The 72,089-nt window shown below is 45.1% G+C and overlaps 3 protein-coding genes across 3 annotated transcripts; 2 read left to right on the top strand and 1 right to left on the bottom strand.

The window, feature by feature from the left end:
• The first annotated feature begins 38,616 nt into the window (after positions 1-38,616).
• Positions 38,617-40,277, top strand: LOC123399429. Its single transcript, XM_045093838.1, has one exon. It carries the CDS (start codon positions 38,857-38,859, stop codon positions 39,931-39,933), a length of 1,077 nt encoding a protein of 358 aa, XP_044949773.1. The 5' UTR covers positions 38,617-38,856; the 3' UTR covers positions 39,934-40,277.
• A 22,146-nt stretch (positions 40,278-62,423) lies between these two features.
• Positions 62,424-65,509, bottom strand: LOC123396939. Its single transcript, XM_045091696.1, has 6 exons — positions 64,907-65,509; positions 64,469-64,813; positions 63,902-64,027; positions 63,675-63,805; positions 62,889-62,964; positions 62,424-62,447 (listed from the first exon to the last, which is right to left on the bottom strand). The coding sequence occupies exons 1-6, from the start codon at positions 65,069-65,071 to the stop codon at positions 62,424-62,426; spliced, it is 867 nt and encodes a 288-aa protein (XP_044947631.1). The 5' UTR covers positions 65,072-65,509.
• A 2,757-nt stretch (positions 65,510-68,266) lies between these two features.
• Positions 68,267-71,269, top strand: LOC123399420. Its single transcript, XM_045093831.1, has 3 exons — positions 68,267-68,772; positions 68,928-69,276; positions 70,076-71,269. The coding sequence occupies exons 1-3, from the start codon at positions 68,399-68,401 to the stop codon at positions 71,090-71,092; spliced, it is 1,740 nt and encodes a 579-aa protein (XP_044949766.1). The 5' UTR covers positions 68,267-68,398; the 3' UTR covers positions 71,093-71,269.
• The last annotated feature ends 820 nt before the right edge of the window (positions 71,270-72,089 follow it).

Raw genomic sequence — 72,089 nt, 5'->3', positions numbered from 1 at the left:
ACATAATCATCAAGAGTAAGAGCAGGGTCCGACTATGGACGAAAACAAATGAGAAAAATGAAACAACGTCCATCCTTGCTATCCCAGGCTGCCGGCCTGTAACCCATCCTAGATCGATGATGAAGAAGAAGAAGAAGCAACTCCAAATGAACAATCAACGCGCTCGCGTCAAGTAACCTTTACCTGTACCTGCAACTGGTGTTGTAGTAATCTGTGAGCCACAGGGGACTCAGCAATCTCATTTCCAAAGGTATCAAGACTAGCAAAGCTTAATGGGTGAGGTATGGTTAAGTGGTGAGTTTGCAGCAGTGACTAAGCATATATTTGGTGGCTAACTTACGAATACCAGAAATAAGAGGGGGAAGATCTACACATAACGGACGTGAACTACTGATGATCAAATGAATGATCCTGAACACCTACCTACGTCAGACATAACCCCACCGTGTCCTCGATCAGAGAAGGAACTCACGAAAGAGACAGTCATGGTTACGCACACAGTTGGCAAGTTTTAATTAAGTTAACTTCAAGTTATCTAGAACCAGTGTTAAACAAAGTTTCCACGTTGCCACATAACCGCGGGCACGGCTTTCCGAAAAGATTTAACCCTGCAGGGGTGCTCCAACTAGTCCATCACAAATTACCACAAGCCGCATAGAAATCCTCAATCACGAAGCTCGCGATCTCGTCGGATTCCCTAGTGGAAAACCTCAACTCTGAGATTACCCAAAGCATCATCGGAATCCCGATGCACAAGATATTTCGTCAAAGGTAAAACTAATCCAGCAAGGCCACCCGACGTGTCGACGAACCCGATAGGAGCCGCGTATCTCGTTCTCAGGACACGACGGATGGGTCGAACTAGGAGATACCAAACCTCGGGTTGCCCCGCGGTGGCCCCGTAGTTTGTCAATTTGGACCAACACTCATGAGGAGCACTGGCCCGGGGGTTGATTAAATTATCCTCGGGATCCGGAAAGTCCCTATGCAATTTTATTAGGTGTTTAGGCAAATGTAGTACCAAAGTTGGGCCTTGCCAGACCAGTCTTAATCTAAAACGAATTATCAAGGGGGTCCCCATAACAACCCCTATCATGTTAGGAGCGCTCATTTATGGAACATAACACCGGTAGCCGAAAACTAAGGGGGCAAAGGTGGAACAAAGCACCAGGCTAGAAAGGCCGAGCCTTCCACCTTTTACCAAGTATATAGGTGCATTAAATTAAATAGCATTTAATATGGTGATATAACAAGGAACCCATGCTTTCACATGGAATCATCTGCTCCTGCAACTAGCAACACTAACAACAAGGTTAAGCAAGCAGTAACATAGCCAATCAGTGGTTTGCTAGGTTGAACAGGTTGAGGTTAACATGGCATTGTTGAGAGGCTGATATTTAACAGGTGGTAGGCAACGAGACATAATCGATAGAAGCGATAAAACTAGCATGGCAATGATAGTAATGGTATCTGGGGAAATGGTCATCTTGCCTGAGATCCCGCTTGGAAGAAGAATGCCTCCGTGAAGTAGACGAACCAACGTAGTCGAATGGGTCCTCACAATCCGTCACGCTGCGGAACTCTATCGAGACGAAGCAAACCGGAAACACAAATCAACACACGGAATTCACCACACTATGCACAACACAAATGATGCATGAGCAGCTGAATACATGCAAGTCACGGCATGACAATTCACACAAACAGACACTACACATTAAGTGAAGTTCAATATGCAACGAGTTGCATATTGACGAAACTCCACGTTAATTATTCAGTTCTATCCCGATTAGTTACACGGCAATATTAAATGTGGTTAAACATGGCAAGAGGTGAAGTGTAATTAATCTACCTATCTAGGCATTTTAAATGAGGTCGGAAATGACATATAGCATCTCCGAAACGACCTCACATGTTAATTTACAATTCTGTCCAGATCCGAACTAAGACATTTAATTAGTTTTTAAATAGCAAAACAAATAGGTTCACGTGATTCTACGCGTCAAGGCAAGCAATCTACACATAAAGAACATCTCCAACGGAGCTACTGATCAAAAGTTACAAGCACCGCAAGATATGATGGCATGAATGCAATATGTGTGCAACGACGGCTACGAGCACCTCAAATCATACAACCAGTAAGAGGAAATGAAACTACACGAGATTCTAAGCAAGTTTCATGTAGGGCACGATCAAAACGGAGCTACGGTTCAAAAGATATGAGCAAAACAAGAAATGACTACAAGCTGCCAAAATCAGCCACATAGCATTTTCTACGCCCCACAACTACGGCTACACAACTCCGATAAACTCAAGCAAGGCATGACACGAAAGAGGGCAAGAAGCACTACTACAAACAACCAACAACAACTAGCATGGCATCGTGGATCACTAGGGAAAGAAGACACAAAATGGCATCTCACACACTATTTCAGACTTAGTGAAAATTACACCACACGAAAGTGCAGTTTTCGATCTGAAGCAATATTGACAGCAGCAAACTCCTAAGCTACAGGTCTCCAAATGGCATGAAAATTTACAGCATGCTAGAGAAACACAAGGGGTACAACTAACTCCATTGGACCAACCTCAAAAGAGCTACAGATCTAAAGATAGAAGCAAAACAAAACAGCAACAAAATATAACAGATTTCACACTTAGAAATATTTCAGCTCCTCTAAAACAGCACTATTTCTAGCAACTTGAGAGCAATAAAATGTTGGAAATATGCCCTAGAGGCAATAATAAATTAGTTATTATTATATTTCTTTGTTCATGATAATCGTTTATTATCCATGCTATAATTGTATTGATTGGAAACACACTGCATGTGTGATACATAGACAAAACACTGTCCCTAGTAAGCCTCTAGTTGACTAGCTCGTTGATCAAAGATGGTCAAGGTTTCCTGACCATAGGCAAGTGTTGTCACTTGATAACGGGATCACATCATTAGGAGAATCATGTGATGGACTAGACCCAAACTAATAGACGTAGCATGTTGATCGTGTCATTTTGTTGCTACTGTTTTCTGCGTGTCAAGTATTTGTTCCTATGACCATGAGATCATATAACTCACTGACACCGGAGGAATGCTTTGTGTGTATCAAACGTCGCAACATAACTGGGTGACTATAAAGATGCTCTACAGGTATCTCAGAAGGTGTTCGTTGAGTTAGTATGGATCGAGACTGGGATTTGTCACTCCGTGTGATGGAGAGGTATCTCGGGGCCCACTCGGTAATACAACATCACACACAAGCCTTGCAAGCAATGTCACTTAGTGTAAGTTGCGGGATCTTGTATTACGGAACGAGTAAAGAGACTTGCCGGTAAACGAGATTGAAATAGGTATGCGGATACTGACGATCGAATCTCGGGCAAGTAACATACCGAAGGACAAAGGGAATGACATACGGGATTATACGAATCCTTGGCACTGAGGTTCAAACGATAAGATCTTCGTAGAATATGTAGGATCCAATATGCGCATCCAGGTCCCGCTATTGGATATTGACCGAGGAGTCTCTCGGGTCATGTCTACATAGTTCTCGAACCCGCAGGGTCTGCACACTTAAGGTTCGACGTTGTTTTATGCGTATTTGAGTTATATGGTTGGTTACCGAATGTTGTTCGGAGTCCCGGATGAGATCACGGACGTCACGAGGGTTTCCGGAATGGTCCGGAAACGAAGATTGATATATAGGATGACCTCATTTGATTACCGGAAGGTTTTCGGAGTTACCGGGAATGTACCGGGAATGACGAATGGGTTCCGGGAGTTCACCGGGGGGGCAACCCACCCCGGGGAAGCCCATAGGCCTTTGGGGAGACACACCAGCCCTTAGTGGGCTGGTGGGGCACCCCACAAGTGCCCTATGCGCCAAGGAGAAGAAAATCAAGAGAGAAAGAAAAAAAAAAGGAGGAGGTGGGAAGGAAGGGTGACTCCCTCCCACCAAACCTAGTCCAACTCGGTTTGGGGGGGGGAGAGTCCTCCCCCTTGGACTCGGCCGACCCCCTTGGGGCTCCTTGAGCCCCAAGGCAAGGCCCCCTCCCTCCCACCTATATATACGGAGGTTTTAGGGCTGATTTGAGACGACTTTTCCACGGCAGCCCGACCACATACCTCCACGGTTTTTCCTCTAGATCGCGTTTCTGCGGAGCTCGGGCGGAGCCCTGCTGAGAGAAGGTCATCACCAACCTCCGGAGCGCCATCACGCTGCCGGAGAACTCTTCTACCTCTCCGTCTCTCTTGCAAGATCAAGAAGGCCGAGATCATCGTCGAGCTGTACGTGTGCTGAACGCGGAGGTGCCGTCCGTTCGGTACTAGATCGTGGGACTGATCGCGGGATTGTTCGCGGGGCGGATCGAGGGACGTGAGGATGTTCCACTACATCAACCGCGTTCTCTAACGCTTCGGCTGTACGGTCTACAAGGGTACGTAGATCACTCATCCCCTCTCGTAGATGGACATCACCATGATAGGTCTTCGTGCGCGTAGGAAAATTTTTGTTTCCCATGCGACGTTCCCCAACAAGAATATATCGGAGGTCTCATTCCTCTCGATCCGGGCATTCTTCTGAAAGATAAACTCCAACTCCTGGAACATCTCAAATGCTCCATGACGCTCAAAGCGACGTTGAAGTCCCGGTTCTAAGCCATACAAGATTGCACATTGAACTATTGAGTAGTCCTCCTTACGTGCTAACCAAGCGTTCTTAACATCCTGATCAGCCGTAGCGGGTGGTTCATCTCCTAACGCAGCATTAAGGACATAATCCTTCTTCCCAGCTTGTAAGATTAGCTTAAGATTACGAGCCCAGTCTACAAAGTTGCTTCCATCATCTTTCAACTTAGCTTTCTCTAGGAACGTATTAAAATTCAGGATGACTGTCGCGTGAGCCATGATCTACAACACAAACATATTCAAAGTGGACTTAGACTATGTCCAAGATAATTAGAGTTTAACTTAATCAAATTATTCGCTAAACTCCCACTCAAAAAGTACATCTCTCTAGTCATTTGAGTGGTTCATGATCCACTTACACTAGCTCAAGTCCGATCATCACGTGAGTTGAGTATAGTTTCAGTGGTAAGCATCCCTATGCTAATCATATCATCTATATGATTCATGATCGACCTTTCGGTCTCATGTGTTCCGAGGCCATGTCTGCACATGCTAGGCTCGTCAAGCTTAACCCGAGTGTTCCGCGTGCGCAACTGTTTTGCACCCGTTGTATGTGAACGTTGAGTCTATCACACCCGATCATCACGTGGTGTCTCGAAACGACGAACTATAGCAACGGTGCACAGTCGGGGAGAACACAATTTCGTCTTGAAATTTTACTGAGAGATCACCTCATAATGCTACCGTCGTGCTAAGCAAAATAAGGTGCATAAAAGGATTAACATCACATGCAATTCATAAGTGACATGATATGGCCATCATCACGTGCTTCTTGATCTCCATCATCAAAGCACCGGCACGATGTGCTTGTCACCGGTGCCACACCATGATCTCCATCAACGTGTCGCCATCGGGGTTGTCGTGCTACTCATGCTATTACTACTAAAGCTACATCCTAGCAAAATAGTAAACGCATCTGCAAGCATACACGTTAGTATAAAGACAACCCTATGGCTCCTGCCGGTTGCCGTACCATCGACGTGCAAGTCGATATTTCTATTACAACATGATCATCTCATACATCCAATATATCACACCACATCATTGGCCATATCACATCACAAGCATACCCTGCAAAAACAAGTTAGACGTCCTCTAATTTTGTTGTTGCATGTTTTACGTGGTGACCATGGGTATCTAGTAGGATCGCATCTTACTTACGCAAACACCACAACGGAGATATATGAGTTGCTATTTAACCTCATCCAAGGACCTCCTCGGTCAAATCCGATTCAACTAAAGTTGGAGAAACCGACACTTGCCAGTCATCTTTGAGCAACGGAGTTACTCGTAACGATGAAACCAGTCTCTCGTAAGCGTACGAGTAATGTCGGTCCAAGCCACTTCAATCCAACAATACCGCAGAATCAAGAAAAGACTAAGGAGGGCAGCAAAACGCACATCACCGCCCACAAAACTTTTGTGTTCTACTCGAGAAGACATCTACGCATGAACCTAGCTCATGATGCCACTGTTGAAGAACGTCGCATGGGAAACAAAAAAAATTCCTACGCGCACGAAGACCTATCATGGTGATGTCCATCTACGAGAGGGGATGAGTGATCTACGTACCCTTGTAGACCGTACAGCAGAAGCGTTAGAGAACGCGGTTGATGTAGTGGAACGTCCTCACGTCCCTCGATCCGCCCCGCGAACAATCCCGCGATTAGTCCCACGATCTAGTACCGAACGGACGGCACCTCCGCGTTCAGCAGACGTACAGCTTGACGATGATCTCGGCCTTCTTGATCCAGCAAGAGAGACGGAGAGGTAGAAGAGTTCTCCGGCAGCGTGATGGCGCTCCGGAGGTTGGTGATGACCTTGTATCAGCAGGGCTCCGCCCGAGCTCCGCAGAAACGCGATCTAGAGGAAAAACCGTGGAGGTATGTGGTCGGGCTGCCGTGGAAAAGTCGTCTCAAATCAGCCCTAAAACCTCCGTATATATAGGTGGGAGGGAGGGGACCTTGCCTTGGGGCTCAAGGAGCCCCAAGGGGGTCGGCCGAGTCCAAGGGGGGAGGACTCCCCCCCCCCAAACCGAGTTGGACTTGGTTTGGTGGGAGGGAGTCCCCCTTCCTTCCCACCTCCTCCTCTTTTTCTTTTCTTTTCTCTTGATTTTCTCTTCTTGGCGCATAGAGCCCTTTTGGGCTGTCCCACCAGCCCACTAAGGGCTGGTGTGTCACCCTCAAGGCCTATGGGCTTCCCCGGGGTGGGTTGCCCCCCCCGGTGAACTCCCGGAACCCATTCGTCATTCCCAGCGCATTCCCGGTAACTCCGAAAACCTTTCGGTAATCAAATGAGGTCATCCTATATATCAATCTTCGTTTACGGAATATTCCGGAAACCCTCGTGACGTCCGTGATCTCATCCGGGACTCCGAACAACATTCGGTAACCAACCATATAACTCAAATACGCATAAAACAACGTCGAACCTTAAGTGTGCAGACCCTGCGGGTTCGAGAACTATGTAGACATGACCCGAGAGACTCCTCGGTCAATATCCAATAGCGGGACCTGGATGCCCATATTGGATCCTACATATTCTACGAAGATCTTATCGTTTGAACCTCAGTGCCAAGGATTCATATAATCCCGTATGTCATTCCCTTTGTCCTTCGGTATGTTACTTGCCCTAGATTCGATTGTCAGTATCCGTATACCTATTTCAATCTCGTTTACCGGCAAGTCTCTTTACTCGTTCCGTAATACAAGATCCCGCAACTTACACTAAGTTACATTTCTTGCAAGGCTTGTGTGTGATGTTGTATTATCGAGTGGGCCCCGAGATACCTCTCCGTTCACACGGAGTGACAAATTCCAGTCTTGATCCATACTAACTCAACTAACACCTTCGGAGATACCTGTAGAGCATCTTTATAGTCACCCAGTTACGTTGCGACGTTTGATACACACAAAGCATTCCTCCGGTGTCAGTGAGTTATATGATCTCATGGTCATAGGAATAAATACTTGACACGCAGAAAACAGTAGCAACAAAATGACACGATCAACATGCTACGTCTATTAGTTTGGGTCTAGTCCATCACGTGATTCTCCTAATGACGTGATCCAGTTATCAAGCAACAACACCTTGTTCATAATCAGAAGACACTGACTATCTTTGATCAACTGGCTAGCCAACTAGAGGCTTGCTAGGGACGGTGTTTTATCTATGTATCCACACATGTAAATGAGTCTTCATTCAATACAATTATAGCATGGATAATAAACGATTATCTTGATACAGGAATTATAATAATAACTATATTTATTATTGCCTCTAGGGCATAACTCCAACAGGTTCATGCGTAGATGTCTTCTCGAGTAGAACACAAAAGTTTTTTGTGGGCGGTGATGTGCGTTTTGCTGCCCTCCTTAGTCTTTTCTTGATTCCGCGGTATTGTTGGATCGAAGCAGCTCGGACCGACATTACTCGTACGCTTACGAGAGACTGGTTTCATCGCTACGAGTAACTCCGTTGCTCAAAGATGACCGACGAGTGTCGGTTTCTCCAACTTTAGTTGAATCGGATTTGACCGAGGAGGTCCTTGGATGAGGTTAAATAGCAATTCATATATCTCCGTTGTGGTGTTTGCGTAAGTAAGATGCGATCCTACTAGATACCCATGGTCACCACGTAAAACATGCAACAACAATTAGAGGATGTCTAACTTGTTTTTGCAGGGTATGCTTGTGATGTGATATGGCCAACGATGTGATGTGATATATTGGATGTATGAGATGATCATGTTGTAATAGTTAATATCGACTTGCACGTCGATGGTACGGCAACCGGCAGGAGCCATAGGGTTGTCTTTAAACTAACATTTGTGCTTGCAGATGCGTTTACTATATTGCTAGGACGTAGCTTTAGTAGTAATAGCATGAGTAGCACGACAACCCCGATGGCGACACATTGATGGAGATCATGATGATGGAGATCATGGTGTGACGCCAGTGACAAGAAGATCGTGCCGGTGCTTTGGTGATGGAGATCAAGAAGCACATGATGATGGCCCTATCATGTCACTTATGAATTGCATGTGATGTTAATCCTTTTATGCACCTTATTTTGCTTAGAACGAGGTAGCATTATGAGGTGATCTCTCACTAAAATTTGAAGATAAAATTGTGTTCTCCCCGACTGTGCACCGTTGCGACAGTTCTTCGTTTCGAGACACCACGTGATGATCCGGTGTGATAGACTCAACGTTCACATACAACGGGTGCAAAACAGTTGCACACGCGAAACACTCGGGTTAAGCTTGACGAGCCTAGCATGTGCAGACATGGCCTCGGAACACATGAGACCGAAAGGTCGAGCATGAATCGTATAGTTGATATGATTAGCATAGAGATGCTTACCACTGAAACTATTCTCGACTCACGTGATGATCGGACTTGAGATAGTGGATTTGGATCATGTACCACTCAAATGACTAGAGAGATGTACTTTTTGAGTGGGAGTTCTTAAGTAATATGATTAATTGAACTAATTGTCATGAACATAGTCTAATGGTCTTTGAGAATTACGATGTAGCTTGCGCTATAGCTCTACTGTTTTTATATGTTCCTAGAGAAAATTTAGTTGAAAGTTGATAGTAGCAAACTTTGCAGAGGATTGTCCTCGTTGCTGCGCCGAAGGCTTATGTCCTTAATGCACCACTCGGTGTGCTGCACCTCGAGCGTCGTCTGTGGATGCTCTGAACATCCGACATACATGTTTCTGATGACTACACGATAGTTCAGTGCAAAATACTCAAATGGCTTAGAAGCAAGGCGCCGAAGACGTTTTGAAACGTCACGGAACATAAGTGATGTTCTAAAGAGATGAAATTGTGATTTCATGCTTGTGCCCTTGTTAAGAGGTACAAGACCTCCGACAAAATTCTTTGTCCACAAAGTAAAGGAGAAAAGCTCAATCGTTGAGTGTGTGCTCAGATTGTCTGAGTACGACAATCGCTTGATTCAAGTGGGAGTTAATCTTCCAGATGAGATAGTGATGGTTCTCCAGAGTCACTGCCACCAAGCTGTAAGAGCTTCATGATGAACTATAACATATCAAGGATAGATACAATGATCCTTGAGAGATTCGCGATGTTTGACACTGCGAAAGTAGAAATCAAGAAGGAGCATCAATAGTTGATGGTTAGTAAAACCACTAAGTTTCGATAAAGGCAAGGGCTAGAAGGGATACTTCGTGAAATGGCAAAACAGTTGCTGCACTAATGAAGAGACCCAAGATTAAACTCGAACCCGAGACTAAGTGCTTCTGTAATGAGGGGAACAGCCACTGAGGCGGAGCAACTCTAGATACTTGGTAGATAAGAAGGCTGGCAAAAGTCAAAAGAAGTATATTTGATATACATGATGTTGATGTGTACTTTACTAGTACTCCTAGTAGCACGAGGGTATTGGATACCGGTTCGGTTGCTAAGTGATTAGTAACACGAAATAATAGCTACGGCATAAACGGAGACTAGCTAAAGGCGAGGTGACGATACGTGTTGGAAGTGTTTCCAAGGTTGATATGATCAAACATCGCACACTCCCTCTACCATCGGGATTGGTGTTAAACCTAAATAATTGTTATTTGGTGCTTGCGTTAAGCATGAACATGATTGGATCGTGTTTATTGCAATACGATTATTCATTTAAAGAGAATAATGGTTACTCTATTTGCTTGAATAATCACCTTCAATGGTTTATTGAATCTCGATCGTAGTGTTACACATGTTCATGATATTGGTGCCAAAAGATACGAGGTAATGATGATAGTACCACTTACTTGTGGCACTGCCGCTTGAGTCATCTTGGTATAAATTGCATGAAGAGGCTCCATGCTGATGGATCTTTATACTCACTTGATTTTGAATCACTAGTGACATGCAAATCATACCACATGAGCAAGGCCTTGTTTTCATTGAGATGAAACAAGATAGTAACTTGTTGGAAGTGATACATTTTGATGTATGCAGTCCAATGGGTGCTGAGGCACGCAGTGGATATCATTATGTTCTTACTTCAATGACGATTTGAGTAGATACAAGAGTATTTACTTAATGAATCACAAGTCTGAAATATTGAAAAGTTCAATTCTGTTTCAGGAGTGAAGTTCGTCGTAACAAGAGGATAAACTGTCTACGATATGATCATAGAAATGAATATCTGAGTTACGAGTTTTGGTACGCAGTTAAGACAATATGGAAATTGTTTCGCAATTCATGCCACCTCGAACATCATAGTGTGATGATGTGTCTGAACGTCATAGCCACACACTATTTGGTATGGTGCATGCTATGATGTCTCTTATCGAATTACCACTATCGTTTATGGGTTATGCATTAGAGACAACCGCATTCACTTTAAATAGGGCACCGCGTATTTCCGTTGAGATGACATAGTATAGACTGAGGTTTAGAGAAATCTAAACTGTCGTTTCTTGAAAGTTTGGGGCTTCGACACTTGTGTGAAAAAGTTTCAGTCGAATAAGCTCAAACCCAAAGCGGATAAATGCATCTTCATAGGATATCCAAAACAGTTGGGTACATCTCCTATCTAAGATCCGAAAGCAAAGTGTTTGTTTCTAGAAACGGATCCTTTCTCGAGGAAAGGTTTCTCTCAAAAGAATTGAGTGGGAGGGTGGTAGAACTTGATGAGGTTATTGAACCATCACTTCAACCAGTGTGTAGCAGGGCGCAGGAAGTTGTTCCTGTGGCACCTACACCAATTGAAGTGAAAGCTGATGATGGTGATCATCGAGCATCGAATCAAGTTACTACAAGCCTCGTAGGTTGACAAGGTTGCGTACTACTGCAGAGTGGTACGGTAACCCTGTCTTGGAGGTCATGTTGTTGAGCAACAGTGAACCTACGAGTTATGGAGAAAGAAATGGTGGGCCCGGATTCCGACAAATGGCTGCAAGCCATGAAATCCGAGAGAGGATCCATGTATGAAAACAAAGTGTAGACTTTGGAAGAACTACTTGATGGTCATAGGAGTATTGAGTAAAGATGGATCTTTAAAAGGAAGACATACGATGATGGTGATAAGTCACTATAAAGAAAAGCTCGACTTGTCGCAAAGATGTTTCTGACAAGATCAAACAGTTGACTATGATGAGACTTTCTCACTCGTAGTGATGCTAAAAGTCTGTTAGAATTATGTTAGTAGTTGCTGCATTATTTATGAAATATTGCACTTAGGATGTCAAAACATTGTTTTCTCGACGGTTTCCTTGAGCAAACATTGTATGTGATACAACCAGGAGGTTTTGTCGATCCTAAAGATACTAGCAAGTATGCAAGCTCCAGCGATCCTTCAATGGACTGGTGCAAGCATCTCGGAGTTGAAAAATACACTTTGATGAGATGATCAAAGATTTTAGGTTTGTACAAGGTTTATGAGAAACTTGTATTTCCAAAGAAGTGAGTGGGAGCACTATAGAATTTCTGATAAGTATATGTGGTTGACATATTGTGGATCAAAAGTAATGTAGAATTTCTGTAAAGCATACAAGGTTGTTTGAAAGGAGTTTTCAAAGGAATACCTGGATTGCGCTACTTGAACGTTGAGCATCAAAGATCTATGGAGATAGATCGAAAGCGCTTAATGGAAGTTTCAACAAGATGCATGCCTTGACAAGTTTTTGAAGGAGTTCAAAATAGATCAGCAAAGAAGGAGTTCTTGGTCGCGTTGTGAGGTGTGAATTTGAGTAAGACTCAAAACCCGACCCCGGCAGAATAAAGAGAATAGACGAAGGTCGTCTTCTATGCCTTGGCCGTAGAATTTGAAGTATGCCATGCTGGGTACCGCACCTGATGTGTGCCTTGACTCAAAGTCTGTTGAGACGTACAGAGAGTGATCCATGATTGAATCACTAGCAGCGGTCAAAATTTATCCTTAGTAACTGATGGACTAAGGAATTTTTCTCGATTATGGAGGTGGTTAAAGAGTTCGTCGTAAAGGGTTACGTCGATGCAAGCTTTGACACTAATCCGAATAACTATGAGTAGTGAAACGGATTCGTATAGTAGAGTAGATATTTGGAGTATTTCCGAATAGCACATTGTAGCAGCATCTATAAGATGACATAAAGATTTGTAAAGAATACACGGATCTGAAAGTTTCCGAACTGTTGACTAAAACCTCTCTCACGAGCAAGACGTGATCAGACCCCATAACTATATGGGTGTTGGATTCGTTGGAATCACATGGTGATGTGAACTAGATTATTGACTCTAGTGCAAGTGGGAGACTGTTGGAAATATGCCCTAGAGGCAATAATAAATTAGTTATTATTATATTTCTTTGTTTATGATAATCGTTTATTATCCATGCTATAATTGTATTGATTGGAAACACAGTGCATGTGTGGATACATAGACACTGTCCCTAGTAAGCCTCTAGTTGACTAGCTCGTTGATCAAAGATGGTCAAGGTTTCTTGACCATAGGCAAGTATTGTCACTTGATAACGGGATCACGTCATTAGGAGAATCATGTGATGGACTAGACCCAAACTAATAGACGTAGCATGTTGACCGTGTCATTTTGTTGCTACTGTTTTCTGCGTGTCAAGTATTTGTTCCTATGACCATGAGATCATATAACTCACTGGCACCGGAGGAATGCTTTGTGTGTATCAAACGTCGCAACGTAACTGGGTGACTATAAAGATGCTCTACAGGTATCTCCGAAGGTGTTCGTTGAGTTAGTATGGATCGAAACTGGGATTTGTCACTCCGTGTGACGGAGAGGTATCTCGGGGCCCACTCGGTAATACAACATCACACACAAGCCTTGCAAGCAGTGTGACTTAGTGTAAGTTGCGGGATCTTGTATTACGGAACGAGTAAAGAGACTTGCCGGTAAACGAGATTGAAATAGGTATGCGGATACTAACGATCGAATCTCGGGCAAGTAACATACCGAAGGACAAAGGGAATGACATACGGGATTATAAGAATCATTGGCACTGAGGTTCAAACGATAAGATCTTCGTAGAATATGTAGGATCCAATATGGGCATCTAGGTCCCGCTATTGGATATTGACCGAGGAGTCACTCGGGCCATGTCTACATAGTTCTCGAACCCGCACGGTCTGCACACTTAAGGTTCGACGTTGTTTTATGCGTATTTGAGTTATATGGTTGGTTACCGAATGTTGTTCGGAGTACCGGATGAGATCACGGACGTCACGAGGGTGTCCGGAACGGTTCGGAAATGAAGATTGATATATAGGATGACCTCATTTGATTACCGGAAGGTTTTCGGAGTTACCGGGAATGTACCGGGAATGACGAATGGGTTCCGGGTGTTCACCGGGGGGGCAACCGACCCCGGGGAAGCCCATAGGCCTTGGGGGTGGCGCACCAGCCCTTGGTGGGCTGGTGGGACAGCCCAAGAAGGCCCTATGCGCCAAGGATAGAAAATCGAAGAGAAAAGAAAAAAAGAGGTGGGAAAGGAGAGAAGGACTCCACTTTCCGATCCTAGTTGGACTAGGATTGGAGGAGGACTCCTCCTCCCCTTGGTGCGCATCCCTTGGGGCTCCTTGAGACTCAAGGCAAGCCTCCCCTCCCTCCTCCTATATATATATGGAGCAATTAGGGCTGATTTGAGACAACTTTTGCCACGGCAGCCCAACCACATACCTCCACGGTTTTACCTCTAGATCGCGTTTCTGCGGAGCTCGGGCGGAGCCCTGCTGAGATTAGATCACCACCGACCTCTGGAGCGCCGTCATGTTGCCGGAGAACTCATCTACCTCTCCGTCTATCTTGCTGGATCAAGAAGGCTGAGATCATCGTCGAGCTGTACATGTGTTGAACGCGGAGGTGCCGTCCGTTCGGCACTAGATTGGAGCGGATCGTGGGACGGATCGCGGGACGGTTCGTGGGACGGTTCGCGGGGCGGATCGAGGGACGTGAGGACGTTCCACTACATCAACCACGTTTGTTAACGCTTCTGCTGTGCGATCTACAAGGGTACGTAGATCGGAAATCCCCTCTCGTAGATGGACATCACCATGATAGGTCTTCGTGCGCGTAGGAAATTTTTTGTTTCCCATGCGACGTTCCCCAACAGAAAAACACACCTAAACATGCATTTCTATTGCAACTAAAAATACCAGGGCTAGACCAAACACCCAAGAACAACTCTCTAGTTGACAACTCCTTCAAACGAAGCACAGAATAAATCCTACGAATTAAACAAAAGGGCAACACGGCAAAATATCACGCAAACTAACTTACTCAAAAGCTAAAACTAATTGCACAGAAAAATCACATGGATTTTTATACCCCGGAAACATATATCAATATGTGGGGTTGCACAACAAAATAAAGCCACACATAAACGCGGGAAAATAACCTATATACGGGAAAACAAACTAGAGGCAATTCCCTACACGCAAAAATACAAATGACCGCTCTAAAATGCATGGGAATAGGGTCCCTAAAACATGGGCATTTTACCTAAGGCACTCGAGCAATCCGAACCGCAAGAAAAATAAATACGGGACGTGTCCTATTGAAACAGCACGCAAAACTAGGCGTTTGGCATGTTAAACTACCTCAAATAATTATGCAAGTTTGATAATCGTATTCTACGCGAAATTCTATGCCAAAATCATATACAACTCATCGCGATCCGACTTACGGAATAGAAACTACGGTCGTTTAAATATACGTTTATTTACTGGAATTATCTAAAACGAAATAAAAAAAACCTAAAATACTACATGGGCCGACAGGGGCGCAAGATAAACACAGGATATGCAAGGCGGGGGATGGCCAGCCTCACGTTGGGCCGGTTGGAGACTTGGGCCAAAGGGAGGAGGAGGCTTGGGCTGCGCCTGGCCGAGGTGGGCCGACCCACAGCGGGGGAAGGCCTGGGGCGCTCGGCCTCGGCCTGCTGGGCGAAGCAAGCCCACGCGTGCGCCACGCGAGGCGAGCGGCTCGTCTCCTCCCGCACGAGGAACTCGCGGCAGCCATGGCGGCGGCTTGCAGCGAGGCGGGGCGACGGCTCGGGGCGCGGGGAGCCCGACGAGACGGATGGGGCCGGCCCAATCTGGTGCTGCGGGGCCATTCCCGGCGACGGCCGACGGGATCTGACGCGGGAGGCTCCGGGCCGGCCGGCGAGCTTCGGGCAGGCGGCGGCAGACGTGGAGGAGCAGGGAGGCGGCGAACGGCGCGAGTACTCCGGTGGCGGCCGCTGGACGCGGGACCGACGAGGCGGATCCGGGTGGGAGTAGGCGCTGCGGGGCTCTGCTGCTCCGACGAGGCAGCTCCAGGAGGAGCTCGGCCATGGGAGGAAAACGGGGGCGGCGCGCCGGATGGGCTCGGCCGGGCCCGATCTGGGCTCGGCGGGCCGCGGCGGCTGGGGGGAGGAGGTGCTGCGGGGAGAGAGAGAGAGGGTTTGCACGCTTTTCGAGGCAAAGGAGGGTGCTGTCTGAAAATAAGAACGGGTGGTCTATTTATAGGCAAAGGGGGGCTAGGTTAACCGGAATCACGTTCCGGATCCAACCGCGGGGTCGGATTCAGACGATTCCGAACGCGGGTATGGGTACGCGGCCGTGTAGAGGGGGTATCCGGAGACGAGAGGGAGAACGGGCGGCGCGGCAACGATTTTTAAAACACCGACAAACGACCGACGGTAGACCGAATACGGTGCCGCTACGGTCGACCGTTCGGGTACCAGACGGACTCCGATCGCGACGAAATTTGACAGGCGGCCTATCTATATATAAATAATACCGCACGACAAATTCTAGCTCAATCGGAGAAAGTTTTATACATGCTTTAAAAACAGGGTTACGACGGTGCCGCGGGCGCGTGCGTGTGTGGTCGGGCTCCGAACGGGCAACGACGAGAACCAGAAACTAACAACGGATGCAAGTTTTGAAAACTGGCGGCAACGGAGATGCCGATGCAATGCAGATGATGCGCATGATGCGATGATGATGCGACAAATAAAATAAGATACACGACGAAAACGGAATAGAAGGGGAATCTTCTGAAACGTCGGTCTCGGGCTGTCACATCTACGTACCCTTGTAGATCACACAGCAGGAAGCGTTAAGAAACGCGGTTGATGTAGTGGAACGTTCTCACGTCCCTCGATCCGCCCCACGAACCGTCCCACGAACCGTCCCGTGATCCATTCCGATCTAGCAACGAACGGACGGCACCTCCGCGTTCAGCACACGTACAGCTCGACAATGATCTCGGCCTCTTGATCCAGCAAGCAAGACGGAGAAGTAGATGAGTTCTCTAGCAGAGTGACGGTGCTCCGGTGGTGGTGACGATCTACTCCTGCAGGGCTCCGCCCGAGCTCCGCAGAAATACGATCTAGAGGAAGAACTATGGCGTCTAGATCTGAGTTGCACGTGGCAAAAGTTGTCTCAAATCAGCCCTAAATCACCACTGTATATAGGAGGGAGGGGGAGGAGACTTGCCTTTAGGGCTAAGCCCTCAAGGGTGCGCCGGCCAGGGAGGAGAGGACGAATCCTACTCCAATTAGGATTGGAAAGTGGAGTCCTTCTCTTCCTTCCCACCTCCCCCCTTTTTTCTTCTTTGGTTTTCTTCTCTTGGCGCCAAGGCCCTCTTGGGCTGTCCACCAGCCAACTAAGGTCTGGTGCGCCACCCCTAAGGCCATTGGGCCTCCCCCGGGTGGGTTGCCCCCCTCCCGGTGAACTTCCAGAACCCATTCGTCACTCCCGGTACAATACCGGTAATGCCCGAAAACCTTCCGGTAACCAAATGAAACCATCCTATATATCAATCTTCGTTTCCAGACCATTCCGAAAACCCTCGTGACGTCCGTGATCTCATCCGGGACTCCGAACAACATTCGGTAACCACCCATATAACTCAACTATACTAAAACATCATCGAACCTTAAGTGTGCAGACCCTGCGGGTTCGAGAACTATGTAGACATGCCCCGAGGCACTCCTCGGTCAATATCCAATAGCGGGACCTGGATGCCTATATTGGATCCTACATATTCTCCGAAGATCTTATCGGTTGAACCTCAGTGTCAAGGATTCATATAATCCCGTATGCCATTCCCTTTATCCTTCGATATGTTACTTGCCCGAGATTCGATCGTCGGTATCCGCATACCTATTTCAATCTCGTTACCGGAAAGTCTCTTTACTCGTTCCGTAATACAAGATCCCGTGACTTACACTTTACATTGCTTGCAAGGCTTGTGTGTGATGTTGTATTACCGAGTGGGCCCCGAGATACCTCTCCGTCACATGGAGTGACAAATGCCAGTCTTGATCCATACTAACTCAACGGACACCTTCGGAGATACCTGTAGAACACCTTTATATTCACCAAGTTACGTTGTGACGTTTGATGCACACAAAGTATTACTCCGGTGCCAGTGAGTTATATGATCGCATGGTCATAGGAACAAATACTTGACACGCAGAAAACAATTGCAATAAAACGACACGATCAATATGCTACGTTCATAGTTTGGGTCTAGTCCATCACATGATTCTCCTAATGATGTGATCGAGTTATCAAGTGACAACACTTGCACATAGCGAGAAAACCTTGACTATCATTGATCAACTGGCTAGCCAACTAGAGGCTTGCTAGGGACATTGTTTTGTATCTGTATCCACACATGTATCTATGTTTTCATTCAATACAATTATAGCATGGATAATAAACGACTATCTTTAAACAGGAAATATAATAATAACTATTTATCATTGCCTCTAGGGCATATTTCCAACACTTGATGCGCTGCTTGGTGCGCCACCTGCTCTAGTGTCGTTTGTGGACATTGTGAACATCTGGCAAGCGCATGCTGATGACTACTCGGTAGTTCAGTGCGCCATGCTGTATGGCTTCGAATCGATACTTCAAATGTGTTTTGAATGTCATGGAGCATATCAGATGTCCTAGGAGTTGAACTTTGTTTTTCAAGCAAATGCCCGGATCGATAGGTATGAGACCTGTGTTATATTCTTTGCCTACAAAATGGTAGAGAATAGTTCGCTCAGTGAGCACATACTCAGAATGTCTCGGTACTACAACCATTTGACTCAGCTGGGAGTTGAGCTTCCACCTAAGACAGTCACTGACAGGGTTCTTCAGTCACTGCCACCTAGCTACAAGAGCTTCATGATGAACTATAATATGCAAGGGATGAACAAGTCCATCTTCGGGCTATTCACGATGCTGAAAGTCACAGAAGGAGTTGACTATGATGAGACTTTATCACTCGTAGAGATGCTTAAGTCCGTCAGAATCATGTAAGCAATAGATGCATTTTTTTGATTATGAAATCTCGCAGATGGATGTCAAAACAGCATTCCTTAACGGTTTCCATAAGGAAGACTTGTATATGATGCAACCAGAAGGTTTTGTCGATCCAAATATTGCTGACAAAGTATGCAAGCTCCAGCGATCCATTTATGGACTTGTGCAGGCATCTCAGAGTTGGAATCTACGCTTTGATGAGTAGATCAAAGTGTTTGGGTTTATACAAGTTTACAAGAAGAAGCTTGTATTTACAATGCAAATAGAAGCTTGTATTTACAAAGCATTTGGGTTTATAAAGCGTTTGGGTAGATCAAAGCGTTTGGGTTTATAAAGCGTTTGGGTAGATCCAAATAGAAGCTTGTATTTACAAGAAGATGAGTGGGAGCTCTATAGTGTTTCTAATATTTTATTTAGATGACATATTGCTGATTGGAAAAAAATTGGAATTTTTGAAAGCGCGAAGATATATTTGAATAAAAGTTTTTCAATGAAAGACCTCGAAGAAGCTACTTACATATTAGGCATCAAGATCTATAGAGATAGATCGAGACGCTTAATAGGACTTACACAAAGCACATACATTGATAAGGTTTTGAAGAAGTTCAAAACGGATCAGTCCAAGAAGGGGTTCTTACATGTCCTACAAGGTGTGAAGTTGAGTAAGACTCAATGTCGAGTGCCTACAGAGGATAGAGAAAAAATGAGTGTCATCCCTTATGCTTCAGCCATAGGCTCTAACGTATGCGATGTTGTGCAAAAGACCAGATGTCAGCCTTGCCATAAGCATGGCTGTAAGGTTTCAAAGTGATCCAGGAGTGGAACATTGGACAACGGTCAAGAATATCCTGAAGTACATGCAAAGGACCAAGGAAATGTTTCTCGTTTATGATGTGATCAAGCGCTCGTCGTAAAGGGTTACGTTGATGCTAGCTTTGACATAGATCCGGATGACTCTAAGTCTCAATTCGGATACATACTTATTCTAAATGATGGGGCGGTAATCTCGTGCAGTTCCAAGCAAAGTGTGGTAGCTAATTCTACATGTGAAACGGAGTACATAGCTTCTTCAGAAGTAGCAAAGGAAGGTGTCTGGATGAAGCAGTTCTGGAGTTGTACCGAGTGCACTACTAGATCCAATGACCCTATTTTTGACAACAGTGGTGTAAGAGCACAATTTATCCTAAGTAATTTTGGTGGTTAATACGATACCATTTGCGGACTAATCATGTGCGATATGCTTTCACAGAATTATCAGGTGGCACGAGACAGTTATATTCCCCTTAGTGAGTGAAAGTGAAGACGGTGCTTAGCTATCAATTTAGATCTAGTGGACTCGAGTCATAGAAAATCCCGTAATATCAAGAGGGGATCCGCGTATGGAAAGGTTGGGTGGAACAATCTCTCTCACACTTGCACCCCATATTTATCCCGGAGCAATGGAGCTCCCCTGAAAAGTGCCTAGAATTTTGTCTTAGCGTAAGTACCACTGTCACGAGCGGTAGTATCGCTCCAGTGGTACTGCCGCCCTCCACAGTCGGGCACACAACTTCTTAGAATATTCTTTTGGTATCCAGGGGTGTTTTCTTCTTTTAAGCAGAAGTACCGCCCATGGGTGAGCAGTAGTACCGCTCCAGCGGTACTACCACCCATCTCAGGCGCTCTCACTTCCGGTTATGTTTCCCTTTTTCGGTTGTGCTTAGTAATTTTTTTGGAGCGGAAGTACCACCCAGAGTGGTACTTCCGCTCTACCTTCACTATTTCCTGAGTGGCAGTAGTACCACTGGTTAGAGCGGTAGTACTTCCGCTCTCCCTCCCACCTGTTTGTTGGTCGCCCGACCTGTTTTTACAATGCAAGCGGAAGTACCGCTCCCCCGAGTTGTACTACCGCTCCTGCGTGATTTGTGGGCAGAAAACGGTCAGATTTCTCCTCCACTATATAAGTGGGTCTTCTTCCCCGTGGAGACTCACCTTTCCCCTAGAAGCTCTATTGTTGCTCCAAAGCTCAAACTTGCCCGGTCTCCCTCCCTAGCCATCAAATCTTGTTGAATCTCTAGGGTTTTGAGGAGAAGGCCTCCCCCCACCTTCCACCAAGAGAAAAGTTGTTCCCCCATTAATCCCTCACGGATCTTGTTACTCTTGGGTGTTTAAGCACCCTAGACGGAATAGGTCGCCTCGAAGCAATATTCCTTTGCGGTAAAGCTTTGCATCTCGTTGGGAGCCTCCAACTAAGTTGTGGAGATTTCCCCAACCTTGTTTGTAAAGGTCTGATCGCCACCTTCAAGAGCACCACTTAGTGGAATCATGATACCTCACATCGTGTGAGTGCTTGAGGAGAATACGATGGGCCTAGTGGCATCTTGGGGAGCATTGTGCCTCCACACCGCTCCAAGGGAGACGTACTTCCCATCAAAGGGAAGGAACTTCGGAAACACATCCTCGTCTTCATCGGTTCCACTTGTGGTTATTTTTACCTTTACTTGTATTTACTTATTGCCTACTATTGTTGTTGTTAGAATCATATAGGTTGCTCACTTAGTTGCATAACTAGACAACCTGTTTGTTGCTAATCTTAATTTATTAAAAGAAAAGATTAAAATTTGTGGGTTGCCTAATCACCCGCCCCTCTAGTCAACCATATCGACCCTTTGAATTGGTATGAGAGCCTCATCTCTTCACTAAGGGTTTAACCGCCCAAAGAGTATGGCTGACGACGAGGTTAGGGTAGTGGAGTTGCGTGAGGCACATGTTGCAAACTTGCTCTCCCGAGAGGACCTAAATGATGCCATGTACACATTTAGATCCTCAATGGCTATCAAGGTCAAGAACACGCTTAAAGATTTCCTTGATAGTTTCAAATTGTCTACCGACCCGTCGCATGTGATTAATCCCACAATTTCGGATACCTGGACCAATTCCGAAAAGGAAAATGCAAGTAGTGATAGAGATAAATTGCCTGAAGAAACGAGTGGGGAAAATACCTTTGCCTCGATTCCTCCTCCCATGGTCTATGGAGGACCGGTTCACCCATCGCATATTATTAACCTCGGTCCTCCTCCTAAGATTGTTAATAATTATTTTACTAACTGGATTTTTCGTATAAAGGCTCATTTGAATCACAGCTCAACACAACTTTGGAGAATCATTGAGCAAGGATATTACCCACATGATCCAAAAAACCTCACTGCAAGAGAAGAGGTTGACAATCAGCTCAATCACTCAGCCTTGTTCATCCTTCAAGCAGCAGTTCCTATTGACGATCTTGCTCATTTGTGTCTCTTCACTCATGCCAAAGATTGTTTGGAGCACATCATTTTCATGTACAAGGGAAATTCTAGTATTCAATGGTCGAACTAGGAAGTGATACTTGATGAGGCCGATGAATTTTTTATGATTGAGGATGAATATCCTTGTGAGCTATACCAAACGTTGACAACTCTTGCAGTTGCTCTTCAAGATCATGAAAAAAAGGATGTGGATGAAAACTGGATGAAGCGTAAGTTTCTCAAGGCTATTATGCCCTTCAACAAATCCATGTCCTCCGTCATCCGCCACAGGCTAGACTTTCACTCCATGTCCTCAAGTGATGTGCTGGATGAGTTTATTGCCATGAACATATTGGACAAGACTGCTAAAAATGCTCTAGCTTGTGTTCAACGGTCAATAAAAGACTCTCCCAACCTTGCTTTGAAGGCCAAGGCTGTATTGGAGGAAGATGAAGAATAAGAAGAGGAATTGTGCCCCGAAGACACCAAGTATGCTTATCACGAGCATATGGCTATTGCGTCAAGACAGTTTTGGGGCAACAAGAGAAACTCAAAGCTCATTTTCTCCAAGAACAACTCAAATGGGCCCAAAGGCAAGCAACGTGTGAGAAGTTTCTACAACTGTGGCAATGTGAGTCACTTTGTGGCTGATTTTCCTTATGAGAAGAGGGAAGATAATGGTGGCAATCTTATTCGGAAAGACAAGGCCAAGCCCTTCCCCAACAAGAACAACTTCTTCAAAAACAAGCCCCAAAAGGTGTTGGTGTCCCAAGAAGAGCACCTCTCCGATGAGGATGAGGACGATGATGCAAGTGGTGAAGTGATGGGGATGGCCACGCCATTGCATCCTCTTATCCAAGCAAGGTGTCCCTTTTCAATGCCAGCAACGAGAACCGATTGCAGAGTGCCTTATGTCCAAGGCATCCAACAAGGTAACATCCAACATTAAAACTTCAAACCTCAATGCTACCATTTCCACTACCCCTATTAGTGGTGATGAAAAGTAGGAGGTAGAGGATGAGGAAAACTCCTTTGATAAATTCCTGAGAAAGACCAAGGGTAAATCCAAGAAGCATTTTGTTGCTCTCTTGGAACAAAGGCCTCATTGAATCTCATGAAGAAACTATCTCTACGTTACAAGGACATAGTTGTGACTATGCCGATGAGATAGCGGATCTTTCTATTGCTCTTGAAGAAGATCAAGGACTTCGTTTGACTCTTGAGCAGTCACACAATGATGACCTTGCTAAATTATAGAAATATCTTGAGCATGTTCTTGTTCTTACTCGTATGCTCCAATCCAAAAAGGTTGCACTTGGGCTTGACCATGTTAGACTCAAGGAAGAGCTTGCAACACTTGACAAGGCTCACAAGTCCTTGAAGAGTGTATGTGCCTCTTTGAAAGAGTCTCATGCTCAACTCCAAGTCTATGGCCAGGAAACTTGACCAACTTTGATCAACGAGCTAGTCAACTAGAGGCTCACTAGGGATAGTGTGTTGTCTATGTATCCACACATGTATTTGAGTTTCCAATCAATACAATTCTAGCATGGATAACAAATTATTATTATGAAAAAGGAAATATAATAATAACCAATATATTATTGCCTCTAGGGCATATTTCCAACAGGACGATCTAAAACCAACCAAGGCAAACACCCACATGCCTCTCAACTTCCATCTTGATCTCGATCCCAATGGTAAAGTTGTGGATCAAAAGTTATATCACTCTATGATTGGCTCGTTGCTTTACCTTTGTGCATCTAGACCTGATATTATGTTGAGTGTGGGCATTTGTGCACGATTTCAATCCGCACCTAAGGAAAGTCACTATGTGGCTGCCAAGCGAATCTTTTGATATTTGGATCATACCCCAAACTTTGGCCTATGATATCCCAAATGTGCTTCATTTGATCTTATAGGTTACTTTGATTCAGATTGGGCAGGAGGCCGTGTGGAGAGGAAGTCAACTTCCGGAGGGTGCCAATTTCTTGGCTGCTCTTTGGTAAGTTGGTCTTCCAAGAAGCAAAATTGTGTTCCCCTCTCATCCACCAAGGCCGAGTATGTCGCTGCTTCAAGTTGTTGTGCTCAGTTGCTTTGGATGAGGCAAACTTTAATGGATTATGGTGTCACATGTGACAAAGTGCCTCTTTATTGTGATAATATAAGTGCTATCTCGATCTCCAATAACCCGGTTCACCACTGCAAGACGAAGCACATTAGTATTCGTCGCCACTTCATCTGGGATCACATCAAGCGTGGGGAGATTGATCACATTTACCTCAACACTAATGATCAACTTGTAGATATTTTCACGAAACCATTGAATCAAGCAACATTTCACGAGTTAAGGCATGAGCTAAATATCATTGTTTTGAGCAATGTGAATTGAAAGCAGGAACACCCCACCACTCTCATCATATTATTTGTTTAGATGTAGGCATGGATTTAGGGGGAGTGTTGATCTATCAATGAACTCTCCCTCCCCCTCTTATGCATAAATCGATCAAGTCTTTCACATTAGTCACTGATGGTGACACGTGTGCTTCAAAGACGAGTTTTTGTCATGGACCCAAGGTTAAAATCTTCGCGGTGCCCTACCAACTTACTCAAACATAGGTGGCCTTAGCCACCGCCCCTTTTCAGGTCTTTTCATTGATTTAATGCATGATCACTCCACAATTTGTTCTACTTCTCACTTTGCACTCTTTTAAGGTGAGTACCTTCTTGATTCATTTTTTGTAAGAGCATTGTGTCATTCTTCTCTCCAATGCATAGTCAAATAGGTCAATTTTCTTTGCTGGCTGGGTGGCTGTTTTCTGGGTCGCAGGCGGTACTACCGCCCCCAAGCCGATACTACCGCCTCGAGGAGTTCGTGGGTAGTTAAGTACAAGGCACGAGGAGTTCTATCTCCCCCATACCCATTCACTTCCTTTCCAAATAACTCTCTCTCTCTCTCTCTCAGCGGCGACCAAGAACACTACCGTAGGACGGCTCTGGATATCTATCTGTGTCGCCCTCCACTTTTCTCGTCCAGTGGGATCTCCCCCCATATCCCTCGTGCCATGGACCCGGTGGTGATGACTCACATCCTATGACTCGTCGCATGAACCCTGTGCGTGGCTCCAAGCGCCCACGCGCATCTGAGGAGGTAGAAGCCGGTTCTAGTCCTCCACCACAAAAGCAGCCCATGAGAAGGGCTGTCAGCAAGAATAAGGGTCCCAAAGATCCCCAAGATTTGTCCCAAGAAGAGTTTGTTGTGCTTCGCAAGAAGGATTCCTATTGTCTGCCTCGGGATGAAGCTCTTGCGGGGGCATCCGTTATGGAACAAGACTCAATCTCTCATTTACTCCAAGATCGTCAAGACAAGGACCAATCTCTTTGTGGACGTCAAGAGCATTGATGTGCGGCACATGACCTCCAATCCCCATACTTCTTATTTTGCTAAAGCTCATGCTCTCTGTCAGAAGTGGGGTCTTGGTCCTATCATCAGCTCCAATATGGACTTTGACAGTGAGATCGTGGCTCAATTCTATGGCATTGTTCATTTCCATCAAAATAATGAAGAAAGGCGCATGACCTGGATGACTGGTGCGTGTATGCTACACTCCGATTGGAAGACCTTTATGAACTCTCTAGGGTAATCGAGGTCCGGATGAGCCTATTAGCATGAGGCCTCACACTAAGGGTGTTGTTGTTGGAAATATGCCCTAGAGGCAATGATAAAATAGTTATTATTATATTTCTTGTTTCAAGATAATCGTTTATTATCTATGCTATAATTGTATTGAATGAAAGCATAGATACATGTGTGGATATATATAGACAAAACAATGTCCCTAGTAAGCCTCTAGTTGACTAGCCAATTGATAAAGGATGGTTACGGTTTTCTGACCATATGCAAGTGTTGTCACTTGATGACTGGATCACATCATTAGGAGAATGATGTGATGGACGAGACCCAAATTATAAACGTAGCATGTGATCGTGTCATTTTGTTGCTACTGTTTTCTGCATGTCAAGTATTCATTCCTATGACCATGAGATCATGTAACTCACTGACACTGGAGGAATACCTTGTGTGTATCAAACGTCGCAACGTTACTGGGTGACTATAAAGGTGCTCTACATGTATCTCTGAAGGTGTCCGTTGAGTTAGCATGGATCAAGACTGGGATTTGTCACTCCGTGTGACGGAGAGGTATCTCGGGGCCCACTCGGTAATACAACATCACATATAAGCCTTACAAGCAATGTGACTAAAGTGTTAGTCATGGGATCTTGTATTACGGAACGAGTAAAGAGACTTGCCGGTAACGAGATTGAAATAGGTATAGGGATACCGACGATCAAATCTCGGGCAAGTAACATACCGAAGGACAAAGGGAATGGTATACGGGATTATATGAATCCTTGGCACAGAGGTTCAACCGATAACATACTCGTTGAATATGTAGGATCCAATATGTTCAGCCCCAACACGTGCGACCATGATAGAACCTTAGTGAAGGATGAATTGGAAATATCTAGTGAGGATTGGAATGAGAAATATCTTGGACTGCCTGTCCATGTTGGGCGCTCAAGAAAGAAAGCTTTCAACTACATCAAGTGGAATATGTGTGGTTGTGTATATGGGTGGCAGGAGAAACTGATAGCCAAAGAAAGCAAGGAGGTTCTGGTTAAAGCTGTTGGCCAAGCTATCCCTACCTACGCTATGTCATGTTTTGATCTGACCAAGTCTTTTTGCACGGAGTTGAACGCTTTACTTGGGAAGTTCTGGTGGAGCCAACAGGATAAGCAAAACACTTTGCACTGGCTGAGTTGGGAGAAACTTACACAACCAAGAGCCATGGGGGGTCTTGGCTTGAGGGACATGCACATGTTCAATCTTGTCATGCTATCCCGACAGGGCTAGAGAATTATTCAGAACCCAGCGAGCCTCTGTGCTCGGATCCTCAAAGCCCGATACTTTCCCTCCTGCTCAGCTCTGGAGGCAATGGCTCATGATGGTATGTCCTATTCCTGGCGAAGCATTCTCCAAGGCATCGATGTGGTGAAGCGGGGTTACATTTGGCGGATTGGCGATGGTACAAGTATCAACATCTAGCGGGACCCATGGATCCCCAGACCATGGTCGAGGCAAGTGATCATGCCGAGGGGCGCCAGCCTGCTGACCCGAGTGCATGAATTGCTCTGCCCGATCACAGGTGGCTGGGACGAACAGTTGGTGCGCGAGACCTTCTGTGAGGAGGATGCCCGCTACATTCTGCAACTACCACTACGTGAGGGGGTACAAGACTTCATCGCCTGGCATTTCGATCCCAAAGGAGCGCACTCCGTCAAAAGCGCCTACAAGCTACTTGCCCAACTGAACAAACAACAACGTAGTGGAGCTCCAAGCATGAGCGATGCGGGCGCAGGACGTCTGGATGCCTGTGTGGATCAGTCTTGGAAGCGAATCTGGAAGCTCCCCTGCCCAGCAAAGCTCCAGATGTTCGTTTGGCGGCTACGACATGAATCCTAGCCCTATGCACAAATTTGTCGAGACGAGGCATGACGCTTGATTCCGATGCCTGCTTCGTTTGCGGTAAAGGGGAGGAGGATGGTGGACATCTATTCAACAAATGTAAAGCGGTCAAGGAAGTCTGGAGGCACCTAGGTCTCGAGCAGGAATGATGCCGCCTAGAAGAAATCGGGGGCGTGCATGCAATGCTTGAGTCTCTCCGGGGGCTAGCTGAGAAGAAAAGAGTCTTAATCATAACTTTCTGGTGGCATTGGTGGAACAATCGCAACAAAATCAGAGAAGGCGAACCTGCAGTGCAAGCGGCAGAGATTGTGAGGCGAACCCGATGTGACGTGATGGAATATGAGCAGATTTTGTCATCCTCGACGTCCAAGCGCGGGCTGGATCGTTTACAGCCGCCCCAAGCTAAGTTCATCAAGCTCAGCCTTGATGGTGCCTTCACGCTGGGCAGCTCCTTCAGTGGATGGGGGGTTTGTTGGGGAACGTCGCATGGGAAACAAAAATTTTCCTACGCGCACGAAGACCTATCATGGTGATGTCCATCTACGAGAGGGGATGAGTGATCTACGTACCCTTGTAGACCGTACAGCAGAAGCATTAGAGAACACGGTTGATGTAGTGGAACGTCCTCACGTCCCTCGATCCGCCCCACGAACAATCCCGCGATCAGTCCCACGATCTAGTACCGAACAGACGGCACCTCCGCGTTCAGCACACGTACAGCTCGACGATGATCTCGGCCTTCTTGATCCAGCAAGAGAGACGGAGAGTTAGAAGAGTTCTCCGGCAGCGTGACGGCGCTCCGGAGGTTGGTGATGACCTTGCCTCAGCAGGGCTCCGCCCGAGCTCCGCAGAAACGCGATCTAGAGGAAAATCCGTGGAGGTATGTGGTCGGGCTGCCGTGGAAAAGTCGTCTCAAATCAGCCCTAAAACCTCCGTATATATAGGTGGGAGGGAGGGGGCCTTGCCTTGGGGCTCAAGGAGCCCCAAGGGGGTGGCCGAGTCCAAGGGGGAGGACTCTCCCCCCCCCAAACCGAGTTGGACTAGGTTTGGTGGGAGGGAGTCCCCCTTCCTTCCCACCTCCTCCTTTTTCTTTCTCTCTTGATTTTCTTCTCCTTGGCGCATAGGGCACTTGTGGGCTGTCCCACCAGCCCACTAAGGGCTGGTGTGTCTCCCCAAAGGCCTATGGGCTTCCCCGGGGTGGGTTGCCCCCCCCCCCCCCGGTGAACTCCCGAAACCCATTCGTCATTCCCGGTACATTCCCGGTAACTCCGAAAACCTTCCGGTAATCAAATAAGGTCATCCTATATATCAATCTTCATTTCCGGACCATTCCGGAAACCCTCGTGACGTACGTGATCTCATCCGGGACTCCGAACAACATTCGGTAACCAACCATATAACTCAAATACGCATAAAACAACGTCGAACCTTAAGTGTGCAGACCCTGCGGGTTCGAGAACTATGTAGACATGACCCGAGAGACTCCTCGGTCAATATCCAATAGCGGGACCTGGATGCCCATATTGGATCCTACATATTCTACGAAGATCTTATCGTTTGAACCTCAGTGCCAAGGATTCGTATAATCCCGTATGTCATTCCCTTTGTCCTTCGGTATGTTACTTGCTCGAGATTCGATCGTCAGTATCCGCATACCTATTTCAATCTCGTTTACCGGCAAGTCTCTTTACTCGTTCCGTAATACAAGATCCCGCAACTTACACTAAGTTACATTGCTTGCAAGGCTTGTGTGTGATGTTGTATTACCGAGTGGGCCCCGAGATACCTCTCCGTCACACGGAGTGACAAATCCCAGTCTTGATCCATACTAACTCAACTAACACCTTCGGAGACACCTGTAGAGCATCTTTATAGTCACCCAGTTACGTTGCGACGTTTGATACACACAAAGCATTCCTTCGGTGTCAGTAAGTTATATGATCTCATGGTCATAGGAATAAATACTTGACACGCAGAAAACAGTAGCAACAAAATGACACGATCAACATGCTACGTCTATTAGTTTGGGTCTAGTCCATCACGTGATTCTCCTAATGACGTGATCCAGTTATCAAGCAACAACACCTTGTTCATAATCAGAAGACACTGACTATCATCGATCAACTGGCTAGCCAACTAGAGGCATGCTAGGGACGGTGTTTTGTCTATGTACCCACACATGTAAATGAGTCTTCATTCAATACAATTATAGCATGGATAATAAACTATTATCTTGATACAGGAATTATAATAATAACTATATTTATTATTGCCTCTAGGCCATAATTCCAACAGTCTCCCACTTGCACTAGAGTCAATAATCTAGCCCTCACATCACCATGTGAATTACATTGTAATAAATCTAACACCCATACAGTTCTGGTGTCGATCATGTTTTGGCTGTGGAAGAGGTTTAGTCAGCGGGTCTGCTACATTCAGATCCGTGTGCACTTTGCATATATTTACGTCCTCTTCCTCGACGTAGTCGCGGATGAGGTTGAAGCGTCGTTTGATGTGTCTGGTCTTCTTGTGAAACCGTGGTTCCTTTGCTAAGGCAATGGCACCCGTGTTGTCACAGAACAAGGTTATTGGATTCAGTGCGCTTGGCACCACTCCAAGATCCGTCATGAACTGCTTCATCCAGACACCCTCTTTAGCCGCCTCCGAGGCAGCCATGTACTCCGCTTCACATGTAGAATCTGCTACGACGCTTTGCTTGGAACTGCACCAGCTTACTACACCCCCATTAAGAATAAATACGTATCCGGTTTGCGACATAGAGTCGTCCGGATCTGTGTCAAAGCTTGCATCGACATAACCTTTTACGGCGAGCTCTTCGTCACCTCCATATACGAGAAACATCTCCTTAGTCCTTTTCAGGTACTTCAGGATATTCTTGACCGCTGTCCAGTGATCCACTCCTGGATTACTCTGGAACCTACCTGCCATACTTATGGCTAGGCTAACATCCGGTCTAGTGCATAGCATCGCATACATGATAGAACCTATGGCTGAAGCATAGGGGACGGAGCGCATATGCTCTCTATCTTCATCAGTTGCTGGGCACTGAGTCTTACTCAATCTCGTACCTTGTAAAACTGGCAAGAACCCTTTCTTGGACTGTTACATTTTGAACCTCTTCAAAACTTTATCAAGGTATGTGCTTTGTGAAAGTCCTATCAGGCGTTTTGATCTATCCCTATAGATCTTAATGCCTAGAATGTAAGCAGCTTCTCCTAGGTCCTTCATAGAGAAACTTTTATTCAAGTAACCTTTTATGCTCTCCAAAAGCTCTACGTTGTTTCCAATCAGTAATATGTCATCCACATATAATATTAGAAACGCCACAGAGCTCCCACTCACTTTCTTGTAAATACAAGATTCTCCAACTACTTGTATAAACCCAAATGCTTTGATCACCTCATCAAAGCGTTTGTTCCAACTCCGAGATGCTTGCACCAGTCCATAAATGGATCGCTGGAGCTTGCACATCTTGTTAGCACTCTTAGGATCGACAAAACCTTCGGGTTGCATCATATACAACTCTTCCTTAAGGAAACCGTTAAGGAACGCCGTTTTGACATCCATCTGCCAGATTTCATAATCGAAAAATGCAGCTATTGCTAACATGATTCTGACGGACTTAAGCATTGCTACGGGTGAGAAAGTCTCATCGTAGTCAACTCCTGGAACTTGTGAAAAACCCTTTGCCACAAGTCGAGCTTTATAAACGGTCACATTACCGTCAGCGTCCGTCTTCTTCTTAAAGATCCATTTGTTCTGAATAGCCTTGCGGCCCTCAGGTAGTATCTCCAAAGTCCACACTTTGTTCTCATACATGGATCCTATCTCGGATTTCATGGCTTCTAGCCATTTGTTGGAATCTGGGCCCACCATTGCTTCTTCATAACTTGCAGGTTCATTGTTGTCTAACAACATGATTGATAAGACGGGATTACCGTACCATTCTGGAGCAGCACGTGATCTCGTCGACCTGCGTGGTTCAACAGAAACTTGAACTGGAGTTTCATGATCATCATCATTAACTTCCTCCTCAACCGGCATCGCAATGACAGAGGTTTCCCCTTGCCCTGCGCCACCATCCAGAGGGATGAGAGGTTCGACAACCTCGTCAAGTTCTATCTTACTCCCACTCAATTCTCTCGAGAGAAACTCCTTCTCGAGAAAAGCTTCGTTCTTAGCAACAAACACTTTGCCCTCGGATTTGAGATAGAAGGTGTACCCAACTGTCTCTTTTGGGTAACCTATGAAGACGCACTTTTCCGCTTTGGGTTCCAGCTTTTCAGGCTGAAGCTTTTTGACATAAGCATCACATCCCCAAACTTTAAGAAACGACAACTTTGGCCTTTTGCCATACCACAGTTCGTATGGTGTCGTCTCAACGGATTTTGATGGTGCCCTATTTAAAGTGAATGCAGCTGTTTCTAATGCAAAACCCCAAAATGATAATGGCAAATCAGTAAGAGACATCATAGATCGCACCATCTCTAACAAAGTACGATTACGACGTTCGGACACACCATTACGCTGTGGTGTTCCAGGCGGTGTCAACTGTGAAACAATTCCACATTTTCTTAAGTGATCACCAAACTCGAAACTCAGATATTCACCCCCACGATCAGACCGTAGGAACTTGATCTTCTTGTCACGATGATTTTCCACTTCACTCTGAAATTGCTTGAACTTTTCAAATGTTTCAGACTTGTGCTTCATCAAGTAGACATAGCCATACCTACTCAAATCGTCAGTGAAGGTGAGAAAATAACGATATCCGCCGCGTGCCTCCACGCTCATCGGACCACACACATCGGTATGTATGATTTCCAATAAGTCACTTGCACGCTCCATTGTTCCGGAGAACGGAGTCTTAGTCATCTTGCCCATGAGGCATGGTTCGCACGTGTCAAGTGAATCAAAGTCAAGTGACTCCAAAAGTCCATCAGCATGGAGTTTCTTCATGCGCTTTACACCAATATGACCTAAGCGGCAGTGCCACAAAAATATGGCGCTATCATTGTTAACTCTAACTCTTTTGGTCTCAATGTTATGTACACGTGTATCGCTATCAAGATTCAATATGAACAATCCTCTCACATTCGGTGCATGACCATAAAAGATGTTACTCATAGAAATAGAACAACCATTATTCTCTGATTTAAAAGAGTAACCGTCTCGCAATAAACAAGATCCAGATATAATGTTCATGCTTAACGCAGGCACTAAATAACAATGATTTAAGTTCATCACTAATCCTGATGGTAGTTTAAGTGACACTGTGCCGACGGCGATTGCATCAACCTTGGAACCATTTCCTACGCGCATCGTCACTTCATCTTTCGCCAGCCTTCGCCTATTCCGCAGTTCCTGTTTCGAGTTGCGAATGTGAGCAACAGAACCGGTATCAAATACCCAGGCACTACTAAGAGAGCTGGTTAAGTACACATCAATAACATGTATATCAAATATACCTTATTTTTCTTTGCCCGCCTTCTTATCTGCCAGATACTTGGGGCAATCGCGCTTCCAGTGACCCATACCCTTGCAATAGAAACACTCCGTTTCAGGCTTAGGTCCAGCTTTGGGTTTCTTCGGCGGATTGGCAACAGGCTTGCCGCTCTTCTTCGAATTGCCCTTCTTGCCTTTGCCGTTTCTCTTGAAACTAGTGGTCTTATTCACCATCAACACTTGATGCTCTTTACGGAGTTCAGACTCTGTGACTTTCAACATCGCAAACAACTCGCCGGGAGACTTGTTCATCCCTTGCATGTTGTAGTTCAACACAAAGCCTTTGTAGCTTGGCGGCAGTGATTGAAGGATTCTGTCAGTGATAGCTTCTTGCGGGAGTTCAATCCCCAGCTCAGCTAGACGGTTTGAGTACCCAGACATTTTGAGCACATGTTCACTGACAGACGAGTTTTCCTCCATCTTGCAAGCATAGAATTTATCGGAGGTCTCATACCTCTCGATCCGGGCGTTCTTCTGAAAGATAAACTCCAACTCCTGGAACATCTCAAATGCTCCATGACGCTCAAAGCGACGTTGAAGTCCCGGTTCTAAGCCATACAAGACTGCACATTGAACTATTGAGTAGTCCTCCTTACGTGCTAACCAAGCGTTCTTAACATCCTGATCAGTCGTAGCGGGTGGTTCATCTCCTAGCACAGCATTAAGGACATAATCCTTCTTCCCAGCTTGTAAGATTAGCTTAAGATTACGAGCCCAGTCTACAAAGTTGCTTCCATCATCTTTCAACTTAGCTTTCTCTAGGAACGTATTAAAATTCAGGATGACTGTCGCGTGAGCCATGATCTACAACACAAATATATTCAAAGTGGACTTAGACTATGTTCAAGATAATTAGAGTTTAACTTAATCAAATTATATGCTAAATTCCCACTCAAAAAGTACATCTCTCTTAGTCATTTGAGTGGTTCATGATCCACTTACACTATCCCAAGTCCGATCATCACGTGAGTTGAGTATAGTTTCAGTGGTAAGCATCCCTATGCTAATCATATCATCTATATGATTCATGATTGACCTTTCGGTCTCATGTGTTCCGAGGCCATTTCTGCACATGCTAGGCCCGTCAAGCTTAACCCGAGTGTTCCGCGTGCGCAACTGTTTTGCACCCGTTGTATGTGAACGTTGAGTCTATCACACCCGATCATCACGTGGTGTCTCGAAACGACGAACTGTAGCAACGATGCACAGTCGGGGAGAACACAATTTCGTCTTGAAATTTTAGTGAGATATCACCTCATAATGCTACCGTCGTTCTAAGCAAAATAAGGTGCATAAAAGGATTAACATCACATGCAATTCATAAGTGACATGATATGGCCATCATCACGTGCTTCTTGATCTCCATCACCAAAGCACCGGCACGATCTTCTTGTCACCGGCGCCACACCATGATCATCCATCAACGTGTTGCCATCGGGGTTGTCGTGCTACTCATGCTATTACTACTAAAGCTACATCCTAGCAAAATAGTAAACGCATCTGCAAGCACAAACGTTAGTATAAAGACAACCCTATGGCTCCTGCCGGTTGTCGTACCATCGACGTGCAAGTCGATATTTCTATTACAACATGATCATCTCATACATCCAATATATCACATCACATCGTTGGCCATATCACATCACAATCATACCCTGCAAAAACAAGTTAGACGTCCTCTAATTTTGTTGTTGCATGTTTTACGTGGTGACCATGGGTATCTAGTAGGATCGCATCTTACTTACGCAAACACCACAACGGAGATATATGAGTTGCTACTTAACCTCATCCAAGGACCTCCTCGGTCAAATCCGATTCAACTAAAGTTGGAGAAACCGACACTTGCCAGTCATCTTTGAGCAAAGGGGGTTACTCGTAACGATGAAACCAGTCTCTCGTAAGCGTACGAGTAATGTTGGTCCAAGCCGCTTCAATCCAACAATACCGCGGAATCAAGAAAAGACTAAGGAGGGCAGCAAAACGCATATCACCGTCCACAAAAACTTTTGTGTTCTACTCGAGAAGACATCTACGCATGAACCTAGCTCATGCTGCCACTGTTGGGGAACGTCGCATGGGAAACAAAAAATTTCCTACGCGCACGAAGACCTATCATGGTGATGTCCATCTACGAGAGGGGATGAGTGATCTACGTACCCTTGTAGACCGTACAGCAGAAGCGTTAGAGAACGCGGTTGATGTAGTGGAACGTCCTCACGTCCCTCGATCCGCCCCGCGAACAATCCCGCGATCAGTCCCACGATCTAGTACCGAACGGACGGCACCTCCGCGTTCAGCACACGTACAGCTCGACGATGATCTCGGCCTTCTTGATCCAGCAAGAGAGACGGAGAGGTAGAAGATTTCTCCGGCAGCGTGACGGCGCTCCGGAGGTTGGTGATGACCTTGTCTCAGCAGGGCTCCGCCCGAGCTCCGCAGAAACGCGATCTAGAGGAAAAACCGTGGAGGTATGTGGTAGGGCTGCCGTGGAAAAGTCGTCTCAAATCAGCCCTAAAACCTCCGTATATATAGGTGGGAGGGAGGGGGCCTTGCCTTGGGGCTCAAGGAGCCCCAAGGGGGTCGGCCGAGTCCAAGGGGGAGGACTCTCCCCCCCCAAACCGAGTTGGACTAGGTTTGGTGGGAGGGAGTCCCCCTTCCTTCCCACCTCCTCCTTTTTTTTTTCTTTCTCTCTTGATTTTCTTCTCCTTGGTGCATAGGGCACTTGTGGGCTGTCCCACCAGCCCACTAAGGGCTGGTGTGTCTCCCCAAAGGACTATGGGCTTCCCCGGGGTGGGTTGCCCCCCCGGTGAACTCCCGGAACCCATTCGTCATTCCCGGTACATTCCCGGTAACTCCGAAAACCTTCCGGTAATCAAATGAGGTCATCCTATATATCAATCTTCGTTTCCGGACCATTCCGGAAACTCTCGTGACGTCCGCGATCTCATCCGGGACTCCGAACAACATTCGGTAACCAACCATATAACTCAAATACACATAAAACAACGTCGAACCTTAAGTGTGTAGACCCTGCGGGTTCGAGAACTATGTAGACATGACCCGAGAGACTCCTCGGTCAATATCCAATAGCGGGACCTGGATGCCCATATTGGATCCTACATATTATACGAAGATCTTATCGTTTGAACCTCAGTGCCAAGGATTCGTATAATCCCGTATGTCATTCCCTTTGTCCTTCGGTATGTTACTTGCCCGAGATTCGATCGTCAGTATCCGCATACCTATTTCAATCTCGTTTACCGGCAAGTCTCTTTACTCGTTCCGTAATACAAGATCCCGCAACTTACACTAAGTTACATTGCTTGCAAGGCTTGTGTGTGATGTTGTATTACCGAGTGGGCCCCGAGATACCTCTCCGTCACACGGAGTGACAAATCTCAGTCTTGATCCATACTAACTCAACTAACACCTTCGGAGACACCTCTAGAGCATCTTTATAGTCACCCAGTTACGTTGCGACGTTTGATACACACAAAGCATTCCTCCGGTGTCAGTAAGTTATATGATCTCATGGTCATAGGAATAAATACTTGACACGCAGAAAACAGTAGCGACAAAATGACACGATCAACATGCTACGTCTATTAGTTTGGGTCTAGTCCATCACGTGATTCTCTCAATGACGTGATCCAGTTATCAAGCAACAACACCTTGTTCATAATCAGAAGACACTGACTATCATCGATCAACTGGCTAGCCAACTAGAGGCATGCTAGGGACGGTGTTTTGTCTATGTACCCACACATGTAAATGAGTCTTCATTCAATACAATTATAGCATGGATAATAAACTATTATCTTGATACAGGAATTATAATAATAACTATATTTATTATTGCCTCTAGGGCATAATTCCAACAGGGTCGCGGCGTGCGACACCCATGGACAACTCATCGTCGCGAGGGCAGGTAGACAGGAGTAGGTATCCGATGCCTTTGGGGCTGAACTTCATGCCTTGGCGACGGCGGTAACGACAGCAACCGAGCTTGGCGCCACCAGACTAACCTTCGAGACAGATTCACAGCTGCTTGCTGATGCCATGGACATTCGACGCGTTGATGCCTCGCCCTATGCAACTATCATCGAGGACCTAAAGTACCAGCTGAAGTTGTGGTTCGCCAAGTGGAGTGTTATTGCGTGTAGGCGTACTATGAACACGGTTGTGCATGCATTAGCTCAAATTGGTTGTACATGCTCCACTAATAGTTGTGTCGAGTGGGACTCGATTGTACGGTCCAATGTGGCTGTTTGCGTGTCAGACGATATACCCGAGGGTCGTTGATTTATAAAGTTTTGCTTTCCCTAAAAAAATGCTTTGTCAGAAGTTTAGATCCAAGGAGATCGAGGACGATCAATCATACATTCAAACAATTAATAATGTACTGATTTTTCTGTATCTAAATAATTATATTTTCTTTTTCACGATTTAGAAAAGGGAAAAGATTACGTTTCACCGGTTGATCCGGTTGATCCATCCGCCGCCTGCTCGTCCGTTAGATCTCGCATCGATCATGAACCATTTCCCGAAACTCGCTCGTTGTTTCAGAAACTGAAGCGTTGTTTCAGGACGGGGGCTGAAGCTGGAGCACTCCAGGTTCCTCGTCGTGGCTCCTCTGCTACCGGGGACGAGCCTGCCGGAGTCCGGCGAACCGCCATCGCCGTCGGTCCCCGCCAGCTCGCCGGATCCTCACCTCGCCGACAAGATCCAGCCCCTCGCCGGATCCCCACCTCGCGCGGCGAACGAGGAGGTGTGCGGCGCGGACGCCGGCAAGCTCCCGCCGCCGGGAGCTTCTCTGCCTCGCTGGAGATGCGTCCCTGCTCGCGCGCCCGACTCTCCGTTGAGCATGGATCCCGGCTGCAACATGACTTTCGTTGCAAAAATTCCTGAAACTCGACCGTTGTTGCAAAAAATTCTTCCGTAAAAATACTTATGTTACAGAAAGACGAAGAAAAAATAATTCTGCAACAAGCAAATTGTTTTTGAAACTCGACCGTTGTTTCAGGAATTAACGGATTCAAAGTTTATTTCTTGCAACAAAGCGAAAGTTTCCACAACTCAAGCGTCGTTTCAGGAAATAACTACTGACCATACGGCGGGAATGTGGGACATTAGATCGGCATCCGACGGCTAGCTATGTAACGGATAATTTTTAAAAATCATCCGTTCTCCTTTAGAAAACGGTCTTGAAAATTCTGTGAGAATGAAAAAAAAGGCTATTACCATCGACGTGATGAGCGGTAAAAACATGTGGGTGAGTAAAACGGAGAGAAAATAACGGCCCGTCCCAGCTCCAACCCAATCCTGTTCCGTCTCCACCCATCTCGTTTCAATTCATTCCTCCTCCCCCAAATTAAAACCAGCCGCGACCGCCGCCGCCGACGACTCCCCTCCGGCGCCCGAAATGGCGTGATCCCCGCCCCCGATTCCCCTCGCCCCCGCCGTTCAAATACCTCACCTTCATCGTGCCCCCTCCCTCCCATCCCGAATCGCGGAGATCCCCGCATCCCGGCACCCCCGAACCCTAACCCTAGCCACCAGCCCCCACCATGAAGGCGTCCATCAAGTTCCGCGACGACGACCGGCCGCTGCTGCGCGCCAAGGTGCCCATCGGCGTGCTCGGCCTGCCGTTCCTCTCCGGCGTCTCGGCCGGCGGCGACGCCGAGGACCTCCGCTTCGACCTCTCCACCGCCTTCCCCTCCGGCCCGGGCCTCCGCCTCTCCTACCGCCCCAACGACCCGCTCCAGCCCTTCGCTCTCTCCATCCGCACGGGCCTCGGCGCGCTCGGCTCCCCCGTCCGCGCCCCCTTCGCGCTCTCCGCCGAGTTCAACCTCCTCTCCTCCAACCCGCCCGCCTTCTCGCTCCTCTTCAAGCCCCGGCTCGGCGACTTCTCCCTCGCCAACTCCGTCCGCTCCCCGCCCGTCACCGATACCCTCACGTTGCCGCCGGCCCACAAGCTGACCGACCTCTCCAACGGCGACGACCAGGATCATGAGGGCCACAAGGAGTTTTCCCTCAACGGGAACGGGTTCGCGGCGAACGTCGCAGCTGCCGGGAAGACCGGCGGAGGGGTTGGCACGCTGCTGTCCGGGATGCGCCTCACCACCAGGAGCATGCTGCCGCTGTGGAACAGGGCGAGCCTGAGGTTCCAGTGGGGGCTGCGTGTGCCACCAGAGCTGAAGGCCGCGCTCGCCGACGATGGATATGGGCGGAAGGCTGGGAGCCTCGCTGTCAGCAAGCTGCCTCTGCTCGTCATGAACAAGATCACAATTGAGCACACACCACGACGGCAGCTGAAGTCTGAAGAGGACAAGAAGGGGAAGAGCGCTCCTGTAGCCGGGGGAGAGGAATTCTCACTGCTGAAGAGGCAGCTGGAAGCCCTGAACGATGAGAGCATCATGCTGCGGCACACTGTAGAGGGCCTGCGCGCTGAGATCGGTGTCGGCCGAGCTATCTCAGTTCCCAGCAAAGGGGACGCTCGAAGGATGCCGGCAATGTCGCCGCCTCTGCAAAATCCTTTCCCTGTGAAGCCTGATCTCCATGGGAATGGGAAGGAGCTGGTGGCCAGTGGACCGAATGATGCCAGCGAGGAGCTGAAGAAGGCACTCGAGGCCCGGAGGAAGTGAGGCATCACCGCATTAGTGCTTGCTGACATTGCAAGCTCTGCAATTTTACATATTTCCTGTGCTTAATAATATAGGTTGGTAGGCAGTTTGCGTCCTTGAGTGGAAGCAAACGACATTCTCATAAGGTGATTCAGTCATTTTCCATGTTTTCCATGTCGGTCGTCGCGTTAGGATATGTCATTATGTATAAACCTGCATTTTCGTCTTTGCAACTTCCTGTTAGTAGAGATTTCAACTTCTCATGTGATGTTCAAAATCCTTCTGTTGGCCAGATGCTATTCTGGAGGCATTTTGGTGAACTTGGTTGCTATGATAGCTTTGTGCAAGTGGAGGCATTTTGGTAATCTTGATATGGCATCTATGTGCAAGTGTGCCTAGTTGCAGTTAAAATCTGGGGCAACCTTTTGCATTTGCCTCAGAAAGTGCAGGAATCATGGACCCTGAAAGCGAGTACTGGGAAAATGAATGATCTGACTCCACACATATTTAACAGTCTTGAACCAACACAGTAAGATGCCTTCTCTTTTTTGAATGATCTGACTCCACACATATTTAACAGTCTTGAACCAACACAGTAAGATGCCTTCTTTTTTTGCAATTCACACAGTAAGATGCTTCATTGTGTGCTACTATGCTTTGATCAGTACAGTACTCATTACATACGTGTAGTATTTAAGGAGTCCATGCTCCTGTCGCCTTCATCTGGCAGCTGGTAAAATCTGAAGCTAACTTTTGCATCTGGTATCCAAAGAGTTACTCCTGTAATGAAGGTTCCTCCTGGCATATACTCCCCTTTCGTTCCTAAATGTAAATCTTTTAAAAGGTTTTACTACAAAACTACATACAGATGTATATAGACATAATTTAAAACATAGATTCATTCATTTAGCTCTGTATGTAGTCAGTTAATTATTATTTTTTAAAAAGACGGGCAAAAAAAATTCCGTATATATTAATTAAGAAGGGGAATAATTATTGTGTTACAAACCTGCCGACTACAAGGATGTTACTCTTCCGGAATGATGGTCCCTAACTTTTTGGCGCCAGCGGTGACCCAAAGCCTAGCTTCTATCTTGAGATATTGTTGAGCAAGGTTGTTGTCGGTGCAAACTTGTTGCGGAAGACCTTAGCGTTTCATTCATTCCAGACGACCCAAGATATTAGCATAGTGAGGGAGGCCCGTCCCTTGCGGTTTGACATGGTGATGTTGGAGCGGTTGACCCACCGATCTTTGACCGATTGCTCAAGATGCCATGTAGACGTGTACATGTGGTCCATATGCAGCCATGAATTGACCAAAGTCCATAGGCGAAGGGTAAACCTGCACTTGTAGAATAGGTGAGCACCTGACTCTTGCACTCTCTTGCAAAGGAGACAACGGTCGTAATTTGGCCACCCACGCTTTGTCAATCTATCAGCAGTCCAAATCCTATCTTGGATAGCCAGCCATGTAAAGAACTTAACTTTCGGTGACGCCCAGGCTTTCCACACCGCATGCGGCATCGGAGAGTATGTGGAGCCCAAGAATTGGGCCAAGTAAGCGGTGGCCGACGAGTATTGACCGTTCTCTGTGTGCTTCCAGATGATCTCATCCTCGACGTGCTCCTCAAGATGGAAGTCATTGGTGAGAGTCCAGAGATATATGAATTGCCTAATGTAGTCAGTTACTGAAATCTCTAAAAGAACTTATATTTAGGAACGGACGGGGTACTATAAAATTGATGCAAATATTGGTCTCACATGGACAGCTGGTTTAAAACCTTTTATTTTAAGAACGGTTGGTTTAAAACTTGGTGTACTAGAATCGTAAACTCACTGCTTAACAGGAAAAGAAGGGTAGCGATATTTATCATACGTGTGGCATATTGAACAGCTGACCACACGATCATGTGTGGCGTATCTAGAAGCTAGCCCACACGATTCTACGTGGATGAATATTAGAAATTGCTCACACATTTGGACGCAGCTACTTTGTGATACACGTTCAACAACAATTATTCATCTTCATTCCTCATTCCGTGTGTGGCACGAAGGAATTTTGCCCTGACATTTTTTGATGACAACTTTAGTTACCCTGAACATGGCAATTTTAGTTGTAAAGCGTGACAACTTTTCTATTTTTGTTGACTACAGTTGTCATGTCTAATTAACGGTAATTGCCATGTATGATCAAACCATAATTGTAATGTATATTTTTTGATAAAGATAATGATCAATCATAATTGTCATGTGTAATTAATTAGTTGTCATATATGGTTAAATCATAGTTGTCATACATGATTAACCATACTCCCTCCGTCACGGTCTACAAGGTGTGCTTGCAAATTCTCCGGAATCTAGGTGATTATTGATTGTCTGTAAGATGAGCTTAAAAATAGCATTCACATTATATATGTAGATAGGAATAGTACAACGGAATACTAATTAGTTACTAGAATTAAATACAATGCATCCTAAACCATGTCTATTATGAAAACACACGTAATTTAGTCATGCCTTCTAAACTATGAAAGAGAGAGTAGTTATCATGTGTGAGTAACTAGTTGTCATGTATGGTCTAATCATAGTTGACACGTGTAATTAGCTAGTTGTCACATATGCATAAACTGTAGTTGTCAACTATCATTGTACGAGCGTCATGTGACAAGAGCAGTTCATTTACACGCGTGGACTAGTTGATGTTTGTATGGACGAATATCGATTCATTCACACGATGAAGCTGGCAACCACGCGCTACACGCAGTAGCGGATCTAGCCTAATGGGTCAGGGTGTGCCAATAGTGAACTGTTCATTGAAATATATTTTTTTAATTTTTATAACTTTATTTTTCCTATAATATAAAGCTATTGTAAAAATCCCAAGGTGGGCCATGACCCACTCTGTCCATCCTCTACCTCTGTCACTTGTTGCATGTATGTCCTGCAAAGCCGTATGGGCAAACACTTTAACCCTTACAACACAACACGTCTACGTGACACTTTAATATCGTCCAAAATCATTAAGATTAATACAAACCAGAAAATTAAGACGTGTAAACAAAATATAAAGATGTTACACGTGTGTGCGCGTTATCGAAAATAGAATTTCTTCTTCACTCTTTAATCCAGAACGAACGCAGATTCATTCGCAACAAAACAGGAGGTTGCATCCCAGCCGGGCCCCACCTGTCAGTCAGCGACCTAAATAGACACCGCTTCCCAGATTAAAAAATCTCAAGGGTGTTTCTTTACACGGACTTTTTGCTGTAGGGATTAAAAAATATTCCTTTTAGTCCCGTATGAAAGAAAACATGAAGGACTTTTAGGGACTAAAAAGGGGTATTTTGGGACTAAAAGAAGAAGTCCTTATGGGAGAGATTTTCTGAGACTTTTTTGATACTTTTTACAACAATGTCCCTACTTTTAGCATGTCATTTAATAACTTCTAGTACATTACTAGGGATAACATGGTCTTTTTACATGTCATTTAATGACCTTTAGTCCCTATTTAGTCTTTAAAAAAACACTAGTAAGCATGCACGTGCAACGCACGGATAACCGTACATAAGAAATTCCATGTTCAAAAAATGTTGATGGTTTTGCAAAATTGTTCATAAATTATTAAGGAACACGATTTGAAAAAAATGGTCAGCAAATAAAATCATGTTCATGATTTTTATAAAAATTATTGTATATTAAAACATATTACGGAAACCGAAAAAATGTCCATGAAATTTTAGAAAATGTTCACCAAAATACAAAACAAAAGGGAAATTTAAATTTTGTTCCCTAATTTTAGAAAAAGTTCATTGATTTAAAAAATATTTGTCGAGTCAAAACTATGTTCATGAATTCAAAAATGTACATGCATTTCAAATAATGCTCGTAAACAAAACTAACGTTCGTTTGATTTTTTATTAGTAGTATAGATGTTTATTTTTTCTAATGCAAATAACCCTCAAAGCCCACACCCACCCCCGAAGCCCACTACAGCCGTCCCAACAACCCACCCCCGAAGCCCACTATAGCCGTCCCCCAGGGCAGGCCGACACCCACCTCCGAAGCCCACACCCACCCCGAAGCCCACTACAGCCGTCCCAACAACCCTCCTCAAAATGACCAAACCACCCCCCACCTCCAATACCCTCCACCACACGCACGCCCGTAATTACCTCGAACCTTCAGCCCCGTTTTCGTCATTACACCAGCACACTCACACGCGGCGGCGGCTTCCAGAACACTCACACCACACACACACTCGAAGCAACTCACACCACACAGCAGTGGGCGGCGGCTAGGGTTCTAACCCACCCTATCCTTCCTCCAATCCAACCCAGCCTCCTCCTAGATCCGATCTCCTCGACGACGACCCGTCGCAGCTCCTCGCCGCCGACGCCAAGAAGGCCGCCGATGAAGAAGGTGTTCTCCCGCTTCGACACGGACGGGGACGGCAGGATCTCGCCCTCGAAGCTGGTGGCCGTGTCGCGCGCCATCGCGCCGCCGGCCACCGAGTCGACAGGGGGTCGGGAGGTGGCGTCCATGATGGACGAGCTCGACACCGACCGCGACGGCTACGTGGACCTCGGCGAGTTCACCGCCTTCCACGGCCACGGCCGCGGGAGCGCGAGCTGGACGCCGAACTGCGCGATGCCTTCGACGTCTACGACATCAACGGCGACGGCCGCATCTTCGACGCCGAGCTCAGCAAGGTCCTGTCCCGGATCGGCGAGGGTCTGCTTGTTCTTGGTGTGTTGGCGAGCAGAGCGCATACACCGCGGTGCGCCCCGAGTGGATGTGGTGGGAGGAGGTGAGGAGGAGGGAACGCGGGGAGCTGCCCGCGCGGCGCTTCCAGGCCCTCGCCCGCTCGCGCCGCGCCGCCTTGCTCGCGCTCTCCAACCGCAAGGAGATCGCCACCCTGCACCTCGGCGCCGTCAACTCCCTCCAGGTCCCCTTCTCCCTGTTGGAAATATGCCCTAGAGGCAATAATAAATTAGTTATTATTATATTTCTTAGTTCATGATAATCGTTTATTATCCATGCTATAATTGTATTGATTGGAAACACAATACTTGTGTGGATACATAGACAAAACACTGTCCCTAGTAAGCCTCTAGTTGACTAGCTCGTTGATCAAAGATGGTCAAGGTTTCCTGGCCATAGGCAAGTGTTGTCACTTGATAACGGGATCACATCATTAGGAGAATCATGTGATGGACTAGACCCAAACTAATAGACGTAGCATGTTGATCGTGTCATTTTGTTGCTACTGTTTTCTGCGTGTCAAGTATTTATTCCTATGACCATGAGATCATATAACTCACTGACACCGGAGGAATGCTTTGTGTGTATCAAACGTCGCAACGTAACTGGGTGACTATAAAGATGCTCTACAGGTATCTCCGAAGGTGTTAGTTGAGTTAGTATGGATCAAGACTGGGATTTGTCACTCCGTGTGACGGAGAGGTATCTCGGGGCCCACTCGGTAATACAACATCACACATAAGCCTTGCAAGCAATGTAACTTAGTGTTAGTTGCGGGATCTTGTATTACGGAACGAGTAAAGAGACTTGCCGGTAAACGAGGTTGAAATAGGTATACGGATACTGACGATCGAATCTCGGGCAAGTAACATACCGAAGGACAAAGGGAATGACATACGGGATTATATGAATCCTTGGCACTGAGGTTCAAACGATAAGATCTTCGTAGAATATGTAGGATCCAATATGGGCATCCAGGTCCCGCTATTGGATATTGACCGAGGAGTCACTCGGGTCATGTCTACATAGTTCTCGAACCCGCAGGGTCTGCACACTTAAGGTTCGACGTTGTTTTATGCGTATTTGAGCTATATGGTTGGTTACCGAATGTTGTTCGGAGTCCCGGATGAGATCACGGATGTCACGAGGGTTTCCGGAATGGTCCGGAAACGAAGATTGATATATAGGATGACCTCATTTGGTTACCGGAAGGTTTTCGTGCATTACCGGAAAAGTTTCGGGTTCATCGGTAGTGTACCGGGAGTGCCGGGAGGGGTGCCGGGGACCATCGGGAGGGGTGTCACGCCCCAAGGGGTCTCATGGGCTATGGGAAGAGATAAACCAGCCCCTAGTGGGCTGGAATAAGTTCCCACTAAGGCCCATAAGGTTTGAGAAGGAAAAAACACAAGGTGGAAAGAGTTTCCAAGTGGGAAGGTGGAATCCTACTCCAAGTAGGATTGGAGTAGGACTCCTCCACCTCCAATTTCGGCCAAACCTTTAGGTTTTGAGGCTTCCTCCTCCCCTCCCTCCCACCTATATATACAGAGGTTTTAGGGCTGATTTGAGACGACTTTTCCACGGCAGCCCGACCACATACCTCCACGGTTTTTCCTCTAGATCGCGTTTCTGCGGAGCTCGGGCGGAGCCCTGCTGAGACAAGGTCATCACCAACCTCCGGAGCGCCGTCACGCTGCCGGAGAACTCTTCTACCTCTCCGTCTCTCTTGCTGGATCAAGAAGGCCGAGATCATCGTCGAGCTGTACGTGTGCTGAACGCGGAGGTGCCGTCCGTTCGGTACTAGATCGTGGGACTGATCGCGGGATTGTTCGCGGGGCGGATCGAGGGACGTGAGGACGTTCCACTACATCAACCGCGTTCTCTAACGCTTCTGCTGTACGATCTACAAGGGTACGTAGATCACTCATCCCCTCTCGTAGATGGACATCACCATGATAGGTCTTCGTGCGCGTAGGAAAATTTTTGTTTCCCATGCGACGTTCCCCAACAGTGGCATCATGAGCTAGGTTCATGCGTAGATGTCTTATCGAGTAGAACACAAAAGTTTTTGTGGGAGGTGATGTGCGTTTTGCTGCCCTCCTTAGTCTTTTCTTGATTCCGCGGTATTGTTGGATTGAAGCGGCTTGGACCGACATTACTCGTACGCTTACGAGAGACTGGTTTCATCGCTACGAGTAACCCCGTTGCTCAAAGATGACTGGCAAGTGTCGGTTTCTCCAACTTTAGTTGAATCGGATTTGACCGAGGAGGTCCTTGGATGAGGTTAAATAGCAACTCATATATCTCCATTGTGGTGTTTGCGTAAGTAAGATGCGATCCTACTAGATACCCTTGGTCACCACGTAAAACATGTAACAACAAAATTAGAGGACGTCTAACTTGTTTTTGCAGGGTATGATTGTGATATGATGTGGCCAACGATGTGATGTGATATATTGGATGTATGAGATGATCATGTTGTAATAGAAATATCGACTTGCACGTCGATGGTACGGCAACCGGCAGGAGCCATAGGGTTGTCTTTATACTAACATATGTGCTTGCAGATGCGTTTACTATTTTGCTAGGCTGTAGCTTTAGTAGTGATAGCATAAGTAGCACGACAACCACGATGGCAACACGTTGATGGATGATCATGGTGTGGCGCCGGTGACAAGAAGATCGTGCCGGTGCTTTGGTGATGGAGATCAAGAAGCACGTGATGATGGCCATATCATGTCACTTATGAATTGCATGTGATGTTAATCCTTTTATGCACCTTATTTTGCTTAGAACGACGGTAGCATTATGAGGTGATCTCTCACTAAAATTTCAAGACGAAATTGTGTTCTCCCCGACTGTGCACCGTTGCGACAGTTCTTCGTTTCGAGACACCACGTGATGATCGGGTGTGATAGACTCAACGTTCACATACAACGGGTGCAAAACAGTTGCACACGCGGAACATTCGGGTTAAGCTTGACGAGCCTAGCATGTGCAGACATGGCCTCGGAACACATGAGACCGAAAGGTCGAGCATGAATCGTATAGTTGATATGATTAGCATAGGGATGCTTACCACTGAAACTATTCTCGACTCACGTGATGATCGGACTTGAGATAGCAGATTTGGATCATGTACCACTCAAATGACTAGAGAGATGTACTTTTTGAGTGGGAGTTCTTAAGTAATATGATTAATTGAACTAATTGTCATGAACATAGTCTAATGGTCTTTGCGAATTACGATGTAGCTTGCGCTATAGCTCTACTGTTTTTATATGTTCCTAGAGAAAATTTAGTTGAAAGTTGATAGTAGCAAACTTTGCAGACTGAGTCTGTAAAACCGAGGATTGTCCTCGTTGCTGCACAGAAGGCTTATGTCCTTAATGCACCACTCGGTGTGCTGCACCTCGAGCGTCGTCTGTGGATGCTGTGAACATCCGACATACACGTTTCTGATTACTACACAATAGTTCAGTGCAAGATACTTAATGGCTTAGAAGCAAGGCGCCGAAAACGTTGTAAAACGTCACGGAACATAAGTGATGTTCTAAAGAGATGAAATTGTGATTTCATGCTTGTGCCCTTGTTAAGAGGTACGAGACCTCCAACAAGATTCTTTGTCCACAAAGTAAAAGAGAAAAGCTCAATCGATGAGCGTGTGCTCAGATTGTTTGAGTACGACAATCACTTGAATCAAGTGGGAGTTAATCTTCCAGATGAGATGGTGATGGTTCTCCAAAAGACACTGCCACCAAGCTGTGAGAGCTTCGTGATGAACTATAACATATTGAGGATAGATACAATGATCCTTGAGCGATTCGTGATGTTTGACACTGCGAAAGTAGAAATCAAGAAGGAGCGTCAATAGTTGATGGTTTGTAAAACCACTAAGTTTCAAGAAAGGCAAGGGCTAGAAGGGATACTTCGTGAAACGGCAAAACAGTTGCTGCACTAATGAAGAGACCCAATATTAAACCCAAACCCGAGACTAAGTGCTTCCGTAATGAGGGGAACAATCACTGAGGCGGAGCAACTCAAGATACTTGGTAGATAAGATGGCTGGCAAAAGTCGAAAGAAGTGTATTTGATATACATGATGTTGATGTGTACTTTACTAGTACTCCTAGTAGCACGAGGGTATTGGATACCGGTTCAGTTGCTAAGTGATTAGTGACGCGAAATGAAAGCTACGGCATAAACGGAGACTAGCTAAAGGCGAGGTGACGATACGTGTTGGAAGTGTTTCCAAGATTGATATGATCAAACGTCGCACGCTCCCTCTATCATCGGGATTGGTGTTAAACCTAAATAATTGTTATTTCGTGCTTGCGTTAAACATGAACATGATTGGATCGTGTTTATTGCAATACGATTATTCATTTAAAGAGAATAATGGTTACTCTATTTTCTTGAATAATCACCTTCAATGGTTTATTGAATCTCGATCGTAGTGTTACACATGTTCATGATATTGGTGCCAAAAGATACGAGTTTATGATGATAGTACCACTTACTTGTGGCACTGCCGCTTAAGTCATGTTAGTATAAATTGCATGAAGAGGCTCCATGCTGATGGATCTTTGTACTCACCTGATTTCGAATCACTAGTGACATGCAAATCATACCACATGAGCAAGGCCTTGTTTTCATTGAGATGAAACAAGATAGTAACTTGTTGGAAGTGATACATTTTGATGTATGCAGTCCAGTGAGTGTTGAGGCACGCAGTGGATATCATTATGTTCTTACTTCACTGACGACTTGAGTAGATACAGGAGTATTTACTTAATGAATCACAAGTCTGAAATATTGAAAAGTTCAATTCTGTTTCAGAGTGAAGTTCGTCGTAACAAGAGGATGAACTGTCTACGATATGATCATAGAAATGAATATCTGAGTTACGAATTTTTGGTACACAGTTAAGACAATGTGGAAATTGTTCATGCCACCTGGAACATCATGGTGTGATGATGTGTCTGAACGTCATAGCCACGCACTATTTAGTATGGTGCATGCTGGGATGTCTCTTATCGAATTACCACTATCGTTTATGGGTTATGCATTAGAGACAACCACATTCACTTTAAATGGGGCACCGCGTATTTCCGTTGAGATGACACAGTATAGACTGAGGTTTAGAGAAATCTAAACTGTCGTTTCTTGAAAGTTTGGGGCTTCGAAACTTATGTGAAAAAGTTTCAGTCTGATAAGCTCGAACCCAAAGCGGATAAATGCATCTTCACAGGATATCCAAAACAGTTGGGTACATCTCCTATCTCAGATCCGAAAGCAAAGTGTTTGTTTTCTAGAAACGGATCCTTTCTCGAGAAAAGGTTTCTCTCGAAAGAATTGAGTGGGAGGGTAGTAGAACTTGATGAGGTTATTGAACCATCACTTCAACCAGTGTGTAGCAGCGCGTAGGAAGTTGTTCCTGTGGCGCCTACACCAATTGAAGTGGAAGCTGATGATGGTGATCATTAAGCTTCGAATCAAGTTACTACAAACCTCGTAGGTCGACAAGGTCGCGTACTGCTGCAGAGTAGTACGGTAACCCTGTCTTGGAGGTCATGTTGTTGAGCAACAGTGAACCTACGAGTTATGGAGAAAGCGATGGTGGGCCCAGATTCCGACAAATGGCTGGAAGCCATAAAATCCGAGAGAGGATCCATGTGTGAAAACAAAGTGTAGACTTTGGTAGAACTACTTGATGGTCATGGGACTATTGGGTAAAATGGATCTTTAAAAGAAGACAGACGATGATGGTGATAAGTCACTATTAAGAAAAGCTCGACTTGTCGCAAAGATGTTTTCGACAAGATCAAACAGTTGACTATGATGAGTCTTTCTCACTCGTAGCGATGCTAAAGGTCTGTTAGAATTATGTTAGTAGTTGCTGCATTATTTATGAAATATTGCACGTAGGATGTCAAAACATTGTTTCCTCGACGGTTTCCTTGAGCAAACATTGTATGTGATACAACCAGAAGGTTTTGTCGATCCTAAAGATACTAGCAAGTATGCAAGCTCCAGTGATCCTTCAATGGACTGGTGCAAGCATCTCGGAGTTGGAATAAGCACTTTGATGAGATGATCAAAGATTTTGGGTGTGTACAAGGTTTATGAGAAACTTGTATTTCCAAAGAAGTGAGTGGGAGCACTATAGAATTTCTGATAGGTATATGTGGTTGACATATTGTGGATCAGAAGTAATGTAGAATTTCTGTAAAGCATACAAGGTTGTTTGAAAGAAGTTTTCAAAGGAGTACCTGGATTATGCTACTTGAAGGTTGAGCATCAAAGATCTATGGAGATAGATCGAAAGCGCTTAATAGAAGTTTCAACAAGATGCATGCCTTGACAAGTTTTTGAAAGAGTTCAAAATAGACCAGCAAAGAAGGAGTTCTTGGTTGCGTTGTGAGGTGTGAATTTGAGTAAGACTCAAAACCCGACCACGGCAGAATAAAGAGAATAGATGAAGGTCGTCTTCTATGCCTTAGCCGTAGAATCTAAAGTATGCCATGCTGTGTACCGCACCTGAAGTGTGCCTTGACTCAAAGTATGTTGAGAGGTACAGAGAGTGATCCATGTTTGAATCACTAGCAGCGGTCAAAATTTATCCTTAGTAACTAATGGACTAAGGAATTTTTCTCGATTATGGAGGTGGTTAAAGAGTTCGTCGTAAAGGGTTACGTCGACGCAAGCTTTGACACTAATCCGAATAACTATGAGTAGTGAAACGGATTCGTATAGTAGAGTAGATATTTGGAGTATTTCCGAATAGCACGTAGTAGCAGCATCTATAAGATGACATAAAGATTTGTAAAGAACGCACGGATCTGAAAGTTTCAGAACCGTTGACTAAAACCTCTCTCACGAGCAAGACGTGATCAGACCCCATAACTATATGGGTGTTGGATTCGTTGGAATCACATGGTGATGTGAACTAGATTATTGACTCTAGTGCAAGTGGGAGACTGTTGGAAATATGCCCTAGAGGCAATAATAAATTAGTTATTATTATATTTCTTAGTTCATGATAATCGTTTATTATCCATGCTATAATTGTATTGATTGGAAACACAATACTTGTGTGGATACATAGACAAAATACTGTCCCTAGTAAGCCTCTAGTTGACTAGCTCGTTGATCAAAGATGGTCAAGGTTTCCTGGCCATAGGCAAGTGTTGTCACTTGATAACGGGATCACATCATTAGGAGAATCATGTGATGGACTAGACCCAAACTAATAGACGTAGCATGTTGATCGTGTCATTTTGTTGCTACTGTTTTCTGCGTGTCAAGTATTTATTCCTATGACCATGAGATCATATAACTCACTGACACCGGAGGAATGCTTTGTGTGTATCAAACGTCGCAACGTAACTGGGTGACTATAAAGATGCTCTACAGGTATCTCCGAAGGTGTTAGTTGAGTTAGTATGGATCAAGACTGGGATTTGTCACTCCGTGTGACGGAGAGGTATCTCGGGGCCCACTCGGTAATACAACATCACACATAAGCCTTGCAAGCAATGTAACTTAGTGTTAGTTGCGGGATCTTGTATTACGGAACGAGTAAAGAGACTTGCCGGTAAACGAGGTTGAAATAGGTATACGGATACTGACGATCGAATCTCGGGCAAGTAACATACCGAAGGACAAAGGGAATGACATACGGGATTATATGAATCCTTGGCACTGAGGTTCAAACGATAAGATCTTCGTAGAATATGTAGGATCCAATATGGGCATCCAGGTCCCGCTATTGGATATTGACCGAGGAGTCACTCGGGTCATGTCTACATAGTTCTCGAACCCGCAGGGTCTGCACACTTAAGGTTCGACGTTGTTTTATGCGTATTTGAGTTATATGGTTGGTTACCGAATGTTGTTCGGAGTCCCGGATGAGATCACGGACGTCACGAGGGTTTCCGGAATGGTCCGGAAACGAAGATTGATATATAGGATGACCTCGTTTGGTTACCGGAAGGTTTTCGTGCATTACCGGAAAAGTTTCGGGTTCATCGGTAGTGTACCGGGAGTGCCGGGAGGGGTGCCGGGGACCATCGGGAGGGGTGTCACGCCCCAAGGGGTCTCATGGGCTATGGGAAGAGATAAACCAGCCCCTAGTGGGCTGGAATAAGTTCCCACTAAGGCCCATAAGGTTTGAGAAGGAAAAAACACAAGGTGGAAAGAGTTTCCAAGTGGGAAGGTGGAATCCTACTCCAAGTAGGATTGGAGTAGGACTCCTCCACCTCTAATTTCGGCCAAACCTTTAGGTTTTGAGGCTTCCTCCTCCCCTCCCTCCCACCTATATATACAGAGGTTTTAGGGCTGATTTGAGACGACTTTTCCACGGCAGCCCGACCACATACCTCCACGGTTTTTCCTCTAGATCGCGTTTCTGCGAAGCTCGGGCGGAGCCCTGCTGAGACAAGGTCATCACCAACCTCCGGAGCGCCGTCACGCTGCCGGAGAACTCTTCTACCTCTCCGTCTCTCTTGCTGGATCAAGAAGGCCGAGATCATCGTCGAGCTGTACGTGTGCTGAACGCGGAGGTGCCGTCCGTTCGGTACTAGATCGTGGGACTGATCGCGGGATTGTTCGCGGGGCGGATCGAGGGACGTGAGGACGTTCCACTACATCAACCGCGTTCTCTAACGCTTCTGCTGTACGATCTACAAGGGTACGTAGATCACTCATCCCCTCTCGTAGATGGACATCACCATGATAGGTCTTCGTGCGCGTAGGAAAATTTTTGTTTCCCATGCGACGTTCCCCAACACTCCCCCCCTCGTTCCTCCAATCGCACCCCTATCACTGCCTCCCCAACCTTACGCCCCCGCATCAGCTGCGCGTAGCGCAAAGATCAGCAGCAATATTGATTTTGCGTGTTAATCCGTCGAGCAAATGCGTCTAGCAAGATCGAACTTCTGTGTTTTACACTATAGTAAGGTCTGCTTGTTCTTGGCGTGTTGTCTTATTAGTTGTTTGTTTTGGCATATATAGTAGTCAACTCCAGTAGTTGTTTGTTTTGGCACTATAGTAAGGTCTGCTTGTTCTTGCCATATATTGCATGTGCTAGATAGCTCCTATCCAAACTTGTAGAAGTCTGCGTATACTTAATTTTTAAATTCTCTATTTTGTTATGTGGGTTGATGAAACCAGTTAATCATGCTCTCTCTCTCTATGTGTGTGTGTGTGTGTTCCTAGGAAGTGGCATGGACCCTCAGCTACCGCGAAGTTTGATCTTGTGGAGGGCGAAAATATCGATTGATGGATGTATGGAGCTTGTAGTGCCACTTGGTCCTAACTGGTAAATTGATAGTGTGGAGTGTTATCTGATTAGTTGTTTGTTTGGGCACTATATAGTAGTTGATCTTTGTTCTCTCTCTCCGCCCAGGTTGTGGTGTGGTTCAGCACCGGCTACATCACCATAAAGGACATGGTGGTCACCGGCATGCCCATCAAGATCGTCGGCGTTGCCGCTCTCACGGTCCTGCTATTTTCTGAAGTCATGTGTGCTTGCACTTATGATGCATTGACCCAAGAAACAGAGGAGATATTTCTATTTTCTGAAGAGACCTGTGCACAATATAGCTGGGCACTATTATACCTGAAGGTGACTATGAGTTCTTGTTATCATATAATTCATATCTGGAAAAGGTAACAAGACTCATGTTGCTTGCAAACTGCTACAGGGTTACCATTCCTTGCAGTCCTATAGGATAGCTCATGTATTATGGAATCAAGGGCATGAGGTTCTGGCATTGGCGCTGCAAAGCCATATCAGCGAGGTGAACCTTGATTTCTTAAGAAGTAGTTTTTTAGCATACATTTATGTGGACTAACATATGCTGTCCTTCTCCTTTCAGGTTTTTGTAGTGGATATACACCCCGGTATATTGTTGGTGTATCATAATATCTGTACAAAATTGTCTTATATTTCCTGCTGCTGTGTTTAATACCGGGGTTTGTCTTTAGCTATATGATGTTTGGCTTTTCCACTAAAAAAATAGCTACTCCCTCCAATCCATATTATTTTCGCTGATTTAGTACATGATGTTTCCTTTTTTTTATCGGATGATGTTTAGCTTCTTCTACTACCTTCGTGGAAATATGTTTTGCCGCCTTAACTACTGCATATGGGTCTGCTGCTTGGGAATATGTATGTATGTTATGTTATCCTTGTAAATATCTTAACCTGAACCAAGGTTTGTCTTTGTAATTATGTTCACTTTTTGGGGGCATAGAAGCATTGCGTTTTCTAAAACTTGCTTACATATGAGGCTGCGATAATTTTTTAATTTATGAATTCATAAGCATCAAATCCTTAAACATATCCTCATGCTCAGATGATGTTTGGGGCATGGGACCTGGCTCCCCCGAAATAATACATGGTTTGCCTTTTGAGTTTTGAAAAGTAAATCTGTCATCTTAAGTGGCGGCTTTGTTATATCCAGGTATGATATGGTAATGTTAGTTTGTTCTCTTAACATTCTTTATTGCTAAATCTGCAGCTGCCAAAATTAGGGAAGGAATATTGCTGGATCATGGAACAGGTCTAGTCATTGCTGAAACTGCTGTTGTTGGCAATTGGGTTTCATTAATGCACGTGCCATGCATCACACTCTTCTTGCTATTTTTTAATTTAAAATAAAGTACTACTCAATACAATTTTTAATTCCATCCACACTTTAACTTCTTTTCCTTCTTGCTTGGTTGTTGGCCCTCTCACAATATCTTGTTTGCTATAGTTTCATTTGTCCTTGGGCAAATAATTGAATATTTCTTCCATGTGCTTTTGCTATAGTTTTTCTTTTATTTATGGGTTGAGGCCAGTAGTTGATCTTTGTTCTCTCTCTCCGCCGAGGTTGTGGTGTGGTTCAGCACCGGCTACATCACCATAAAGGACATGGTGGTCACCGGCATGCCCATCAAGATCGTCGGCGTTGCCGCTCTCAAGGTCCTGCTATTTTCTGAAGTCATGTGTGCTTGCACTTATGATGCATTGACTCAAGAAATAGAAGAGATCTTTCTATTTTCTGAAGTCAATCTCAATTGTTCACCTATCCTTTTATACATGAGTAGAAGTCCTAATAAGAGAAAACAAAGTATGGTACCTAAACAGTAGTAGATATCAATATCAATATGTGAGCTATAACGATTACTTGATCTTTATGGCATGGACGATGTGTTTGACAACACTATTACCTTGTAAGGTCTGCTTGTTCTTGCTATATATTGCATGTGCTAGATAGCTCCTATCCAAACTTGTAGAAGTCTGCGTCAATAGCACTTATACTTAATTTTTAAATTCTCTATTTTGTTATGTCGGTTGATGACACCAGTTAATCATGCTCTTTGTGTGTGTGTGTGTGTGTGTGTGTGTGTGCCCAGGAAGTTGCATGGATCCTCAGCTATCGCGAAGTTTGATCTTGTGGAGGGCGAGAATATCGATTGATGGATGTATGGAGCTTGTAGTGCCACTTGGTCCTAACTGGTAAGTTGGTGGTGTGGAGTGTTGTCTCATTAGTTGGTTGTTTTGGCACTATATAGTAGTCAACTCAAGTAGCACACATACTTAACTTTTGAATTCTATTTGGTTTTTCTATTATTTATGGGTTGAGGCCAGTAGTTGATCTTTGTTCTCTCTCTCCGCCCAGGTTGTGGTGTGGTTCAGCACCGGCTACATCACCATAAAGGACATGGTGGTCACCGGCATGCCCATCAAGATCGTCGGCGTTGCCGCTCTCACGGTCCTGCTATTTTCTGAAGTCATGTGTGCTTACACTTATGATGCATCGACTCAAGAAATAGAGGAGATATTTCTATTTTCTGAAGAGACCTGTGCACAATATAGCTGGGCACTATTATACATGAAGGTGACTATGAGTTCTTGTTATCATATAATTCATATCTGGAAAAGGTAACAAGACTCATGTTGCTTGCAAACTGCTACAAGGTTACCATTCCTTGCAGTCCTATAGGATAGCTCATGTATTATGGAATCAAGGGCGTAAGGTTCTGGCGTTGGCGCTGCAAAGCCGTATCAGAGAGGTGAACCTTGATTTCTTAAGAAGTAGTTTTTTAGCATACATTTATGTGGACTAACATATGCTGTCCTTCTCCTTTCAGGTTTTTGCAGTGGATATACACCCCGGTATATTGTTGGTGTATCATAATATCTGTACAAAATTGTCTTATATTTCCTGGTGCTGTGTTTAATACCGGGGTTGCTCTTTAGCTATATGATGTTTGGCTTTTCCACTAAAAAAATAGCTACTCCCTCCAATCCATATTATTTTCGCTGATTTAGTACATGATGTTTCCTTTTTTTTATCGGATGATGTTTAGCTTCTTCTACTACCTTCGTGGAAATATGTTTTGCCGCCTTAACTACTGCATATGGGTCTGCTGCTTGGGAATATGTATGTATGTTATGTTATCCTTGTAAATATCTTAACCTGAACCAAGGTTTGTCTTTGTAATTATGTTCACTTTTTGGGGGCATAGAAGCATTGCGTTTTCTAAAACTTGCTTACATATGAGGCTGCGATAATTTTTTAATTTATGAATTCATAAGCATCAAATCCTTAAACATATCCTCATGCTCAGATGATGTTTGGGGCATGGGACCTGGCTCCCCCGAAATAATACATGGTTTGCCTTTTGAGTTTTGAAAAGTAAATCTGTCATCTTAAGTGGCGGCTTTGTTATATCCTGGTATGATATGGTAATGTTAGTTTGTTCTCTTAACATTCTTTATTGCTAAATCTGCAGCTGCCAAAATTGGGGAAGGAATATTGCTGGATCATGGAACAGGTCTAGTCATTGCTGAAACTCTGTTGTTGGCAATTGGGTTTCATTAATGCACGTGCCATGCATCACACTCTTCTTGCTATTTTTTAATTTAAAATAAAGTACTACTCAATACAATTTTTAATTCCATCCACACTTTAACTTCTTTTCCTTCTTGCTTGGTTGTTGGCCCTCTCACAATATCTTGTTTGCTATAGTTTCATTAGTCCTTGTGCAAATAATTGAATGTTTCTTCCATGTGCTTTTGCTATAGTTTTTCTTTTATTTATGGGTTGAGGCCAGTAGTTGATCTTTGTTCTCTCTCTCCGCCCAGGTTGTGGTGTGGTCCAGCACCGGCTACATCACCATAAAGGACATGGTGGTCACCGGCATGCCCATCAAGATCGTCGGCGTTGCCGCTCTCAAGGTCCTGCTATTTTCTGAAGTCATGTGTGCTTGCACTTATGATGCATTGACTCAAGAAATAGAAGAGATCTTTCTATTTTCTGAAGTCAATCTCAATTGTTCACCGATCCTTTTATACATGAGTAGAAGTCCTAATAAGGGAAAACAAAGTATGGTACCTAAACAGTAGTAGATATCAATATCAATATCTGAGCTATAACGATTACTTGATCTTTATGGCATGGACGATGTGTTTGACAACACTATTACCTTGTAAGATCTGCTTGTTCGTGCTATATATTGCATGTGCTAGATAGCTCCTATCCAAACTTGTAGAAGTCTGCGTCAGTAGCACTTATACTTAATTTTTAAATTCTCTATTTTGTTATGTGGGTTGATGACACCAGTTAATCATGCTCTTTGTGTGTGTGTGTGTGTGTGTGCCTAGGAAGTTGCATGGATCCTCAGCTATCGCGAAGTTTGATCTTGTGGAGGGCGAGAATATCGATTGATGGATGTATGGAGCTTGTAGTGCCACTTGGTCCTAACTGGTAAGTTGGTGGTGTGGAGTGTTGTCTCATTAGTTGGTTGTTTTGGCACTATATAGTAGTCAACTCCAGTAGCACACATACTTAACTTTTGAATTCTATTTGGTTTTTCTATTATTTATGGGTTGAGGCCAGTAGTTGATCTTTGTTCTCTCTCTCCGCCCAGGTTGTGGTGTGGTTCAGCACCGGCTACATCACCATAAAGGACATGGTGGTCACCGGCATGCCCATCAAGATCGTCGGCGTTGCCGCTCTCACGGTCCTGCTATTTTCTGAAGTCATGTGTGCTTACACTTATGATGCATTGACTCAAGAAATAGAGGAGATATTTCTATTTTCTGAAGAGACCTGTGCACAATATAGCTGGGCACTATTATACATGAAGGTGACTATGAGTTCTTGTTATCATATAATTCATATCTGGAAAAGGTAACAAGACTCATGTTGCTTGCAAACTGCTACAAGGTTACCATTCCTTGCAGTCCTATAGGATAGCTCATGTATTATGGAATCAAGGGCGTAAGGTTCTGGCGTTGGCGCTGCAAAGCCGTATCAGAGAGGTGAACCTTGATTTCTTAAGAAGTAGTTTTTTAGCATACATTTATGTGGACTAACATATGCTGTCCTTCTCCTTTCAGGTTTTTGCAGTGGATATACACCCAGGTATACTGTTGGTGTATCATAATATCTGTACAAAATTGTCTTATATTTCCTGGTGCTGTGTTTAATACCGGGGTTGCTCTTTAGCTATATGATGTCTGGCTTTTCCACTAAAAAAATAGCTACTCCCTCCAATCCATATTATTTTCGCTGATTTATTACATGATGTTTCCTTTTTTTTATCGGATGATGTTTAGCTTCTTCTACTACCTTCGTGGAAATATGTTTTGCCGCCTTAACTACTGCATATGGGTCTGCTGCTTGGGAATATGTATGTATGTTATGTTATCCTTGTAAATATCTTAACCTGAACCAAGGTTTGTCTTTGTAATTATGTTCACTTTTTGGGGGCATAGAAGCATTGCGTTTTCTAAAACTTGCTTACATATGAGGCTGCGATAATTTTTTAATTTATGAATTCATAAGCATCAAATCCTTAAACATATCCTCATGCTCAGATGATGTTTGGGGCATGGGACCTGGCTCCCCCGAAATAATACATGGTTTGCCTTTTGAGTTTTGAAAAGTAAATCTGTCATCTTAAGTGGCGGCTTTGTTATATCCTGGTATGATATGGTAATGTTAGTTTGTTCTCTTAACATTCTTTATTGCTAAATCTGCAGCTGCCAAAATTGGGGAAGGAATATTGCTGGATCATGGAACAGGTCTAGTCATTGCTGAAACTGCTGTTGTTGGCAATTGGGTTTCATTAATGCACGTGCCATGCATCACACTCTTCTTGCTATTTTTTAATTTAAAATAAAGTACTACTCAATACAATTTTTAATTCCATCCACACTTTAACTTCTTTTCCTTCTTGCTTGGTTGTTGGCCCTCTCACAATATCTTGTTTGCTATAGTTTCATTTGTCCTTGTGCAAATAATTGAATGTTTCTTCCATGTGCTTTTGCTATAGTTTTTCTTTTATTTATGGGTTGAGGCCAGTAGTTGATCTTTGTTCTCTCTCTCCGCCCAGGTTGTGGTGTGGTCCAGCACCGGCTACATCACCATAAAGGACATGGTGGTCACCGGCATGCCCATCAAGATCGTCGGCGTTGCCGCTCTCAAGGTCCTGCTATTTTCTGAAGTCATGTGTGCTTGCACTTATGATGCATTGACTCGAGAAATAGAAGAGATCTTTCTATTTTCTGAAGTCAATCTCAATTGTTCACCGATCCTTTTATACATGAGTAGAAGTCCTAATAAGGGAAAACAAAGTATGGTACCTAAACAGTAGTAGATATCAATATCAATATCTGAGCTATAACGATTACTTGATCTTTATGGCATGGACGATGTGTTTGACAACACTATTACCTTGTAAGGTCTGCTTGTTCATGCTGTATATTGCATGTGCTAGATAGCTCCTATCCAAACTTGTAGAAGTCTGCGTCAGTAGCACTTATACTTAATTTTTAAATTCTCTATTTTGTTATGTGGGTTGATGACACCAGTTAATCATGCTCTGTGTGTGTGTGTGTGCCCAGGAAGTTGCATGGATCCTCAGCTATCGCGAAGTTTGATCTTGTGGAGGGCGAGAATATCGATTGATGGATGTATGGAGCTTGTAGTGCCACTTGGTCCTAACTGGTAAGTTGGTGGTGTGGAGTGTTGTCTCATTAGTTGGTTGTTTTGGCACTATATAGTACTCAACTCCAGTAGCACACATACTTAACTTTTGAATTCTATTTGGTTTTTCTATTATTTATGGGTTGAGGCAAGTAGTTGATCTTTGTTCTCTCTCTCCGCCCACGTTGTGGTGTGGTTCAGCACCGGCTACATCACCATAAAGGACATGGTGGTCACCGGCATGCCCATCAAGATCGTCGGCGTTGCCGCTCTCACGGTCCTGCTGCCAACGCTAGGTAAGTTTACCTGCTTACAACTTAGTACTAATAACTGTTGATAGACCCAAATCAAATTAATAAATCCTTCATTAACTTAGTACTAATTACTGTTGATTTATAGAAGATGATCCCTAAAATAATTTCTGATTTTTTTTCAGACGGGTACAAAATGTTATTATGTCACTCAAATTTTATTTTCAAAATTGTGACATATTTGTGATCCAACACACCTATCATAATCTATAGTAAAACATATTTGAGTTTTTTTATCGAGCAATTTATCGGTGTCTTATATAAAACAATATGACTTTTATTTAAAACAATATGAGAACGTGCGTAACATACGATCCAGAAACATGTCTCCGCACAAAATTCACGACCACACAATAATTGTTACAGAAATATATTTTAAAAACCAGGACTAAGCACGTCTTGATGGTCCATCTTTTGAAGCAATGAAAGTCCATCTATAGATGCGATCTATGATGCTTCCTTCAATGTATGGGATATTGTTTTGAGATTCATTTTCTTCATACTTTAAAATATGCACCAAAAATCGCTTCCTCAGTTCAAAACAGTCCTACATATGCATTAGACAACATTGTTATAACAAGTTTGTATGTGCAATGTGTATAAAAATAAGCATGGTGTAAATACTCACCTAGGGTACAGGAAAATATAGCTTTCCATCGCACAATGAGTGCATGTAGTTAAAAACCAAATACCCCGACAAGGCACTGCATATATGAAATAAACACATAATGTGCGTTGAATGAATGAATTATTTAATATTATAATGCATTAAAAAGATTCATACCAGTGTGAGTTTGTTGGAACAACCGGAACTATACATTCCCATTTAGAGATATCGTCGTTGAATGCAGGGTTTGCAACTTGGAGTGCGAGGTTTAGGTTACTGACCACGGTTTTAAGTATATTCTTTCCCAAAGTAGGTATTGGTATCGGATCAAAAATTGAGATAACTTTTTTATCTTGATCCAAGACAAACAATAGAAACAACCCAAAAATATCCCAAGGCAATAAAATCTGCAATGATGCATACATTTATAAATACATTAAATATTAATTTAAACCAAATAAACCACTGTTATAAATTAAAAAATAAAATCTTACCATATCACACTGTGAGATATGATACTCATTGCTGTGAGGCCAGCTATGAAACAATCGTTTAAACGTAGCACTGTCCATATTTTCATGATGACTTGGGTCTCGTGCATAGTGGAACATGGACTAAAATAAAAATAAGAAAACAATAGTTCTATGAGAAAAAAAATGTAAAACACAATTATAGTAACTTACACAGAAGTTTAGATCCATGTAGTGAGATGGAATGTCTGTAAGAAGCTGGACTTCGTGGCGCGCTAGTATTCGCACAGCCATGTTAAAGCAATCAATATCCATATATTCATCATTGTTTAGTATGTTTTTTATTTGTCTCAACTTTAAGCTGATAGGGTAAGGATCAGAGCTTTTCACCCATTCGCTCCTGTAAAATCAAAATTTTGTCAATTATAATGACATGAGAGTAATTTATTAGAATACAAAATGAACTAAAAGAACATGGCTTACTCTAGTAAAGCGTCATCATCAACCATACTGATGAACAAGCACAGTTCGTCTATTAAGTCATCATTTGTTGGGTTGACAGACGGTGAAAGGATATATGACTGTGAGATGAGCTCAACATCTGATGATGTATTCGATGTTTTGAGATTTTGAGGGGGGCATCCAGAATCATACAATCCGTGGGATCTATATTGTTTTCGTCATCTTCCATGTCTCGATTTCTTATATTATCATCATTCAATTCCGAGTCCACTAAAATGACAGCTAGTTTTGTTCTGAAATCTGTCATACGATCCTATTAAAATAGAAATAAGAGTTAAGTAATGATACAACATAGAATAAGTATTAGGATAAAATTTACCTGCGTAGGAGTGTCAGACAAATCATTTCCAGTGAAGTACTCCATAAAATTTATCATCCACAGACCACAAGATGACCTATATATGATTATAGAAATTAAATATATCCATTATTGTTTTGTCAATTTTATAAGTGTTTTATATACAAATGATTTTATAGAAATTAAATTAAATTATAGATATTTAATAGCTGCGGTTATCGTGCGGCTAGATTTTGTTAGGGTGTGGTACTTATCCATCTGTTTTTCTCCATGAAGGCTGTGCCGTGCATTGCACTGAAGTTGACCCACCACAATGATAGCAAATGTCGTATGCTGCTGAGGTGCTTTCCTCTATGAGATGTTTGTTTGTCTGCAGGACATGCTTTCGTGTACCTAATAATAGTGTAAGTGTAGACTATTTATATAATGTCTGTGTCCTACGAATGTCTACTCTTTCTAACAAAAACAATGTTTCCTCTGCTCAATGATCATGAGATTTTCCAACACATACTCTATCTGGCTCTGAGAATGAGTTCAACTAAGATGAGCTACCATTTGCACGGGTAATGGTGATTCTCCAAAACTGTATTTTTATATGCTGTATTTAGAAATAGAGTTTAAGATATTCCGCATATATGTAAACATAGATTTCTCACTTCTACTAATTGTAGTTATTCTAGAACCTGAGACGACAAAGGATCACATTCTTACAACATATGTCTTAATATTAATGGTTCAGATATCGTGAAGGAGAAGGAGGTGCCCAAAGGGGATGGGAGCAACAAGTTTGATTCGAAAGAGGTATACCCATCTGTCTGCAGACTGCTCTTAATACATTCTTCCCTTGGCCATGCTGTAATGTTTATGTCTTTCCACTTATCAAATTTTAGTTCAATTTGAAGTGATGCATATTGGAATACATTTTCCAGTCCTTCGAGCTGTTGCATGAATAAATGACAACGTATTAGCATCACAACCGAAGAATAACAGAAATCGTCTTATCAAAAGATGGTGCACTGGGACTAATAACTAACCATAGCAGTGAGGTCTTTGCGGTTCATTCCTGGGCCTAGCGAGTCGAGCACCTGGATACGTCGCACCCCGCTATTTATAACTGCTAGGTACCAATGAAAGTCTTCAATGTTTACTGGAACATATATCTGTAAATAGAGTTTTTGTTAGTTTAGGTCCCATCTGTAGAAACATTCATCCATGATTGAATTCATAGTAATATGTAAAGAACTGAGACTCACCATATCATGTTCCAAATAAGTTGTAGCTCCGTCTAACACCCATCTTAGTGTGTCATCCCGTATAAACTTAAATTCCTTTATCAGCTTAGAGATGCATGCATTCTCTAAGAACACACTTCCACCTATCCTCATCTTTAGATGCTCTTTAGCACTTATGCAATGTATGTATGCATCTATGATCTGTAATATGAAGTGCACACCTTGGTTATAGGACAAAATAGTAACTCATGTTCAAATAGCATCGTCTCGTCATAAAGCTACATATACTTACTTCGTCGCCAAGAAATTCTTCGGGGAATAAAAGACGTTCCAACTGTCTTCTTTGGAGATTGAGTCGTCAATGCTCACTAAAGTTCTTTTATCATTTGGTACAGACATGATATTTTCAATCACGGACCAATCATCGCCGGTGCAGGCGTAATCTATCATGATGTAAGTAATAACATTTATTAATAACGAGGAAAACAAATGTAGCAAAACCAGGGCATAGAAAGATTTGTCCGTGCCTTCTGGAGCCACCACGTAGTCTCGTGCCTTCTTAGGTTTGTTATGTAGTCCGATAGGCTTCCATGTTTGCGCGGGCATTGGCAGCTTGTCCCCTATAATTTCTGCCCCTTCCCTGCCGGACGTTTGTTCTAATTCTTCATCCCCACATGCCTCCGTTTGTTTACTTGTTTCGTTGTCTGTTAATTCCTGAGAGCAACATATTAAAGAATCATCTGTATGCAAGATATAATAGAATTAGAATTAGAACTATATGGGATATAGTTGGAATTGAAAAGATACCTCTGTCACTTCGGAGAGTCCAGAATCAGTGGACTGCGTGCTCTTATTTTCCTCCAATTCATCTTTGCCGGCTATTCCATTTGAATCTGCCAGATTATCCCCTATAGTTTCTGCCCCTTCGGTGCCCCATGTCTGTTCTAATTCCTCGTCCTGAACTTGATGCATTTGTTCACTTGTTTCCTTGAAGGTTATTTCCTGAGAAAAGTTGACTTTCGCATTAGAACTATTTATTTAGGACATAGTTGAAAAAGAAAATAAATCTTTGCCACCTCGGAATGAGTGGACTGTGTGCTCTTCTTTTTCTCCTCTTCATCTTTGTCGGCTCGTACATTTGAATCTGCCAAGTTGTCCCCTATAGTTTCCCCCCCTTCGGTGTCGAACATTTGTGCTAATTCAATGTCTTGAGTAGGCTGCATTTGTTCACTTGTTCCCTTCCTTGTTAATTCCTGAGAGCAACATTACAAAGAGCAATCCCTATGCAGAATATAATTTAATTAGATTATAACTATTTGGGATACTTTGAAAAGAAAGCATGCCTGTGTCACTTCGCAATCAGTGGCCCGCGTGCTATTCTTTTTCTCTACTTCATCTTTGTCATTTATTCCACTTGATTCTTCCTTGATTAGTAACTGAAAGACACAATAATATAATATTATACAATATGTAGTCCATATAAAAGAGAGAATATTATGAAGGTGAGTAAACAGTTTTATATTTGATATCATAGCACAAATTACATATTGTTTTGTCCCGCCAGAATAACAATAATAATGACATGTGAAAATATAATAATGACCTCATTAATATGTATGTTTTCTGTATCATCCATGATGGCTTGTTGTTCTATTGTCTTTGATGACTCGGGGTTCACATCCTCGTCTTTCGTTATCATGCCTTCAATCTGCATATTTTCCGCATGCTTGTCCTTGCCTTCCTCGTCCATGTTTTCCTGAAAACCAAAGCATATATTAGTATTAGTTCCTCGTCCATGCTTTGTTTAGAAATGAATCGTCCGTGCTCACTAAATGTCTTTGTTTGCTTGGTTCGGTTTTGATATTTTCTATCACGGACCAACCATTGCCAGTGCAGGAATAATCTGTCACAATGCCCATAATAACATTTAATAAAAATAAAAACAATAAAATTTAGCAATAGGACATTTAAGGTTTTGTTCTGTGCCTTGGGGATAAACCACATAGTCTTGTGCCTTGTTAGGCTTGTTATGCTGTCTAATATGTTTCTTTATCTGCATAGGCATTGTTATCTCGTCCTCTATAATTATTTGTTCTGTGATTTTAAGCTAACACGACATTTTAAATAATAGAAACATCTGTACCAGCTGAAATATATGGATCTTCTATAATAGTATCATACCGTATTTTCGAAGACAGGAATTTGTATTAAACATGTTGTCATTTGGCACCAATTTTGCAGTGCATAAAGCCATTGGTAAGAATCCTAATGTGCAGTGTCTACTAATATATATAAAAAAGTTTAATACTGTACACTCAATACTAATTGGAAAGGGAAATACTCCATACTTTTTTGAAAATATATACACTGTACTCTCTAAAAAATGACATCACATCCGTTTTATGGCCATACTACGTCTCTTTTTTCATATATTATGTGCCACTGTTTGAATATACTCTTTTTTGGATGAATATACTACTCGTTTGGATCCAAAGAAAAAAGGTTATATGGTTTTTTGGAACTAATGAAATTCTATACTCCAGTTTCAAAAGGAAATACACATATACTCCATACTAAATTTTATAATATACTCCATACAGTACAAATAAGAGCAGTATGTACTCTTCCTTACCTGTGTACTTGAGACGGTGCGGCCGCCAGGGCGAGGACGGTGTGGACACTGGAGCTACCTATTTCTCTTCTTTTACAACATCTTTGAAATAAATGAAATGTTTAGTTGGCCTAGAATCTGTTTAATTACTGTCGTGCAGGCTGATGTGTTACTTTCATGATATTTCGTGTCTTTTGATCATGAAAATTATGCAATAAATGAATCAAGGCAGAATGATTAGTTCGAGAAGCTAAACAAGAGCAAAATACTTACTAATCACCAACATTTGTGAGATTAGCTGATGCTATGAATCTCACTGCTATTGTCGGGGTTCTAATATCTTTTCTCTAATGATGTCGGGGTTCTAATGCATCAGTATTTATTAGCCTATAGGCATGTTTGTTCCTTGCAGAATTCTATCTTTTCTTGGTAAGATGGAACATGAGTAGTGCTATTTAAGCTGTGGAAAGCTTCTTTACGATCAAAAAAAGCAAGAGAACTAAAACTGTGCACCTGTGCTTCCTTTTTGTATCTGCAGCCGTGTTCCGTCGCCTCGCGTCCCGGTTGTCTAACTGCCGGATGGACTCCAGGCTGCTCCTTTGTCAGTTGGCGATGGCGATGCTGCGGGCCAGGGGAGGAGGAGGCGGACGGCGAGGGGGAGGAGGAGGCGGACGGGGAGGGGGAGGAGGACGCGGACGGGGAAGGGGAGTTGGACGCGGACGGGGCTGCTCCTTTGTCAGTTGGCGATGGCGACGCTGCAGGCCAGGGGAGGGGGAGGAGGAGGCGGACGGGGAGGGGGAGTTGGACGCGGAGGCGACGGCGATGGTGCAGGCCAGGGCGTCTGGCTGCCGTTAATTCTTCCTAAATTTCTGTACTTGATTGGCTCTTTTTTTTTCATGGAGGTGCAATAGTTTTTCGTTGTAGGAGGAGGTGGAGCACGGTCAGCCTTAGTTAATTTGGTAAATGCATACGGTGATGGTGCATGGATGGTGGAAGGCCGTTAGATTGTAATTAGTTGTCTAATTGTGTGATGGTGATTGGTGTTTGTTTTTGTGGGAGTAATAGTTGTGTGTACGTAGAGAAGTTTTCGTTTGATCTTTTATTACTAGTATAGATGTAGGATTAGGAATTTTTTAGTAAGGATTAAAAAAATCCTATGACTTCTTAAAGAAACAGGGCTCAATTCTCCGGAAGCTTGCAGTCTGTACTCTGAGGCAGCGTCAGGCGTTCCAATGGTCAGATACTTTGGATCTAGTCATGACGCTGAATTTTTAGACAGTTGAGGTCAGTGAGGCGCTGCAGCAGTTCAATTGTGCCTTGTAACCTTGAGCGGCAGTAGCGTAGCCGATCAGTGATCAGGGGGGGGGCAGTATGGGCATTACGCCGCGACTGGCCCGCGGTGGGCCCCGCTTTGAAAATGGCCCTCCCTCTACGGCTCCACCCACCTCTTTTTCTATTTGTCCAAATGGCGGAAACGCCCCCGAGGAACGGAGAAATCGCCTGCGCGCGCGCTATGAACGCTGAGCCGTATCCGTCTTTCCGATAAAAATCAAATCGGAGGCGAGGGAGGGACGAGGACAGGAAAAAGGCTGACGACGGAAAAAAAATTCGACGGAGGTGGGCGGGCGAGGGGGAGGGAGCCAGCCTGAGTCCGAGAGCACGGCACGGTGAGGGCTGGGCCGGGGTGCATGGCGGGCGGATCAGACGGCCCCGACGTGTCGGCCGGCGGCGAGATCTGGGGCACGCTGGAGGAGCTGGTGCTGGCGTTCGCCGTGTGCCGGCACGGCACGGCCAGCTGGGACTCGGTGGCCACGGAGGTGCAGGCGCGGAGCCCCCTGGCCGCCCGCCCCGGCCTCACACCCGGCAGCTGCCGCCTCCGCTTCCGCCAGCTCCACCGACGCTTCTCCGCCGGCGGCAGGGCGGAGGATGAGGAAGAGGAGGGGGAGGTCGGCCCTGAGGCTGAGGCTGAGGCCTCCGCCGTCGACGGGTGGCTGGACGAGCTCCGGCGCCTCCGCGTCGCGGAGCTCCGGCGCGAGGTCGAGCGATGCGATCTCTCCATCGGGTAAAACGATTTAGTAGCATCCGAACCGATAAAACCACCGTTTGAACGGGGGTCCTTCCACCGCGCGCCTCGTGGCCCGTCCGATGGCGGATCCTGCGGCCGCCATTTTACCAGAGCTCGATGTTTATTATTTTTCATTTTATTACTTGTGACAGGACGTTGCAGAGCAAGGTGGAGCTGATGAAGGAGGAGCGGGAGCGCAGCCTGTCGAGCGGCGAGGCGAAGCCGGAGGGGGTGACCGGCGACGAGAACCTGTCGAGCGAGGAGCCCGGGCAGTCGTGCAGGGAGTCCAACTCCACAGATCTGAAGCGCCCCGGCGCGGCCAAGGCGGAGGAGGCGGCTAAGGAGGAGCTGTCCGGCGAGTCCAAGGAGAGCGCGGTGAGCCTGCAGTGCCGGCGGCGGAAGGCCAGCGCCGAGGAGGAGTCCGACGAGCCGCTGGCCGCCCTGCTCGACAGGGTCGCCGCCAGGTTCGGCCCCGTGTTCGACCAGCTACAGGAGAGCCAGGTAAAAAATCTCCGTCAGAATTACCGCCCCCGCGCTGCTCGTCCTGTCCCCTTCCCTTCACCGTCGTCAGCCGCTGCCCGCTAGGTCAAAACCTGTGTTTACTCCGGCTCGGGGTAAAAACAAAGGAGGAGAGAACGTAGGATAGAACACGTACACAGTCAAAACCAAAGAGCACGAAGCATGTCAGGGGCTAATCTAGGTGTCCGTCTCATGATACGGATATGGTTAGGCAGGCGCGCACGCACGCCCGCGGCATGATGGCCTGTGATTAGGAGCACTGACCGGCCGGCCCGATCTACGTGACCTGGGCAAGGCCAGCGCGTCATCGCGGTGCACGCACGCCTCGGCAGCCATGACGGACCCCATCTTTGTTGCTGTGGTGGGTGGGTGTAGCTGCTGCGTATGGTCATGGACCATCGCTGGCTGAACGGATTGGGTGATGATGTGGAAGAAATTCTTTGCCGTTCGAGCCATCGAGTGTCATTTTTTCTTTTGAGCAATAACGTTTGTTCGTTGGAGCTCGCGGTAGAGAAGAGAAAGTTGCGGCTCTCTGCGGGTTTGTTGGATGATGAATGATGATCCATCCGGCGATTCGATTCCTTGTCGCACGGACCAGTCGGGTGCCGCGTTGCAGTCGCACACATGGGCGGGCGTCCGTCTCAACAGCAGCCGAGGACTCGAGTCGAGATGCGGCTGAGATATTTTCTTTTGCTTCTTCTCCGCTTTCGTTTGTGATTCTTTTGATTTTTTTTCGTTGTTTACTCACGTGCCGGTGGGCCCGTTTTGCTGTGCTGTGCAGGAGAGCGAGTCGTACCGGGGTACGATCAGGCGGCACGTGGACCTGGAGGCCATGCGCCGGAAGCTGGACGGCGCGGCGGCGGCGGGCTACGCCAGCAGCGCCGAGCTCTACCGCGACCTGCTGCTGCTCTGCGCCAACGCCGCCGTCTACCTCCCGCGCCACGCGCCCGACCACGCCGCCGCGGCGCTCAACGCCCTCCGCCTCGTCTCCGCGCAGGTCTCCGCGTCGCTCCGCGAGCCCCCGACTACGCAGCCGCCCGCCAAGCGAGAGCCGCCCAACGGCGGTAACCCCCCACCGGCGCCGGCGGGGGTGGACTCGCGGAGGGCAGAGGCCGACATCGTTGGGCCGCTCATCCAGAAGGCTGCCAAGCCGCTCATCTTCTGCCGCAAGAGGAGCTCTATCGCCAAGGCTGCCGCGGCGGCGGCCGTCGCGAGGAAGGAGGAGGCCACGGAGAAGCGTGACGTTGAGGAGGGGGTGGGGAGCGACGGCGAGAAGAAGGCCGCCGTGGCCGCGGCGGCAAAGGGCAAGGCGTGGGGTACGGGGACGAAGAAGACCCGCGGCCCCGGCAAGAACTCCGCTCTGAGCCGCAAGGCGGCGGCTGCGGCTGCCGAGGAAGCTGCGGCGGTGGCTGACAAGAAGGACAACGGGGACTCCGACGGGCCGCCGGCCGGTGGGCTACCCAAGAAACGGGTCGTCGTGGACTTCCTGAAGCGGCTGAACGAGGGCAAGCCGTCAACCCCGAAGAAGAGAGGGTCGCCGCTGACGAAGCGGAAGCGGGCTGCGCCGGCACCGGAGGAGGAGGAGGAGCAGCCGAAGGCCAGAAGGGGGCCGGGCAGGAAGAACACGGGCCGCGGTGGCTCCAAGGCAGGAGCCAAGGCTGCCACGACGAAGAAAAGCGTCGGGCGGCCACAGAAACGGGGCGCTGCTCCGGCGACTCCTCCGCCGCCGTCCAAGAGGGCCAAGGTGAACAGGTCGGAGAGGTCCTCGTCGTCGTCGAGGCGAGGAGGGAGGAAGTAGGTGCATTGGAATTGGAGTAGCTTAGATGTACTGTGCCCGGTAGGGATTACGTACTGTACTAGTATTAGGAAGTGATAGCTTCAGCTTCAGCTGTGTGTAAATCATGTAGTGTGCTTGCACTGTTAGGGCGGCCTAGACACTCACCACTGAACTGACGACATGTTGTAATCGGACTAACAGATCGAATGTCGTCCCTCCCTCCTCTCTCTCGTGCGTAGCGGAGAAGATGCGGGCGAAGTGACGGTGAGCGGCGAGCTGCATCCAGAAGGTGCACCCGCACGTCCCCACTGCTGCGAGCTTTGTCGATGTGAGCTTTTGTTCCTTCTTTTGGGCAAACTGTCTCGATGCCTCACATCGAGGATTTTGATGTATCATCACGCTGCGAGACGACAGCTGCGAGACGCAAGGTGCACCAAACACAAATAAATCATGTCAGAAAAGCAAAGAGTACTCCCTCCATTCCTTTATACAAGATCATCATAAAAATACATTTTACATCTATATAAGACCACTAACAGTAATCGAGATAAATATTAATAATGTTTTCTCGTACTAACAACTTATTTAATACTTGCATGCATGTAGATATAATCACATTTAACGTCTTTTCTAATTTGTTCCTTGCATGCATGTGACGTATTAATGATCCTGATTGATGAAAAGAAAAGTTAATTTGTAAAATAGATATTAATTTTTAACTTAATACACATGTAATCTGTGTCTGTGGCCTTGTATAAGATATAGAGATAGTATTACACTTCGTCCCCTTTGATATGAGGTGGCTCCAGTGAAAAAATGGTGTATCCGGGATTCAGCGAGCTCCTGCTTTTCCAAGCACAAATACAAAGGCCATATCCGGTAGAGGATAAATCGCTTGTAATGTGCGGCACATTTTGATGTTTTCACCCTTTTGCAAAGGGTTTTTTATCGTTTACTAATAGAGTGTCCGTACATTGTTATAAGTTTTTAAAATATTCTATTAGAGTTAGATAAACAT

The sequence above is a fragment of the Hordeum vulgare genome, chromosome 5H (genome assembly GCF_904849725.1).
Source record: "Hordeum vulgare subsp. vulgare chromosome 5H, MorexV3_pseudomolecules_assembly, whole genome shotgun sequence".
Classification (NCBI taxonomy): domain Eukaryota; kingdom Viridiplantae; phylum Streptophyta; class Magnoliopsida; order Poales; family Poaceae; genus Hordeum; species Hordeum vulgare.
The sequence above is the reverse complement of the archived record's forward strand: the minus strand, read 5'-3'. Positions and strand labels throughout refer to the sequence as shown.

What these genes read in the sequence shown, in the direction of transcription:
- LOC123396939 (XM_045091696.1), bottom strand. Translation starts at nt 65,071, where the DNA reads ATGCATCAAGTTCAGGACGAGGAATTAGAACAGACATGGGGCACCGAA. An exon ending in CAAATGATAAAAGAACTTTA is followed by an intron (nt 64,028 to 64,468) that starts GTGAGCATTGAC and finishes CTCTATTTACAG; the next exon opens with ATATATGTTCCAGTAAACAT. An exon ending in GCAAAGACCTCACTGCTATG is followed by an intron (nt 63,806 to 63,901) that starts GTTAGTTATTAG and finishes TTCATGCAACAG; the next exon opens with CTCGAAGGACTGGAAAATGT.
- LOC123399420 (XM_045093831.1), top strand. Translation starts at nt 68,399, where the DNA reads ATGGCGGGCGGATCAGACGGCCCCGACGTGTCGGCCGGCGGCGAGATC. An exon ending in CGATGCGATCTCTCCATCGG is followed by an intron (nt 68,773 to 68,927) that starts GTAAAACGATTT and finishes TACTTGTGACAG; the next exon opens with GACGTTGCAGAGCAAGGTGG. An exon ending in ACCAGCTACAGGAGAGCCAG is followed by an intron (nt 69,277 to 70,075) that starts GTAAAAAATCTC and finishes TGTGCTGTGCAG; the next exon opens with GAGAGCGAGTCGTACCGGGG.
- LOC123399429 (XM_045093838.1), top strand. Translation starts at nt 38,857, where the DNA reads ATGAAGGCGTCCATCAAGTTCCGCGACGACGACCGGCCGCTGCTGCGC.